Source organism: Leptosomus discolor, chromosome 2 (assembly GCF_034619465.1).
Source record: "Leptosomus discolor isolate bLepDis1 chromosome 2, bLepDis1.hap2, whole genome shotgun sequence".
Classification (NCBI taxonomy): domain Eukaryota; kingdom Metazoa; phylum Chordata; class Aves; order Leptosomiformes; family Leptosomidae; genus Leptosomus; species Leptosomus discolor.
Window position 1 is genome coordinate 88628774 of NC_141392.1, and position 55460 is coordinate 88684233.

General features: G+C 40.8%; 2 protein-coding genes across 3 annotated transcripts; both read right to left on the reverse strand.

The window, feature by feature from the left end:
- Positions 1-13359: 13359 nt before the first annotated feature.
- On the reverse strand, positions 13360-50057 carry CYB5R4 (cytochrome b5 reductase 4). Of its 2 annotated transcripts, none has more exons than XM_086461402.1 (16): positions 49983-50057; positions 48558-48711; positions 45588-45688; positions 43384-43458; positions 38983-39022; positions 36768-36822; positions 35136-35193; positions 34941-35034; positions 34326-34358; positions 33521-33643; positions 22852-22992; positions 21514-21666; positions 20715-20865; positions 15890-15976; positions 14457-14621; positions 13360-13570 (listed from the first exon to the last, which is right to left on the reverse strand). In XM_086461402.1, exons 1-16 carry the CDS (start codon positions 50055-50057, stop codon positions 13516-13518), a joined length of 1560 nt encoding a protein of 519 aa, XP_086317528.1. In that variant the 3' UTR covers positions 13360-13515. The 2 variants fall into 2 exon arrangements, with proteins under 2 accessions (XP_086317528.1, XP_086317526.1); XM_086461400.1 differs by having other exon boundaries at positions 38983-39024; positions 43374-43458.
- A 1178-nt stretch (positions 50058-51235) lies between these two features.
- On the reverse strand, positions 51236-53620 carry RIPPLY2 (ripply transcriptional repressor 2). Its single transcript, XM_086460463.1, has 3 exons — positions 53384-53620; positions 53184-53248; positions 51236-51401 (listed from the first exon to the last, which is right to left on the reverse strand). Exons 1-3 carry the CDS (start codon positions 53618-53620, stop codon positions 51236-51238), a joined length of 468 nt encoding a protein of 155 aa, XP_086316589.1.
- Between the last annotated feature and the right edge of the window lie 1840 nt (positions 53621-55460).

Sequence of the window (55460 nt, forward strand, 5' to 3'; positions counted from 1 at the left end):
CAAACATTGGACCAGGCTGCCCAGGGAAGTGGTGGAGTCACCATCCCTGGAGGTGTTCAAAAAACATGTAGATGTGGCACTTCGGGACATGGTTTAGTGGGCATGGTGGTGTTGGGTTGACGGTTGGACTTGATGATCTTAGAAGTCTTTTCCAACCTTATGATTCTATGGTTCTATGATTCTTTGGTTCTATGATTCTTCAGTAGATGCAAGAGGAGGTGCAAGGTTTGCAAAAGCATTTTGGCAGGGTGCACCTTTACTGTATTAACAAAGTCCAAAATTAGTGGAGTACCAGTCCTATAGTACCAGTATCCCTCACATTAAGAGCCTCAGCAGAGGAAAAGCAGCCTCCACAGAGCCGTGTGGTTTCCAGGGTGCAAGCTTTGGAGGGCCAGTCAAGTCCCTGGCCGTTTCTCAAGAAAAGGACATAGCAGAAATTCAGCATGTAAACTCCGAAGCTTTGCTGGAAAGTTTTCTACGCATTGTGAAAAAACAACAGGGAAGATATTAAATTATTAAACTTGCCTCACTGGTTTCAAAATACGCAGAGGAATCTCTGCATATAAGTCCTACTGTGCAGGAAATCTATTATTTAAAATTTCAATATTCAGTATTCTTTACAGGAAAATAACTTCACAGGATTTTCTGCACTGAAAAAGAACATTGTTCATTTAGCAAGTGTACTGAAGTCCTGTAATAGATGTATTTTTCCTAGGAGGAATGGTGTAGAATCTTGAAGGGACCGTAGTAGATATGATTTGAGATGGTTATGTAAACACTTTTTTGGAGTTAAACATGCCACCATATAGAATCTACTCTGCTTTTATTTATTCATCTTGTTGAATGGCTAAGGGCAGAGGGTAGGTGAAGACCACCTTATTTGAAACTCACAGTGAGTGTGACATCTTGGAGCAAACCCCACTGCTCCAAACAGTCTGAGCTATCAGAGGCACTTTTGAACAGCGGTTCAGCCTGCTGCAGAGGTAGAAGATAGCTCTTCCTTTAGACACACGTGGCCATTGCTCAAGCTGGTGGGTACTGAGGCGCTCAGCTGCTCTTTGTGCCTCTTAGAGTTAGCTTTCCTGCCCCTGCACTTAGGTACCTACTTTCAGGTTCCTAATTTTTAGAAGTCTTGCCCCCAGATTAACACAGTTACATTTTATGTACCCTCCTTTGTCTCTTCTCCCAGTGAGAGCATTAACAACTCTATGGAACATCCAACAGAGTGAAGGGGTTTTTTCATGTTATAGTGCACAGAAGCCCGTAGACTATAACCTTCCTGGCCATAATTTCTTTCCTTCCATCTCCCAAACAGCTGATATTTAGCTCTGTCACTTCTCTCTCCCTTATTGCCATCTTGGAGCGTGCATTGGAGCAGCACCACCCTGGCTTCTCCTGCGCTTTTCCTTGCCATGATCACCATTCGGGGTGTATTTTTCACAACTTTAACTGAAGCAGATGACTCCTTTCTACAATGGTTTGTCTCCCCTTCACCTTTTTTGGAGCTGATGCTCCAAATTTTGATTGGTGTTCTGCACCGACCTATGTTTGATCAAGAGGGGCACAGTCCAAAGCAGAGATCAACAAGGCCAGAAGGGGAAGCAAGATGACCCCCTTCTCCCCATCCTGAGCTGGTCAATTCGTTTAGCAATTTTTTTGCATCTTTATTGGGAATGAGCCAGGCATTTCTTCTGACCTAGTGAGAAGAAAGTTCGTATCATACTGTGGTTTAACTAACACATCTCGCTTTAAATATACATCGGAAAAGGCTTTTCTTGCATGACTAACAGTCTAGTCAATGTGAGCACCATGAAGTCATTCCTCTGCCACATAATCTCGAGTCTCTTCCCCACCCCCCACCCTCACTTTCTGCCAAGTGAATATATACATATCTGTGTATCCTCCGCAAATGAGTCAAACTTCTTGTTTTACTTGCTTTTAAATTCACAGTGACTAGACCTTCCTCGCCTCATCTCAGTGCATTTTAAAGGGGTTCTTTATTCAAATAGGAGAAAGTATTTCCAACAGGACCTTGTTTTCTACCTGGAGATACAAATACGGACAGGATTGCTGGAACATACATTTCAATTAGAAACATTTGCAAGTTGATAACAAAAGCCCAGCATTCCTCTGACTTCTACAGGCCCAATCATCAATAACAGAATAAATAAATCCCTTGAGAAGCTACAAAACACACCAGGTGAGCGCACTCCTCATGGTTAAATGCAGAAGGATATGCAAGCTGGGAGGAACATTCTGCCAGTTTAAGGTTTAATACCACCATCTGCATCCTAGGGAACTCATCGCTCCCCTCTGCGGCACCCAGTGCGGGCTCCTGGCAGATGCCAGATGCTCGGACTTACCAGCCAGCACAGGCTTGACACTTTTCTGCACCTACTAGAATTTCTTACCTGTGTTGCCACAGCAACTCAGCATGACCAGTTTGTGTGAAGACAGTCACCCGTTTCCATAGGAACAAAGCATCCAGGCCTGTGCTGAAACTTCAGCTTGGAGAAACGTGAAGTTTAGCCAATAAATGGAAAATCAAAGAATAAAAGGTGGGTAGTTAACGAAGAGGAGAATCTGTATTGAGTATACCTAGGACTGCCCAGAGAGACAGCCAGGGAATGTTTACTCTGGCCCAGGACTAGGTAAATTTGGACTCTGACTAGAATGTACAGTCACCCATCACACTAAGACAGCTCTACAAAAACATGAATTGAGGGGGTTTTCCCCCCAGTGACTGACAACTTTAGTATTTACAATATCTGCTCAAGAAGTTGAAATATGGGACTGGGCTATGGAGAGTTTGGGGTTTTTTCAGGCCACATTTCTCCACATTTACGCTGCTAACCTAGGAAAATCGCACAGCCCCTGCTCTGAGTAGATTTCTATATCTGTAGAAAGGAATAAAATGAAGCAAGATTATTCTTGCTAATGACTGTGTGAAAACAGGTATGTTAATAATACCAGTTAATGTAAGTCCATGAAAATCAGAAAATTGTTAATCTTTTAGTAGTATATAGTTAAAAAAAAATAAAATGTACAGGAAAAACCTGCATTGAAGACAGTTACAAAAAAAAAAACCAAACCAACCTGATTTCACAGTACTTTGTAAGCATTGTCACAGAAAGACTCCAAAGGATACATCCAGACTACAGCTACACTTGGAAAAATCACTGCTTCAGATCTAATCAGGTATTACTTTCTATCACTAGTCAAAGACCTAAATAACGACACAGGAGATTTAGGCAGTCAACTGGGCTTCAGACATGTAGAAAACATTGTCTGACAGGCATGAACTCAAGGGTGGGGGCAGGGGGCGGAAGAAACCCTGTATATAGGTCTGGCTCACCCCTGAACATCTCAAATGGCACTGGGCACCCTGAATCCCACACCCAGCTCAGCTGAACCAACTCTCAGACCCGCACAGGCTGTGCTGATTTGAGCTGTAGTGATTACAAAGGGAGCTCAGAAACTCAGCTCAGCTGCAGACACCTCATTTTAGGCATCTTGGTTTCAAGCTAAATCCTGCTCTGGGGAGATTCTTAAAATAGACAGCCAAAACTCTGAACTGTAAGTGGGTTAATTTTTTTTTATGATTTTTTCCTGTCATTCCCCACCCCACCCCCCGAACTTTTAAACATGTAATAATGTGTGTGGATGAAAGAATGGGAAAATATCTCAACTTGACTAAAACAGTCATGGTACTTTCAACATCATCCTACAAAGAAAAAAAATAATTTCTACAAGTTAGTGCTTATATGAGCAGAGATGATGGTTTTGTGTGTAAAACACATGCTGATATTCATCGAACGGCAGAACACATCTCACACACACACAAAAGTGCCATAGATTAGAGCACAACTAAAAAGCAGAACATACATTGTGTTTGCCTGCCTGCTGCTACTTTTCCTGCTTTTAACTCTTTGGAATTAAATTTCTTCCTGGGCTTGTGATTAACCGATCAGACGTTGACCATGGACCCTAGAGCTGGGAAAGCCTCAGGTGAGCTTGGTGATGGGACCCTCTTGCCTAAAAGTCGGCTGCTGCCAAAAGGCCCCTGACCAGGGGGTGGCAAGAGCTACAGCACATCAGTTCGGAGTTATAAGCATGAAAATTAAATTAACTTTTTAAATCACAGTTGTGGTGTAGCAGGGTATCAGTATCTGTGTGTACACAGTGCAGTTGAACCTCTGTAACTGAACCATCACAATTAACTGACTCGTCGTTACAGGAGCTCAGTTGATGGGAATTTGAGACAGTTCCTGAAATTCCTCCAGGCACCTCCAGCTGTATCTCATCCAGTTTGTGTGCTTAAATGTGCCAGTTAACATCAGGGGTGGTCCCTGCTACAGAACTGATCAACTTGTACATAGATAAGATGCTTGTAAATAGTTAATAGAAGTTATTCCTACAGAAACAGTAATGTAAGACCAAGGAGACTCTTTTCTGCATAGTTCAGACATTTAAGAGATGCTTTGTCTGTACTGAAGACAATCAATAGCAATGCATCGTGCACATTCTGGAGAGTTCATGCAGGACTGTGGGTTACAAGAATTGAGCCGAACTGGTTTCAAGAGTCTCACCTGGTCCAGCTGATAACGCTGCTGCAAAGCCCACTGCAACAGAGAGTGTTGTCACCATCCAGTCAGCAACTGTCTGTGCTGGCTGGGAGATCCAACTCCCCACCGTGAGCTGTGTTCCCACTAAATTACATTTTCTTTTTTAAGAAACACTGTCTATGAGTATCTGAGCAACCCCAGCAACGTACTTCGCCCTTCCCCTTGTGTCAGCCTTGATATTTGTCTCACTCCTCCTGATGAGCTGAATCAACTCAAGGTGCTAAAGAACTTACCCAGAAGAAGGAACTAGTGCTTTTTCATCTGTTTAAGGAGCTAAATGACTTCCTCAAGGTGCTTCACTGAGCAGAGTTGTCCACAGCTTGCAGGAGGGGCCATGGGGGACAGCAGCACCCCTTTCCCCAGCACCCAACTATGGGCTGCTGCAGCTAATTGCCATGGGTTCCCACTAATGGTCGTCTTTGCTTTCATCTACTCACTAAAGGTGCACACGATTGATTTATCCTTCAGTGTTTTATCAAAGGAAAGCTGTTTGGCTGAGTCCAGTGACTTCACTGGTAAGACTTGTCCCCCCTTATATGTAACAGAGGAGTGTAGTTTCCTATGAACTAACACATTGCTTTCCAGCTGTATTATTTGATTATTACTGTCTCTGCAAGCTTTCACCTGTAATCTCTAATCAGTTCTGGTCTATTAGGATTTCCTTTTGTAAGAACCAGACATCAGTATACATAAACAGTACCTATGTTCTAGTACTTTCAGCAAAGAGAAAATTACTTGAATTGTGAATGATTTTTTTTTTAATTTCCCTAAAGAGTACTTCTCTACCTTGTATTAACTATTTCTGCCTATAAAGCCATTAAATATGACACATAGTCTTAATCTGATTTGCAGACATTAAAAAAGAGTAAACAAGCTAGACACAGCCACCGAATATCCCTACAACTCTAAATCATAAGAATTCCTCCTTTTTAATGAATAGAATTTTTGCTAAGTATACTAGCTACCATACCGTAAGTAAAGGGATGGTATGGAAAAAACTGTTGGATATTCAAGTATACAAATTTACAGATTTTGCCAGTAATCTAATACTGTAGGCAAAGCTGATTGTTATTTATTTACATATTTACATTATTTACATACACACATATGGCCACGACACTCTAACAGCTGTATGCTTCAAGGAAAAAATCAGCTACTGCTGCTGTCATCCTTACTGCAAAACAACAGGTTCAGTGAATCCACACGTGAAAATTATGACAAACAGAAGAGGTGTGTGGGATTCAGAATGTGATGGGTGGGTTATGCTCTTCAACAACAGAATCTGCATGCAACTGAACTATGGATTAACAGGAATTGTTACCATGAAAGAGTAAGTTTGTGCACCCGTTCACAGAATCAAAGGATAACTTGGGTGTGAGGCAACCTCAGGAAGTCTCTAGTCCAGACCAGGCTGCTCGGGGCTGTACCCAGTCGCGTCTGGAAATGCCCCAAGGGCAGAGACCGCACCACCTCTCCAGCAGGCCCTTCCAGAATCCTACTCAAGAACTGCGCTGGAAGCATTTGTCTGAAGACCTAAAGTATTTTATTTCTCTGGCATGTTTTATGAGTCACAGAAGCTGCTTTGCAACATACCTTCTAAACACCAGCTCACACAGGAATGCAGAACAGTTGCAGGAATGTGCCTGTTTTATCACATCACCAGCAATAATCGTTAATTACAAGAGAAAAGAGACTGTCAGCAGATCCATTTTAACAGCCACATAAGGCTGCGATGCTACCCAATGCACACAGGCAGACCATCAGCATCACTGCCTTCAAAAAAACATTTTCACTTATTAACATAAACTAACCTTGATTTTAGATGTTCAGTCTGATGTCTATCACTTCAGGAACTTACTGTAAAATTTATAACCTGCAACAAGTCTTTCAAGTATTTGAACAATATAAGTAAAATTTAGAAGTTCCACTTCTTCAGCCACTTTTAACAAATAGTATCATATCTAGATTAGAAAGTTGAAATAATGTCAAATGGCCATTTGTTGCTAAGCTACTCGTGCAAAGCAAGTTATGAGTAATAGCAGATCTATTCAAAACTTCCAAGGAAATCAGAGGCTTTTAGAATATGACAATTCATCCTAAATTGTATCTTTAAAATCCTCAAAGTACCTGAAGTTTTGAGAGCCTGTCTTGGGGGAAACAAGGAACTCTGCTCATCTCACCAGAAAGTCCACTTCAGAACTTGGAAACGAGTGTCCCTCCACTTAATGCCACTACAGATGTCAAATTACGGCTGCTCTCAACTGCACACTTGGATGTGAGGTGGATTTCAATTGCTGCAAAAAGATGCTTAAATAGGTATTTTCCCAATTGGAAATGCAGGACGCCATGCTTACAGAGGTCCTCTGAAGTGGTCTAGAAGGAATCACCATAGGGATACCATCATTCACAAGGTCAAAGCAATGAAGACTGTAGGTGGAACTGAAACGTTTGGGGACTAAGCTCCTTTTTCCAAACCATACAGCTCAGAGAGCCACATTACAGACCTATCTAAGGGAAGAATGAGAGGGGAAATGCATCAGTCTTCTACAACAGCATATTATGAGATGAGTTCATTAAAAAATCATTTGTTTCTGAAAATTCCCCTTCAAATTGCAATTTAGTGTGCAGATTTTGTGGGTGTAACTTCCACAAATCTGTGCAGTCAGTTTATGTTTTATTTTGGTTTTGGTTGATTGGTTTTTAAAACTGCAAAATCCAGATGCAGCAGTCTGATGTAAAAGGCAGAAGATGTATTTCCAAGATAATAATAATATACCTTCCCGTGAGAGAAGAAACTGTTTTATTTCAACTGTATGTAACATGGGCCACTGATGTTAAGAGGCCACTGATGCATGAAGTTTTTTCTTTAAAGATCTTTTAAAATAAGGTGGGTGTTGCACAGTTTTGCAATGCAGGATTTTTCCTAGAAAAGCAGGTAAGTGTCAGTATGATAAAAGATACACTTACATGGAGGTTTCTGTGGCTCTTGCCAAACATCAACTTCACTTAGAAAAAAATGCAGTTAGAAAAAAAAAAAAAGGAGGAGACAATAGACCAAATTTTTCCTATGTCTTCTTCCAGAAGAGTCAGAACAAATGACGCAGTGAATTAATAGACTCTGTGTAAACAGCACATTAGAATGTGGTTTTTAGTTAATGAAGACGTTCTGAGTGATTGCATTCTTTAAATTCCTTATATTTACTGGCTGGTTTTACTAAGGATGCTTTTCTATAAACAATTCTTTCTAAAGGAACATACAAACATCCCCTTGAGCAGCAGCAGAGAAATGATCAACTATGCCACTTACATTGGCTCCTATGACCTTGATTTAATCAGTCTTTGAATATGGAAGAATTCTAGAACTAGAACTGATACATTTGCAAACTGGATTTCCCTATAAGCTATTCTTGATGAGGCCAATTGTATGAGGTTTAACCAGGCCGAGTGCCGGATCCTGCACTTGGGTCACAACAACCCCATGCAGCGCTACAGGCTTGGGGAGGAGTGGCTGGAAAGGACCTGGGGGTGCTGGTCGACAGCCGGCTGAAGATGAGCTGGCAGTGTGCCCAGGTGGCCAAGAAGGCCACCAGCGTCCTGGCCTGTATCAGAGATAGTGTGGCCAGCAGGAGCAGGGAGGGGATCGTGCCCCTGTACTCGGCACTGGTGAGGCCGCACCTCAAATGCTGTGTGCAGTTTTGGGCCCCTCACTGCAAGAAGGACATTGAGCTGCTAGAGCGTGTCCAGAGAAGGGCAAGGAAGCTGGTGAAGGGCCTGGAGAACAGGTCTGGTGAGGAGCGGCTGAGGGAGCTGGGGTTGTTTAGTCAGGAGAAGAGGAGGCTGAGGGGAGACCTTATCGCTCTCTACAACTACCTGGAGGATGTAATGAGGCCGGTGTTGGTCTCTTCTCCCAAGTAACTAATGACAGGACAAGAGGAAATGGCCTCAAGCAGCTATCTATAAAGCAGTCTTACTAATGGACTACAATGTGTAATTGGGATTTCAGTCTGCGTGTCTCCCAACAACAAAATACAATTTAAACACCTTATTATCAACTGTATTTTTCATTTTTCTCACATGTGAACAAACGTAAATATTTTATGAATAGTCTCTTGGCAGACATTATTAATATACTGTACTCAAGTGTTTACTTCTTCAAGCTACTGTTTTAACTACACAAAGTACACATCTACAGCTGTAAATGTAATAAATTACGTAAAGAGTTTATCCAAGAATATGTTCCAAACAAAAAGCTGAGACTGCAACTGTGCCTTTTTCCCCACAAATTATTTTCCATACAAATTCATTGTTTGACCCTGACACTACAGTAATTAAGTCAGTGACTTTTGATAAACATTTCAAAATTCCTTTCAGAAACCTAAAAAGAGTTTGTTTCTTCTTAACCACCATCCAGAGATGGCACAGAGCGTCAATTCGAGTGTTTATCTGACATTAACCAGGTAATAGGACAATATTCTTCTGATGTCATCTTCTACTTTTAGTCTTTTTTCCTAGGAAAACAGCTCTTTTCTGGTCAATCTCTGCACAATACATGAGAGCCTATTCCTTCTGTCCTCTTCCCATCCAACAACTCCAAGTCTGCAGGCCAGCTTCAACAGAAGCTGGGTAGTGGATCATTTTGCTGAGCACAAACTTACTGTAAAGTAATTTTAACCAACTGAAAGCTTATGGGAAGATCCACTCAGTTCCAGCAAGGCAAGTCACTGAACCAATACTAAAGAACTGAAAGTTGTATCAGTACAGGACAAATCACACCCTCAATTTTTTGGAAACATCTTGCATCCCCAGAGATGTGCAAATTCTTAAAAACTTACATCATAGGCTGATACCCTAGCTAGGGAAATACTAGTTACAAGTATTGGTTCTAAGTACGTATCTTTTTTTATCTTTCAGAAAGTATTCACCTCTTCCTCTGTAACAAAAAACCACAGAATATAACCACCAGAAGTTGCAAGACTTTGGGTACTTGTTGAGAACTAGATGCCACCACAACAAAATTGTAGTGCTGATACATTAAAAGAAACCCCTTCAACAAAAAAAAAGAATAAATTGTTACCCACACTAATTGATAATAATCTGTGACAGTTAAAATACCGTAAGCATGAAGCTTTGCATTAGAATACTGGTTCTGTATTACTTAAAACAGACAATTTGACAATTCTATCTGACCTCAAATTCGACAAGGCCAAGTGCAAGGTCCTGCACCTGGGTCGGGGCAATCCCAAACACAGATAAAGGCTGAGGGATGAAGGGATTGAGAACAGACCTGCTGAGAAGGACTTGGGAGTGCTGGGGGATAAAAAGCTGGACATGAGTGATCAATGTGCGCTCACAGCCCAGAAAGCCGATCGCATCCTGGGCTGCACCAAAAGCAGCGTGGCCAGCAGGCGGAGGGGGGTGATTCTCCCCCTCTGCTCTGCTCTGGTGAGAACCCACCCGCAGTGCTGTGTACAGCTCTGGAATCCTCAGAACAAGACAGACATGGACCTGTTGGAGCAGGTCCAGAGGAGGCCATGAAGATGATCAAGGGGCTGGAGCACCTCCCCTGTGAGGACAGGCTGAGAGAGTTGAGTTTGTTCAGCCTGGAGAACAGAAGGCTCTGGGGAGACCTTACAGCGGCCTTCCGGTACCTAAAGAGGGCCTACAGGAAAGGTGGGGAGGGGCTCTTGATCAGGGAGTGTAGTGATAAGACAAGGGGTAACGGTTTCAAACTGAAAGGGGGTAGATTTAGATTAGATATAAGGAAGAAATTCTTTCCTGTGAGGGTGGTGAGGCACTGGCACAGGTTGCCCAGAGAAGCTGTGGCTGCCCCCTCCCTGGCAGTGTTCAAGGCCAGGTTGGATGGGGCTTTGAGCAACCTGGTCTGGTGGAAGGTGTCCCTGCCCATGGGACACTAACCCTAAAGCATAACCCCTATACTTGTGGGCCATACATGACAATATTGTTAACATTCAGCTGTCTTGAAGATAGCTTTGAGAATAATTTATGACATCAGGAAAAGTTAATAAGTGCTCAAGATATACTACCAAACTATTTATTGAAGTAATACAAATGGGAGTTTAATTTAAAATATTTCATAGAATCATTCAGGTTGGAATAGGGGGCTTTAAGCAACCTGTCTAGGGGAAGGTGTCCCTCCCTATGGCAGGGAGGTTGGAACTACATGATCTTTAAGGTCCTTTCCAACACAAACCATTTTGCGATTCTATGATCATCCCAAGAGAAAGCAGAAACACTTGCTTGCTATTTAATGCTCAACATGTCTCACCTCAGGATCATCAGCCTTCTTCTCTCCCCCAGTGCAATGGGATCCCCACAGTGTACTGGTCCAAATGATAACTTCACGTTGATTCATGGACGATCTTGTGCAGGAATCTCCAGCCTCTCCCCTTTACCAGGCCAGATTTAGATATTCCATTTTTATTATCAACAGAAACACTTCTGAATTCAGTGCCTGATAGCAACTGATGATGAATGAATCGGAATCTACCTACCAACAGCAACCATTCAACAGTTTTCAAAGGTAAAACGTTTGCATATTGAGACCTCCAGGAATGTCTCTCTTGCATATCACAGTCTTTTGCTCCTCATCAGTAACATCAGCATCTCAGTATTACTGTTTTTGATTGAGTAATAACATTTCCAGGAAAAACACAGTTTCAATAAGCCCTGGAAATAGACTCTTCTCTTCCCCATGGACAGATGCAGCCCAAGATCTAGGAAGTTTACTACAACCCCATGAAGATCTGACCTGGAAGAACCATCACAGCAGAACTCAATCTGCAGAGGACTTGCAAGGGCAGCTACCAATGTGGTTGCTTTCCTTGCTTCATATTTGAGGTATTTAAGATCCACACGCCCTACGACACTGAACATAATCGATTGCATCAGGTCGTCCTTGCTTCAGGATGTCAGTCCTAAAGTCTCCAAGAGCACGACTTCCTTCCAGCTGCAACTGTAAACAGCAGTTACCAATAGTACACCAGATTGGAAACATACTTTCAGAAACCAAAGGGGATGCACACTAATCGCAAACTTCACAAGCTTGTAGACCTACTCTGAAGTAGTTCCACCTCCATGATCACCACCTGGACTGCACAAAGCCTTTCAGAAGTCATCATCTATTGACAAATATGGTCTACGTCTTACGGCAAAGGATAAAGTCACTGACGTACTGCGTCACAACAGCTACTTATCCAACACACTTTCTTTTGTCCTTCTGGATAAAGGCAGACAAGGATAATCAAAGCACAAAGGGCAGGGTATTGGCAAAGTAACCTATTAAACCCAGAAAGCCTGTGAGGGAGGCAATTAATGAAATTATTTTACCAGAAGACCATCCCATCAGATCTTGAGTGACAAGAACATGAGAAGTTCCTCAGTATCCTATGGAAGATGTAAGATTTAGTCATTAACACCAAAACATAATCTTGCATTTGTGACAGAAAAAAACAAAATTCAGTGAGTGTTGTTTTTCCAGCATAGCACTGACGTTTCTGCTCAGCAGAAGAGAAACCTGTTCCAAGCTCTGTAGTACAAATCTCCACAAATAATGTATTGCAAAATTATAACTGAAAACATTTAGATCCTTCTAGATGGCAAAATGATGTCACTACCACTGTATTCTGAAATAACTCGTGACCTACAGGCAATGACTGACAACCAGATCCTTTTCTAACTTCAAGTCCAATAAACAAGACTGAAGAGACGACACCTCTGTTTAGCACAGCCAGTCACTGTCAGACAGCAATTTAACCTTTTTAAAGGCTATTATTAAAACATTTTTCATGAATGCTGAAGCATTAATGCCACAACCACAAGTCTGGCTTCTTAGGAGGAAGAAATACCCATTCAACACAACATAAGGATGTAAACAGCACTGGATGTCATACGAAACAACGCCTACAGGTATTCCTGACAACTGCTAGAAGGGGGGGTGCTGCTTTGCTGCTTTTTTCTCCAAACTATTAGACAGCACAATACTGCCTCATGATAACATACTTTTAATAATGGAGTAAAAAAACCCCCACTGATTCAAATAACCTCATTTAATACTACTGCAACCTGTCAAATATTTTTAGCTACTTTATGGTCCTTACCCTGGTATCTGCAGCCATAAGCTGTCATGTTTTTACCCTCAGAATGTCTCATGACGAGGGATGCCTCATATCAGTGAGGTCACACAGAAAAGTTTTTTGGAAGACCAAGACTCTGCCCCTACTCCAAGTTATCAGCTGGTGTCCTAAGCTTGTGCAAACCCTTCTGTAAGCCATTAGAAACCAAAAAGTCAAAAAAATTACAAAAATACAGAAAGTAATGTAAAATTACTATTTTTTATTATTATTTGATGTAAATTTTATATTTTACCAAAGGTATTCTTTGTTTACAAAGCCAAAAACGTATCTGGATCACTTGCAAGTCAAATAGAGATATCAGATGAAAAAGAACGTTTTCAATGACCAGTTACCTGAGTTACAGTGCAATATTTAATTTCAGACAGTATTGCTCTTAAGACTTTTTACAGTAAGAAATAATAAACTTATTCAAGTCAAAACCTAAATCAGTGCTTGTCATAAATTTAAGAATTCTCATGAACCAATAACATGAAATATCTTACATAATATATACTACACATTTTTGCTTGTCTCTACAATAAATTAATACCCTAGATGACTTAAGTATTAGCAAAAATATTTACAAAACCAAGATAAAACACCGTATAAAATTTTTTTCAAAGATAATTTCTTCAGAGAAACAGTTTGGTACCAAGAGTGAAATTTCAAGTCTTACAAAATTGCTTCTCACTTACTTAAATTCACAAAGGTAAGTAAGATTGAATTATACAAACAAACAATGATATCCTCATAGGGGTTTATGCAGTAAAAGCATGTATCTCTTCTTGGGAGTATCCAAGATCCTTCAGGTATCTGAAAGTCAGAAATCAAGTTGGTAACATCAGTATTTGGATCCCAAAACCTACCACAGACACAGCTGAAGCATAACTTCAGCACCACTACCTTGTTCTTATTCAGACATGCATAATGAAGTTTACCTTTACAAATACACTCAGAAAACAATTTATGCCCAGGAGCTCATGCGTACTACATGATCTTTTAGGATACTGAAAAAACTTCTAAAAATAAATACAAATATCACTGGAATTATCTCAGATTTCTCAAGAGATAGCATAGTTATTGGCCAATTCGACCCTCCATGCACCCGACTTCAGTAGAGCTGCAGAAGTGTAAGTGATGTCCATATTTGTTCAACATTTTGAAGCTGGGCCAAAGAAAGCTAGAGGGCCTTTTATCTTTAAATATATGGCATATAAAATAAGGGGAGTACTAGGTACAGACATAAATAAATGCATTAATTAAAAAAAAATAATCGAGAGAAGTGCTTGTGGTAGAAAAACTGCTTTGAATTTTACTTTTTATAACAGTGTCAAGCCAACACCAACACAGAAAGCTTATTTCCTATTACAGCAACTTTTCTATGAACATCACATTAAAATCAGCATTTAAAACCTTGAGGTAAAAAGGTCACTGTTAAAAGAGATGCTCTTAGAAAGTTTTGGACAACTTACTAGAGCTTGTGAAATTTACATATTGCTGATATTCAGCTACACTAAACATACTCCTCAAGTATAATGCCAGGGGGTGGTTGGTTTGTTTTAAATTCCAAATTTTCCTGCAAAGCAGAAAATGTAAGGCCATTTTTGAAAGACAACCAAGTCAGAAACACTATAGCTGGTTAGATGATCAAATTTTTAAACAATTCCTCATCCTCTAGCTCATCATTTAAAATACTCACTGTACTCCTTGTTCTGTAAAAGGTGTGGGACCACAGATGCAGATAAGCACTTTGGAGTCTTTTCTGCTTCTTTTCACAAACTCTGAGAGAAGAGATGAAGAAATCTTCCCCTGTTTACCCATCCAGTCTTTTGTTGGTTGTGAAAGAACGAATTGAACCTCAAACCTGGTAAGCAGAATAACGTTTCATAAATATTGCCTCTGATTAGATATCTGCTACACAAAATGCTATCGACCGAGACACGTGTTTCCTGTGATTACTGTCCTGTTCTGCTCAGTTCCCACCGTGCAATATCAGATCTCACAGACATTTAGTTGTTTCTACCAAATCACTCAAATCACCTCCAGTATTGTGTATTTAATTGTTCAACCCAATCTTTCAATCCTAAAAATTTTAGCTGTATATTTCACCTTACAAAGAAAAACAGCTGCTACCAATCAAGACACTACAGCACGCATTTTGCCGTTCCGTTATTCATTTACACAAATGTTGGCATAGCTCAACACACAAGTAGTGAAATAAGAATGCTTAACCAAACTTGTGAAACCGTCAGTGTATTTCATTAATGAGAAAATACTGTAGTTACTTTCAAAAACTCACTAACAGTAGTTATTGAGTAAAAAACAAGCACTCATAAATGAGGCTCCTATTGAATAGGAGAAAGGGTTTTTATTGTACATTCACACAGCATCTAGACTACGAAGCTCTGAATGTGCCGGATATCACCAGGTTATGAAATAGTATTGATTTTTTACTTCAGTCTTGTGAAGGAACAAGTGAAACTAATTTGTCCATACAATTCCAACCAAGAATTAAGTAAGCATAAACAAAACATACTTCTGTCATGTAAAATCCAGGCAGTGACAAATTTTATCTAGTGATAAAAGCAAGTGTAGTGAAATTAAAAGGCAACCAGATAGTCCTACACCTCCTGACAGAACTACAGCCTGCTCAACTAAGTTGACATCACATGTGCACTAGTGCATTTTAATCTGCAATTGAGGAAAAAAAAAAGTAACAATTGGACAGTAAATAAAAATAAAAGTAGCGAGCCTAATTTAAACGTTCAATTTCTAGATAAACATTTTCTGAACTAAGTGACACCCGAAGAGTCTTTTCAGGACTTCTCTGAATTCAGAATGTTGTTCCCAGGGTACACTATCCCTCTCCGCCACTTCTGCGCTTCTCTTTGCATATCTGTATTTTCTATTGCTAATGCTCATTTTCTTCACCTTTGAAAAGCTTCTCAGACAGTCTTAACAATCATCTCCTCTAACATGCCATCTCCAATGAACATCTATTGAACACTGTCAAATCCAGCCCCTGGCTTCCCATGGGACCTACAGAACATAAGCTAGTTAGCCGAAGCCCCAGGGCTCGTTCTCCGGCACACTGGGACGGTACACATTGTTCTCCACGAGACTTTTAAATACCTTTCATCTTTAAGAGCTAATTGCTCTAGCTGGTTTCTCCAAAGTATGTCATCTTCTGTTTTGTTGAAGAAGATCAGTTTCACTGCCCTTAAAAAAAAAAAAAAAATTAAAAAAATTAACTCCAGATGGTTTCCATATTGGAAACACATTTTAAAGAATCAGAACTTACTGCATTACACAGAAACCTTTTAGTTACATTTTTTGTTAGGTGGGTTTTTCTTGGGGTTTTTTGTTTTGTCTGATTTTTTTGGTGGGGTTTTTTTGTGTTTTTTTTTTGTTTTTTGTTTTTTTTTTTTCAACTCTGAACCCCTTAAATCTTTTTGCCTCCAACCCAGTACAGTGTCTTTCTTGCTGTACCTGAAAGTCTGTTGGACTTGTGACCTCTCTTCTAAATGTCATAACCCTTGCTGCAGTTGCACCCTCTAGTTCAGGAACTTCTGTCCTAAGAAAAATATTAACTTCAAGAGACTTTAAGACCTGACTGAAATTATAATACAGCTTGTTAAGTTTTATCTAGTGGTTTCTCAATATTGTTTGAGCACTACTACTTCAATTAATAGCTGGTATATGAACTCTGTACACTTAATATCATATGCACCAGCTTGTACAGGTGAAACTGCAATTTCAAGACCTTCATGTCTATTAATTTCACAGAGATGGAATCTAAACACATAGGAACAGAAGAAAATTAATTCATAACTTGAAGAACAAACTACAGCTCTGTACCAGATTATCTTATTCCCACTTCCTTCGTTGATTTATAAAATCTATTTACCTGGAAAGCTACTTGCAAGCATTATATTTGCCAGATAATCCAAATTAAAAAAAAAAAAGAATGCTCTGTCATTAAGGTCAGTGCTGTTAACTCTTCATATTTTTATGCTACAGTGGAGGTAAAACACAAAAAGAGTTACTCTACAAAACAGAATTTACTGTTTGATGAAGCCACATAAACCTAACTTCTCCTTTATTGCTCATGACAGACTAATACCCCAGGGACAACTGATGTCAGACAGATGATGTGCTGTTAAATGCAAGCAGATCCTGAACTGCACCCCACAGGGCTTTAAATGACTGTTGGTTTTTCTACTCAGGCACAGCTCTGAGCTGAGAGCGCACGCTGCTGTGTGCCAGAAGCAGAAAGTTCAGTGCCCTACTTGCTGGGAGCTGGAGCACTGGCACAGAAGCATGCAGAACCCTCACGGGTACCTGTCAGCTAAGTCTGCTGGTCCTGCACTCCACAGCCCTGCAATTCCAGTTCCGTAACATGGGACTCCACTACCCAGTGCCCCTTTTACATGTGGCTGACCTTGCTCCTAAGAGACCGATGTAGACACAGTATGTTTATACCATGCTGCGCTGAAACTATTAATTCCCACCACCACCTCCACTGTACCTTGCAGAGAGCCATCTTTCATGCATGCACATCACACACATTAGGGCTTCTGCGGAGAGTTCACGATCTCCAGATGTTCTTCAACTTCAGTTTAAAAGCCTGTATTCTCCCAGTCTGAAGACACCACAATTTCCTGACTTCTAACCTTTTCCCTTTTTGCTGTTTGGTAGCACTTCAAGATACCAGGAAATCTCTTACAAGCTACATTAGATGCCAAAGATAATAGATCACCTTCTACTTAGGAGAAGCAGGTTCATTTTCTGCTGCTAAAATAAACTGAGGTATGACCATTGTATATAATACACACCATCAGTAGTATTACTGAGAGAAAGAATTCCAGATGCATTACAACTCAAAATAAGTTACACTGTACAAGCTTTGGAAAACTTGCCTGGTATAGAACAAACCAGCTCCAAATCAGCTATGCTGCATCTTTAAATACTAAAATAATCTTATTCAGAAGCTAGCATGTGCCAAAAATCTAGGTTCCTTACATGCTTCCCAGGGCCCACACTTCCTTGAAAACATGGAAAATAAAGCTCGCTTCAAGAATCTAGTGCTGTCAAAGCTGGCATGGTGCACCACAGCATTGAGTGTTACTCAGGTGGGGAAAAAAGTCAATAAAAAGTGCATAGGAAAGCCATGCATTTTGTTCATTGGGCACAAAGGTAGAAACTGGTTATGTGGAGAATAATGCTTTGAGACACCCTTACTCATACTCCTCCGTGTAGATAAATAAATCTGCTCAGTACTGCTCCGTACTCAGCACTATAAAGAGAACAGAAAACCCCAAAACTTGGAATGAACTGGTAACAGTTTTGCTAGAAATGAGAGAGAAAACAGCTAAAAGGAAGACATGGAAATTTAGATACGATCCCCACCAGTACAGAAGAGCTGGTTGAGAGAATGATGATGGAAGTTTAGATAACAAATGAGAAACTCCATCAGCCTTTTGGAAGAAAATAGTTAGACTCTAACACACTAGAAACTACTTCAAGGGATGTAGGTTTTGATAAACTCAAAAAACTGGTATGCAAGGTCTTAAGGAAAGCTGTACATAGAGAGGAATCAGTGACCCTTAGAGGATTTCAACAGAGGAAGAAGAGGAGGTAGAAAAAGTTACAAAATCACCTTCAAAACAAGAATGATGATGAAACTGGAACACCACATTAAAACTGAATATGAGAACAGAGTGGTAATTTAAGAATGAAAAGCTGGATACAACTATCAAGGAAAATCAAGAGTAGTCTACAAGCATCCTATATTTACTTGAGAAAAGCGTTAGCCCTCTACCTAGTGTTTAGCGCCTTTGTGCCTCAGTCTTTAAGAAATGTATCCACCTGATTGCAGTTATACACCACCAGTAAAAAGGAGCAAAAATCTCATCTTAAAAAGGAAATAACAGCATAGAGGACAGATACTTTTTTTAAAATTAATACTTTGGCCAAATACAATTGGCCTGTAAGAGAACAAACAAGGCCGAAGTGTAACCTGAAGGATCAGGCTGTAGCAAAGGCCTAATTGATAGTAATCCTTATCTATTTAACCTGGCACCAAATAAAGCAGTATCTCTCTAAACTGTGATAGTTTTGAGAGTCTTTATTTCAGGTAATAGAAGGAAGAGCATTATGACTTCATGCACAAAAGGATACTGCAGTCGGGAAGAGAACAAATTGCTTTTCACACTTACTGTAGCCAAGAAATAACAGACTTAAAAGATAATACGGAGCCTTTGCCTAGACAGTAAGAATGGAAATCGCATGATCCAAGCCAGAAACATCACAACAAATGCTGCCTAGGAAAGCTGTGGGGTTCTCCAGCATTCACAGTGCAGCCCCTGAGGTTCAACAGCACTCACCCAGCCCTACAGACAGAGGCTGTTAAAGAGCACACATACAGCCAACACACCAAGCTGCCTGGAGCAGAAGCTTTAAGTGTCCTCATATAAACAGAACCTGTACCAGATCAAGTCATTCCAGCTCCTAACAAACCTTCACAGCGAGAAGGAAAAATTCATTTGCTTCAACTAGTAAGAAAACAGACATTGCTGCATCCTAAACTAACCATAAGCATTGAGTTTGCCTAAGAAATTGTGATGAAGAGAATTAAAATAATCCCCTCTGGTCATCTTTCAAGGACAGAATAGATACAAACACGATCTGTGCAGCAGTAGTCTTTCACACGTGTCATTTACTCTGTTTATTCTGGTTATGGACAAAATGTCAAGATTCACATATTTCGCTATGCTCTCCTTAGTTTTGCTTTCATATTATCACAACTACCTTTACCTGACATACTAGTTTTCCCCTCGAGACAACAAAAAATTAAATTATTCCAAATTCACTTCATAATACTTCCCAAGCATTTTGCCAGATGATAGACTTATCTTTTGGGTTCACAAAGCCAGCCAGCCACTTGTTATTTGCTACTGACAACACAGGACACTTCAGAAAAGCCCAACAGTACATAGTCTCTCTACTCACAGAATAGGACTATATGTAATTGCTGAACAATAAACAATACAAGAAAAGATTTAGATTTTTTTTCCTAGAAACAGATTTCTGCAGTACGTCATCCTTTTTCGCTTTACTATGAAGACTAGTGTCCAATTAATCTCCCCGTGCTGTTTCAAAATGTGCTTCATAAAGACATAATGAACCAAAACATCTTGTGCTTATATCAAATAAAACTCAGTATTAGAACTTAATCTCCATTACAAGCGTCCCAATTCAAAGGCACAGTAAAACAGTAGCAAGTCTGTTGAACTGTCCTCTGCAACACCTTTAAAGAAAACACAGTTCAAGTGTACCTTTTGGTTTTGTACTCTCCCAAATTACAATAGATCACATTGACAAAAATGTTATCTGCTACGAGATTCTGCAAGATCAGATTCTAGAGGAAGATTTTTGCTAAAAACAATGCAAGTGCACCTCACCTCTATCAAAGTATGCCCCTACAGTAACTCTTTGCACTTTTACATTTGAGCTAATAACATCAAGCAGAACTACTCAGCCCAAAAATCAGTATCTACATTGAAATATTTCAATACCTAAAAAAAAAAAAAATGCATTCAAATGCAAAGCTAGTTTAAAAAAAACACAAACAAAACAACAAAAAACCAACCCCAAAACCAAACTCCTCCCCCTCAGATTTCCTGCTTGGTGAGCTCATCTGTATCAGAACTACAATCCAAAATGCAAATCAGTCCATTTTGTTGACAGTAGCCAATAACCAAATACGTGTAAGTTCCCCAGGACTCTGACAGACTCTTCCCTAAAGCATGCCAGCTTTTGGCATAAGTTGAAGAAAAATGCTTTCATACCATTTTATTTTGTTAATTGCTTCATTAACATAGAGGCTTGCCCATTAAGTTTCAGCCTTTCTATGGATTACCCTAGCTTGGGGTTAAATCATAAGCAGCATACATACCGGAGGCATCTAACTTCAGTCAGAGCAAAATTCAGCAGTTTAACCATTGGTGTGAAGCCTGTGCCTGCTGCCAATAAAAAGAGATCTTCCGAAGTTTGAACCTGTGACTTCTTGAATTTACCTTCAGGATTGCTGACAGAAATATAGTCTCCTTTAAAAAAAATAAAATAGAATGGTAAACACTAATGAGATTAAAGCAAGCTAATTATTATTCTGATTTTTAAGAGTTTCTTTCATATTGCCTTCATCTTTCTAGTATTAGGATTCCTTTCAGAAAGGCACTATACATTTCACACAAGGATCATTCCTGTTAAAAGAACAGATGTTCAACTAAATTGTCTTCTATTGATGGATTTTACACTGCATGAGTACACAAACATTTGCAAAGTCAGTGTTAAAAATCTACCTCCGTATCTGAAATGGAAATGCTTCTTAAGTCTAATAAAACAGACCTGTCTTGCTTTATTCGAAAGTACAAAAAGTTGTTCTAAGAGTATATACAATCAACGTGATCAACTCTCAACGTGTGAAACAGTTGGCATATCTGAACAGTTACACATGAACACATTTGGAAGATCAGTCAGGAGAGCTTTATGTAATGGACAGCTCGTAGTTACAGCGAGAATAAGCCCGTACATTTAGGGTGTGGAGAATAAGGTGAAAAAAAAAAAAGTTGTAAGTACGTCCCGATGTATAAGTAGGTAAAGAGTAAGAACATCACAATACTCAGACAGTGAATCCGAAAAGATAAAGCAATTGCTGCAAAACCAAACCCAAACCAACCCCAACATACACTTACCAATTTGTAGGTGGTCAAGTGCCTGTGTGAAAAGTCCACAGGAATAAATTTTAATCATTAAATATATATGTGCACCGTCATGGTGAGATGGTTGTTTGAAATCCAGTAGCAAAAAAGGCAATACAGGTGTGTATGGTTTTACTACCTCCGTCCCTAGATAGAAGACAAAAAGATAGCTGAAATAGTATAAGTACCCTACATCTAGCAAATTTACTGCAAACAAACACCAAAATAAACAAACAGTGAACAAATAATCTGTATATCCCATGAAAACACCACCATCGCATGCTTTTACGTAAGTATGTTACTTTCCACTGCACCAGTTCTTATTACAGTAGCCTTCCACTTCCAATTAAAATCTTCAGGCTGCTGTACAGGATGTTATTTCTAAACTATTTAGCAATTCAAAACACTGGAAGAAAAGATCTAGAGTAATCCCCAAAGAACATGAAAATCTAAACATTTGCACTTAATTTCAAGTATCACAGCTTGATTTTTTTCTAAATTGAAACAGCAGATTTTTAGCACCGCATGATTGTATTTTCTTCCAATATAATTTCAAAAAGCTATTGTATAATGATAGAAAGATTGCAAGAGTGTAACACCAGCAAAGAATTAGGTAGAGAGAAGAACAAAACAGTTCGCAATTAAAGGACATTTAAAAATTCTTCTGAGAAATCTACCATGCATCGTGCAATGCAAGTACAGTGACCAGCATAACTATTAATATGCAAATTTTAAGAAGTACCCTTAAAAAAACCAAAACAGATATTTCTTTGACCTTCTATTTTATTTTTTAAGTTCCCCTTTTACAAATTTTTTAAGAACAGCACTTAAACAATGCTTTTCAACTCCTCTCACAACCTTACGTTATCACTAATGTAGTGCAACTGGAACTTAAAGTAGTGTTACCACGACTGCTACAAATCCCTCAGAAGAAGAAATAAAAAAAAAAAAACAAAAACAAAATTGCAACATTACCCTCCACATGCCAAAAAAGTTGCAAACTAAAAGGAACTGACTAATCATACGTAACATATATACAGTGAGCTTCCCCCGCTTCAAAGGTGAACAGCACTGCTTCAGCAGAGAATGTTTTAAAGGAAGAGTTGAAAGAAGAGCCAAGGTGGTCAACATTAAATGCCAGCCACCTCTATATTTAGCTTTCCAGCAATAGTAATCCAGTCAGTTTGCTATTAAGCACCGATTGTGACCCTGGAAGCAGAGGCTTTCTAATTGCAACGAGGGAATTATTGGCCATGGACATGGCATTCTCCCAAGACTATGAAAAGGGATTTATGTTAATATATCCACAGCGACATTCTCCATTTTTCTTACCTGCAATGATTTGTTTGAGGTAAACATGTTGTCCAGTGGGAACACGGAGATGTGTGCTCTTAGGCAACATTAAGCACAAGAGCTTGGTGTCATGGGTAACTTCCATCTTAGAAACCAACTTGCATTTTCTGTAGAAGAGTCCTAAAAACATGGTTTTACTTAAGTCTCAATCTTGTCTTTCTATTCTTATACATCTTTTCATACGAGAGAGAGAGAAAGGTACGTATCTCACTATACATAATATAAACAGATGCTTCTTGTATCATTACTTATAATTACTTTTCTAATTTTAGACTAAGGACTCATTTATAGCTTTACGTTAGGCTCGTAACAGACTGAATCCGTGAGTTACCAGCATTGACCAGGAAGAAGTAGAAAAACACCAAACACTGGCAGAAAACAAAAGCCCTTGTGCTACGTTGCATCTGCACTAAATTCACCGTACAACTACAGCATGAATACACATAAGCAGACTAAAAAAACAGCTTGGGTAATGCAAACGAAACATAAACTAGGCAGAGCATCACAGTCCTCAGTAACAAACTACCTAAACACACCCAGCATCCCAGATATTTAGTGGCCTGACCACCCCGCACTGTCACACTTTCACAGCTATTAGCCCAATGAGAATTTAGGATACAGTTTTGCACACTTTTTCAGACTCACAATACCAATACTTAAATGCTCACATACGGCATAAAATAAAACTAACATCTGTGCCTACACAGGCAACACACACTCCAGCATTATCAATAAATATTTTAGATGTGAATTGTTGCCTTTTGGATAACTAGAAATTATGAACTCCAGTTATATGTTCACATGCATACTTAAATCAACTACAAAGTCTTATGTACAGCACAATTTTTTGTTGATACAGCTGTTTTGGAGGTGAGGACACAGGTTTCAAATACAGTGCTTTTCAACCTGTGCATCAACTAAATGCCAGGCAAAAGGTAACTGAAAAAAAGAAAGCATTAAAATAAATAAATAAATAATCACTATGCAAGGTCTGCATTTCCACTGAAATTTTTCAAGAAACTGAGAAAGAAACCAGGGAAAGAACACTGCTAATCAGAATAAGTATTAAAAACCCCAGCCTTTTACATCCCTATTAGCAATAGTGATTAAAAAAAAAAATAAAAAGACAATGTGAAAAAGGGAAGGAACACTCTGGAATATTTAGCTTTGTTCAGGGACAAAGGGGAAAAACTATCAGCTTCACCAATACCTTACGGAACTTAAAGCAATGTGTTTTCCCTACACTCGCAGTAGGCTTAGAGCAAGATAAGCCATTTACTCTGCCTCTGCTACAACAGGGGCAATAACCCACCACTTATATTGGAAATTATCTCTGTGGCAAAACACTCAGCATAAGGCTGGCCAGACCTGCACCCATTTTAACTAAGCAGCCATCCTGATCTATGTAATCTGCACCATTACATCACTTCACAGTCTAAGAGAGGATTTGAAAACACAACAAAATAGAGGGCTATGCCCTGCTGATTACAGCCAGAGACTGCAGAACATAAGGAGGTGTAAAGCAGCAAGGAAGAGGTACTTCAAAGAACAAAGGGCACGGATGCAAAAACAACCACGTAGTAGCTTTCATTCTGGAAAGAAACATGCTTACAAAGGTTCACTTGACAACAAATGCCAAATATAGGAAGGTATTCCTCAACTCTCAACTATAATATTCTATTAACTGACATAGACCTGTTGCCATTGCCACAATAGTTTGGTATTTGACTACATGGGAACGAGTGTCACAGCTTTCCTAAAATACTGACGGGAATACAATTGCTGCATAAGGCAAGTGACAGCATATTGTAGAAATCCAGATTGAAAACTGGAGGTGTGAATTGAAGATGACCAGAAGTAATTTTTCCTCTTCTACCTTTAGAAGAGCATTTGTTTCAGCACCGCAGTATTTTAGCTCTAACCTAAAATATCAGCATGATGATAGTACCACACTGCCTGAACAGGTCTGTAGCTCAAGGGAAGTTTCATGGGCTGTAAGATACTGGAAGATTAGCCCAACAAACAAACAAACAAAACCCCCCAAAAAACAAAACAAAACAAAAAAAAAAAAAAAAAAAAAAAAGAGAAAGAAAACAACAAACTCCCACAAGCAGCACTACCTAAATTTCATACTTCCAAAAGAAACTAAAAAAAAAAAAAAGGCAGAGAAGCCTCTTCCCTACAACAATCCCACCCTGTCATTCACCATTTTCAATGTAGAATTTTTAATCAGTCCCAGTGATAATTTTTTTCACATAAAGCCTCTCAAAATTTAACAGGTTAATATATGAGAATACTTGAGCGTGACACCCTTCTAACAATGCTTTCTAAACTGAAGCAATTTCAGTGCAGCAACATTTCTTCTTCCTTCTTTTTCGCATGTTACTGAGAAATACTCAAGTCACTAGCAAAAACAGCTGAGCTACTGGTGAAACAGGATGAGATGCAAAGGGCACAAGCTGCAACTCACTAAATTCCAAACAGGCATCACCATGAAGATGGTCTGGTCAAACACTGGGGCAGGCTGCCCAGAGAGTCTCTGTCCTTGGAGATACTCAAACCTTGACTGGACAGCTTCGGCAGGAGGTTAGACCAGATGACTCCAGAGGTCCCTTTTAACTAAGTCTATGATTCTAATATTTCTTTAGGTCTTAATAGTTAGAAGCAGAAGGACCTTGATCTTTTGTATTTTGCCGCTGCACACGCAGATGCTTCTTTACTTCCTGATTTTAATCACATGCTGATTCTCCTTTGGACAGGACTGACTACCAAAAAATCTGTAGTAAGTGCACATCACTTGTACACGGCCTAAATCCTGAAGTCAGCCAAAATCCTCTCTCGAGTCCACACAACTCTTCTTAAGTGGGTCTTGCCTGACAGAGGGCTTATACAAGTTTCCAGTGAAGTCTCCATTAAATGCAAGACAAAATGTAAAGGAAATTACAGGCATTGCTGCAACTCAAGTGACCACTGCCATTGCTTCCTTGCTTTTATCTCCAACAGCACCACTAAAGGGAAGCCCAAGTCAGTACGGCTGGCTGAACTTTATTCTCAACTGAGGCTACAGTTCAAGAGCAGACACCAATTGCTGGACTTAAAGAAACAATCCCCTGAAAATCCCTTGAGTGGGTCTCAGTAAACTACCCTGTCCAACCCCCTTCACCAGTGTTCTGTAAGAGTCATTTAAGGACTGCTTTGAGTATTTCAGTAGTTTCATTTAAGGAATTACCATTTTCCAAGTAAGTTATCTGTGCTGCAGTTTCCCTATTGCAGCATTCTTACCCCAAACATCCCGCTATTCCCAGATATTCTGCATTAAAAACCCAGCCAACGAGTTCAAGACAGCTGGAGACTTGTTACAGAGTGCTCTGTGGCAGTGTAGTCAATTGCTGCCTGAAGGAACAGCCATCACGATTAACATTCCCTTCTTCAGTAAGCACAGGATCACAGCCCATCAATTCCACCACAACAGAAACCAAAGAATTTTAAACAGAGAAAAGATTTCAAACAAACAATATTTATCCACAAAATGCTTAGAAGTTAAGGGTTTAAACAAGATGTTCCAGCTCAGCCATGCTTCCTTCTAATTGGCTTTATTTCCAATAGAGGGTATAAATAAACTCTGCTAGAAGGGTTAAGTATTTAAATACATGTAGATACGCCTGGAAATATACACTCAGGTTAATCTCAGGTGCACATGCAATTTGTGCATGGACTAAATTAGCATCAAATTCATTATATACCACTATTGCCACAGTAGGTGACCATGGCATTTTTCTGCATACACTTGTTTTCTTAAATTATTCAAATAACTATTAGTGAGTTACCCACTATAAATGCCTGCAGAGACATGATATAAAGCCTCTGACATGGAATAAATCTTTATTAATATTTTCTCATGTCTTTCACGTAACATCCTACAAAATACTTATTTTGAATGAGCAAACGTTTCAGATCTACCAAAAGAATGCCTACAGCCATTTAAAAATAAAAGGTAATAATTCCATTTCACACCAATCTTGAAGTGAAGCAAAACATTAGCAGACCTCCAGCTATACAAAAGAAATTTTATAAAAAGTTTGTTGTAATTTGTGTTTCTATCATTCTTTTCAAAAATGATGCATATTAAGATTGCAAAGTACAGTATACAAACAAATATGCTAAGATTCTGCAGACTTAAGAATTACTTGAAAGGATATGGGAGGTTGGTAATGCAGCCCATAATACTGATCAGCTAATACTCTTCCAGATATTTGGGACTAGAGAGAGAAGTTAAAAAAAATGATTCATCAACCGATTCACTGTTTCCTGATAATTTTCTCACCTTTCCAACCTGACAAATTCCAACCTTTTCCACATGTAATGAACTAACCTTTACCGCCCCCTTTTTCTTTTTAATTTGCCATACAGAACTTTTGTCCCAATTCACTGAATCAGATTTTTTGAAAAAAGACCTTTCTAGGTCTAAGCAAACTCCTAGTTTAGGTTATCCTCTCTGCTATATAAAATAAAATCAGTTCATTATCAGTGGTCTCAAAATCTGGAGGCACAAGCAAAAGCCACTGGCAATGCAGAAAAGCCTTTCGACAAGAGAACACCAGCCTCTAGCAGCAAGCTGAAAGAGAACACTTGCTTTCAGCAGCCCATGAAGCCAAGTTAACTGTCAGATGCCAAAAACACATGATTTGCTACTATACATAAGCAAAAGGCACTGCTCTCTCAATTTTGGAGCATGATGCAAGTGCCCAGCAGCAAATCCTAACTTTCAAGCTAGAGAAAACTATTAGCAAGGTTAGGCGAAATCAAACTTTCTGCAGACATCAAGTGTCAGCGCCACAGCTCCTGATCTCTTCTCAGAGAAGCCAGCCCTGCAGCCCTGCTGCTACCAAACTTTGCCACATAAACCAATACAACCACAGGCCAGCCACTCTCTACACTGAACCTCCTCCCCTGCTGGAATCATGAACTACAGCACCTTGATTCATATGCATACAAAGTGAGTTTTACTAAGAAAACTGCTGCACAGATAATGATACCTTCTGGAGCCTACTGTGCTCTTCCTCTTTATGAAAGAGATTTTAATTTAAGAATTTTTCCTTGAACGATGTTTCTTGCTTCAATATGACCTCAGCAACAATTCTTATTTCTTCTTGTTAGCCACAATCCCAGTAACGCTATGGCAGCAACATTAGCCTGTTTGCTCGGAGCATAGCATTTCAAAGTATAAAGCAGCATCCCTCTACGTCTCCCAGAGGAGTTTCACCACCTCCCCTTTGACCCAGCAAGCACATACCACCCAACGGTGTCTGTCAAGCCAGCTGAAAGTTAATCCTTACTTTGCTCAGGCTACTTGATTATGGAGCCTCAAATGCTGTTAGTGACAACATAATGGAGATCGGCCCACAGCTGAACGAAGGTGGCTGCCTATCACTCCTGGCAGCAGCCCAGTCTTGGAGTCAAGACAATCACAAACCCTTAATGCTGACCATCAATTTATCAGTACTCTCAAATGCTTCTGTTAATTACCAGATTTCACAAGCTGGCTCCTATTATCTAAAGAGGTCAGCCATGCTCTTCCCAGAGGGTCTCCCTCCCTTCCCAAAATAAAGTTTCCAATGAATCAATGCCTTCTGAACTTTCCCTGGTTGCACAGCAAATAGCACACTGTCACAGAGTAAGTCTGGCTTATACATCTGAAGTGCTGCATCAGCATTTTGCTCTTTTATTACTTCCAGTAAAAAAGTCTATGATCTTCCACTTAACGTGGACTAAAACCACTGCACAGAACTACGAAATTACATCCCATTTCAGTCCTCAGAGGCAACATCACCTTGATTCTTTACTGAACCCTCTAAGCATCTGCCAATAGTTAGTTGTATACTCTTTAGGAGAGCAGAAGTTGGTAATTAGGTTATTTTCCAATACAGGGGTCTGAGTAGAAGTTCAGAATCACTTTGAGAAGGAAGTAGAGTGTATTCTCCATGGGGAAAAAATACACCCCCCCCCTCACACACACACACAAGTCATCCCTACTAATATGTAATTTTTTACTTGCATATGTCTATTGCTTTTATATACACGGTGATTCAAAAACATTTTCTGAACTGGCATGCTAAGTACTTAGTTTTTCCCTAAAATATAATTTTTACTGTAGAAACAAATTTCAGGACAAAGATACTTGGTATTATCACACATGACCCCAACATTAGTTACTTTTTCTATTGGCTAAAGCTGCTAAGAAACCAGAAAATATGTAAAAAATTGTGATTCAAATAATTGTTTCACTTTCTGTTGACCCAACTACAGTTGTACAGCTATCCAAAAGTCAAAAATGAAAGCCTTATATACACAGAAATATTTCTTCATGTACATGCAATGTTTCCTCATCTCATTCAGAGCAAGAAGTCTTTTGAAAGGACATTATGAGCAGATCTGTACTCAATAATGAAGTTTTATTTAAGTGGTCAGTGGTAAAGGTCTTGATTCTTTTTAATTTGGCAGAATTCAGTTTTTCACAAGAACAACTAGCACACTAATACAGAAAAATCAAAATCAAAATATCTGTTTCTACCAACCAGATGAACAAAGCTGAAATTCAAGGTTGGGGTTTTGTGTTTTGGTTTTTTTTTGTTGTTTTGTTTAGTTTTTTTTCTTTCTTTTTTTTCCCCCAAAAAAATTCCACAGCAAAAACTAATTTTTAAACATTTTTCCAGTTGGTGTCTTTTCAAAACAAACTTTGGTAAGGTCTATGTAACAGTATTACAGTGCTTGCCTGTCACCTCCAAGACTTGGATGCAATTCCACACCTTGATATTGAAGCATGATATGCAGTGGCAATCACAACCTATCCCCTCACGAGTGGGCTTCCATTTCTTATTCCCCAGAAAAGGCACCTACAAGAAAATCATGTCCCAATACCTACGAGAAAAAGAGCACTCTATCACTGCACTGTGTGGGGTTTTTCTTTTAGGACAAGAAAGTTCTACCTTACTTTTTTTTAATACTGCATTTCAACTTCACAGGATGCTGGCACTACGACCATTAGCTTTTATTTATGCTTCCTAATGACCAGTTTCATAATAGCTAGCTAAGAGTAATGTCACCAACTTCCCTACACTGACAATCTAATTATATTGAATTGTGCTTTCTATACAACACTGTTGGGTATAAGTAATTATTCCTCCAGAAAACTAAGCACTTAATCCTTCTTAAGGAGCAGAAGCAGTATTGAATATTCTTCTGAATCTAACATCCTAAGATACAGTGTAGTTCCCTGAAATTACATTAAATTTTTTATGAAAGTCCCCCTCCACTTTGAAGAAATTCCATAACGTTGTTCTTTCCTTCCAATTAACTAACAGATACAAAATATAGCCAAAATATCAGTCTAAACTGAGGAGGAATTGGAGAGTCCACAGGCATTTATCTGGGAGTATGACTTTCCCAGCTTAAGGGGAAAAAAGTAGTGGCTTATGCTAATTCTTTCTTCATAGCATAAAGTTATCATAGGATTCCAGTATCATCTCTGCATTATGTCATTGTCTCTGAAGAAAAGCTTCATCGCTTTTTTGTAGAATTTAGAATTGGCTGTTATAAAGATAAAGATTAAATAACTTAAAAGTCTAGGGGCTTGGGAGGGCATGGTAGTCACCTTTCCCCCTTTACAAACTCATTCATGAATGCTGTCATATGAACAAGTAATAACAACATAAAATCAAGTAAAGTTTTCAAGTGTCAATCATACCTGTTTTTCAGCCCTTCTTCCTGTGCTTTGAATACAATGAAATGTTTGAAGTGACCAATACACAAGGAAATACTATGGAAAGACTCAAAGACAAGAAACACCCGAGGAATTAACATCCGTGCTCCTATAAGCACTTACTAGTCACAGCCTCAGAACAACCTTGCCACCGAACTGGAAGTGGGGAAACATTCCGAGTAAATGATTACTTTTATTAGAAAAGTGCCGGTAACCCACCATGAATACACAAAACCTGAACGAAATAAATAAAATCCAGGTATAACAAGATAACATAACTACTTTCCAATCTGTTCCCAGATTTTCAGGTACTTTCAAGAAGTAGAAGTTATCAGTCACACTGTCTTCAAACAAGACTCGTATTCATTTGAAATAAAAGGTAATGCTGAGAGAAAGCAGTGGAAGATAAATAATTCCAAGTGAAAAAAAAAATCAGAATATTTAAGGCAATGCATCTGTGTTACTCTCTATATAGTGTCGCATAGAAATACCAGACGTAAAGCTGTAAAATAGCTTTAACTAGCCAGTTCAGGTCTTGGAAGCAAAGCAGCTCTTACAGGTGAATCAGACTCTGGTCAGCAGCAGACATTTATGCTACCTTACTGCAGGATTTACCTGTACTTTACTAGTACGTGACATTAGGTCTTGCCTGTGTTAAAAGTGCTCCTAGTGTGGGCACAGGCAAACCACACTCATACAACCTTGACAGCACTATTATCCCAGCATGCAAAATAAACTAGAGTGTAAGTAGTGTTAAGAGTACCCCTGTATCTGCAACGCACTTCATACTAAGCGTTTCTGCAGTTTAATCAAAGAACAATCTAATCGCCTCTTCAAAGATTTATTTAACTTCACACATAAAACACATCAATTCATTCATGAGGTCAGAATTACTCATCAGACTGGAAGTCTTGATTATTTTACTTCCAGAATAAAGTTATTTTGCTTCAGAAAAAGTAGTTTTGCATACAAAACAACTGCACACCCAATAAAGACAAGGAAATTATCTTGATGAGTTCTTCATCACTATTTCTATGTTCACACTGCATGAGGTATGTCTTTCTCCACACAAAACATTATTTCGCTCCCACAGAATTGGAAGCAAAATTGAAACCTCTGCAATTTAGAGTAAGGGGGCACAACTAAGCACAAACTGAGAGTGGCTTCACAATCCAAGATTAAACTGATCAAACAGAAGCCTCCACCACATAGATTTTATGGCCGAGCTGAAAGCACAGGGTTGGAATAAAGGAAAGATATTCAGGTCTGACATTTATCCTCTATAAACCTTCTGTCATGCTTGATTTTAAATTTGGGGGGTTTAAAATTAAAAAAAATGCAGAACAAAGTTTTCTGGAGTAGGGATCAAAAAGCCATAGGCATCATTATATTTGCTGGATTCCTCACCTTTGTAATCAGGTATCTGAAGAAACCTAGGCTGAGCAAGCCCTTTAACTCAAGTTTTCTGGAGGTTCAATTTAAACTGATCTGAACTCAGTCAGTGATACACACTAAAGTTATCCAATACCTACAACGCTTCTCTGCATAACAGGACAAATGCTATGTTGGAGATTGACTTTTTCGAAAAAAATGCACAATAGTCACCTAGGAAGCATTACTAATACTCAATCTGGATTTTTGCCAATTGCCTCCAATTATCCTCATCTTCCTCATTTGTAAAGGATCTATAAAGCCATGGTGTTCTACACCTCTTGACCTTTCAGGTTATTTTCTCATTTTGTTTTCCATAATCGTGAAAAGTGAAAGAGAGGGAGAAAGTGAGCAATGGACAGTGGACAACATATTAGTCCAGGCTGTATCCCCTTAAATATAGGGGACTGTATTGAAAAATCTAATATTAAAGTGGATGACTCAACAGTTTCTGAAACTCTCATAAGGAAAATTACATTTTATATGAGCTAAAAGTAGCTAAAGAGACTTTTACACAGTCCATCTTCATTTTTGTATTACAGTAATCTCTCAACTTTAAAGGCCTAAGCAGTATTGAGAGCCAGTAAGAGGTGCCCAACACAATGAACAACATCTAATTAGCTCTTAAAAGTGTACAGCTTTGCTTTCACACATAATAAAGCAGACTAATGGCAAACAGTCAACTTTTGAACACCATTAGATAAAGGGCCAAGAGGACTTTTGAGAAACAGGAGAGTTAAAATAACAGAGGAGCATGCTTATCTTATATAATGTAATTGTGCAGAAATTTTTAATTTAGCTGGAAGAAACAGAAGCAGCACAACAATCAGAGTAATGCACTTCGGTGCTGCATCAAGTTCCTACCATTCTGTTACCACAAAATGAACTCATACATAACATCTACTGCTTCTTGCGGACACATCAGCTTATTTAGAGCTGGCTTTGGTACCTACAAACGGCTTGAAGTCCCTTATGGAATCATAGGTCAAGTTACAAAGATGCAGGGTGCTGGAACAACATTACAGCATCGAAGGATGTTGCTATATCTGTGAGGTTTTTGCTCCTTCACTACAGCTACTCCTACAATGATCGACACAAGGCCCTGCCCTATCTCCTCAGGGTCTACCGAGGTTATCATATGGGCAGAAAGGATATTAAGCACACAGGTAGCCATGAGATGGAACAACGCACAAGCAGTCTTCACTTTCCTCTACTTCCCACAAACCTGGAAGACCTCCAATTCCACTGCGGGACAAACCAAACCAAACCAAAACACCACCTCTAATCTGAACCCTTTCAAGGAGAATTCCTGAGCAGCTTTCAACAAGACCAGACAACATTCCTGACAGAAATGAAGGTATGACTACAGTAAAAGAAAATCCTAGGAGAAACCAAATATGACTAACAAGCATCAAAAAGTCTTAGAACAGCTGGTAACGTGGCCATGAAACTGCTCACCTCTGTCCGTGCGTTTGATAAATGTATTATGACTCTCCAAGGGCTGTCCCAGCATTTTCCAATGAATGTTATCCTTTTTCTTTAAGGTAATATCTACTTTCCCAACTTTTTCAGCAATATTTACTAAAAGAGAACAGGTTTCACACTGTTACTTTTAGTAATGTTTCGAACAAAAAAAAAAATTTTACTCCTCCATTACAATAACATTTTAGAAGAATTAGTCATTTCTCAAGACAGAATTAATCTGTTAACATACCAAATTACATGTACTTCCAGCTATCTCTTTATAAAGTTTTACAGTGCATTTAAAACAACAAGCACTAACTTAATATGCATAATGTATCTTATTTACTAAATACATTGTGAAAAGCTTTACAGCCCATCTAGCAAAAAAAAAAAAATTGCTCATGAATTCAGAGTCCTCATTTACCGGAAGTTGGTAAGTACCACTATTTACTACTTCCTTTCAAGGCCATTTGAAGGAATAATTAAATCCAAGAAAATCCCAGTCTAAGCAACGAACAGTTTACAAATACACAACAGAACTAACTTCTAATTATTTTAACATTTGGTCATACACAGAGAGATCAAAGCACCATCAACTTACTACTTTCACAGGCCCAAATGCCACAATTAAAAAAAAAAAATTCATTCAATGTTACGGTTTGATTTAATTTGATTAATTGTGATAGAACTTGGTGGTAAGCAGAGTTGCAGAGTAACTGACGAGTCAGAAAAACAATTTGAAGTTCCACATTTCTAATATTAGAAAAGATACAGAAGTGCTGCAACAGACAGAACTTACCAGACACGTCTTCTTGAACTGCATGATCCAAGTCTGAAATAAAGAGAAGCAAACTCTGTTTTAAGCAAAACCAAAATTACATTCTCACTGTCATATATACATGCAGCTTAAGGCTAGTAATACTGAGTGAACTAGTGAGCCTATAACCCTAGGCATCGTTATCTGGCCCTGAAATTTCACTTGTGCATCCTATCAGTCCTAGTGACTTCTGCAGGCCGAATACATAACATTAAGAAAGGCATCATTTTTCCCATTACTTTTAACAATGACTCATGCAAAGCTACCAAGCTGCATTTACCTAAATCACTCCACTTGCCCTTTATGAATTTTAGTAACCATTGAAAGCACACTTGAAGAAAAATTTCACACAACTTTTACTTTGATTTCTTACTACACTCTATTCCACATGTAAAAAAATGTACATACTAAACAAATGAAAATGCGAGTTGATAAACAATGTCATTTCCTTAAATCAAGGTAGTTTAAAGTAATCACCTTTAATTAAAGAGGATAAAACATTAATTGGTATATGTAAAATACATATGGTCTGACAAGAGGGCTTTAATAAAGTCGAATGAAATTCAGTATTTTCAACTGCAAAACTACAGCACCTACCAACTTCCACAAGATATGAGTGGTCATCCACGATGATCTCTCCCCTTAACTGTTTGTCTTGACAGTCAACTATCACCAACTCTGCATTCATATCCTTTCAGAGGCAAGTAAATAAAAATTTAATAAAGTTCTCCCAGAATTCAAGCTGGATCACAACTGGATCCTGTAATTCTCCCTTTCATAAAATACACTTACCTTCTGCTTAGTATATATGACAACAGTGATCAAACTATCTGTTTGGAACCAGTCATAACTGTAAAACAAAACATACAAAAAAAGTAATGAAAAAATACATACTTTATTTGAGCATACCAAAATATATTTAACTAGCAGTTTTCAAGTAGATCTTCTTTAATGAATTTACAAGCCAAATATCTTTTCAAAAAATAGTAAATAATCTAAGTCCAGAGCCAATAATTTTGCAAAGACTATTAAAAGAAGAACAGTCTAATTACACATCCTGATAGTCAGCAGACTATGGCTAAAATTACACGGTGTTGGTTTTACTTAAAAAGCACATGCATTTTCTTTGCAGTGTAAGAACCTTCCTAACAAGACGATTAAAACCCTTGACCCCAGAACAAAAGCATTGAACAGCCAGGGGGGCTTCCAAGAGTGACAGACACCACACACACACACACCACAAAACCAGAGTTCCCTTCATCTCCCCAAATCAAGATTTTACATTCCCATGTTCCCAAGCTGCCCAAACCTTGTAACAAATCCAGGGTACGGTAAGAAACAGCAAGTCTTCAAATGCTAATTGTATGTCCTTACACTTGCTGAGAAGTAATTTGCCCACCCAGCCCCAGAAAAGCTATTCCGTTCTCTAGCCCTCTTCATAGCGACGATACACCTGACAATCTCATGTCTGGCTCCCCGCCATACGACATCTCTAATTCTCACCTGACTCCAGCATCTTGAAGGTTGCAATCCCAGCAAGCGAAAGCCAACTCTGTCCCAACGAGGTTAACCCCTCGCACCTTACCACTTCTGTCTACTGTTTGGACTCTTGGACCAGAAAAGAAGTCAGAGAGGGAAGACACCCCCTCCAGCAGGCACTGCTGACAGCCAGCATGCTCTAGGCTGCACACCTTCCAGTCACACATCAGAACACACCAGACACACACGGGATGAAAGGCAGCAAGGTTCGTGGAGCACTCGAGAAGATAAGTCATGTTCCTGTTATTCACAAGCCACAACGTTTTATATGACTGCAAATAACTAACCCAGAGATTACACATTCCCAGCAGATTTTGATGCAAAGTGAGAAACTGGCGACTCCAGACATCACGGAGTAAAACGATACCTCAGTGACAACAGCAGGCATATCACAGTGGAGTTTTAGGGCCTGCTTTGCATACTGTAGAAATTTGAATACAGCTATCACATCTTAATGTATTCCAGCTTGAAATGAAGTACTTTCCCAAGGCACGCCAACTCATATGTTTATGGACAAATTACCTAAAGTCAAAAAAGTAATCAGCCCAGCTGGAATCACTTTCCAGGACTTTTCTCAAAAAGCAAGGCTGAGGAGCCTGCAAATATAAGCCATACATTTGTATCCGACGCAAGGCAGTGCAAGTGTCGGAAACCAACAGAGCAAGCCAAGATCCCTGCATCCTCATCCGTCTGTATGGCCAAGGCGACCTTTCGCAAGTTGTTTAAAGCTGAACCTCAACTTTCCTACTTATGGTAATGATACACACTCATTTACCTGAAACATCAAGAACAATGGAAACATGGAAAAAGTTGCCTGCATTTAGTAAGAACTGCACAGAATTATTAAACAGATTGTTCAACAGACAATGGAAGACAAAGGTTTACCTTGGAGTTAAATCTTTAGCAGATGCACCCAGTATTTTCTTCTCAGGAAGCATACCTACAAAGGGTAGAGTCATTAAAATATCTGCTGTGATGCTCGCTTAGTAGAAATCAGAGGCGGTTTGGTGTTGGGGTTTTTTTTGGTTGGTTGGTTGGTTTTTGGGAGGTTTTTTTGTTTTGTTTTTAAATTGAATGTTCTAAATACCCCTCCACAACATTATTTATTTCCACAGGCAGCCAGAAATATCCACAGGCTTTTTTAATTTTGTTTTTATTCAGCACTTTCTCTTGGAGAGCAGGCTCCTAGAACACCAAGATCTACTTCAGAAATTAAGCTTCATACACCACAGAACCTGTGCGTGCAGCCATTCTGGTACATGTAGCTTGGTCCCAAGTTTCAACTGTTATTAGCTTGTGCTTTCATACTTTGTAATAGTGAAGCACAGAAAAAGGTTATCTGAGTAAATTACCTTTAACAGAACTATTTTTTTTATACAATTCAGAACAAATTCAATTTAGGATGTGTAGTCTAACCTAATTCACAAGTAAAATTTCACATCAGAGTTAAGCAAAGATACCAGCCTTAATCTCTCCACTTTGCTAGGAATTTTCACAGAATTCAGCTACTCACTTTAATTATTAAACAACATGAAACAGTCTGAAAAAGCCTTTGCTGGGAGGCAACACTTGGTCAGTCTTTGAAAATGTCAACTGTACTAATCTTCGGCATAATAGAAACTGAATCTACTTGGCAAAAATCTGAACAGAGATGACAGATAAAAGTAACTGCAATCTTTCATCAATTTTAATACAAGGAAGTTATATAGAATCATGACGGAGGAAGCTGTACAGGCTGAAATACAGAACGATTTGTAACACCACATGAAGAGCAGTTTTCCTGGACAATGGTTAGGCAGAGGTCTAAGATAACAGCTGGTAAGTGCTGTTCAAGCCCATTCAAAGGAAAAACTTGCAAATCTGAAATGGCTATGCATGAAATAATTAACGTATGAATCCTCAGTTACCTAGGTCATTATCCTCTAAACGCCAGCAAGTTTTGCAGTTTGACTACAAGTTTAAACACAGTAATTGCATGGCTCTACCGTGTGGGAAGTAGGTAAAAACAGACACACACTCTGATCTAATCCAATCCATCAAAACTATTTGATCATCCAGATGGGGGAATTAACCTAAAGCAATCAAAACTCACTGGAATTACTTGTTCTTTGATCCTTAATTACCCCTAAGTAAACACCATCTGCAGCTGCCAAGGAAACTAAATGGCAGAGCAGTCAGATCACTGCCAAAAAAAAAGCAAACAACAAACCAACAACCAACCACCTAATGGTAAAGGCCTTCTCAAAGGCTAAGACTTTCTTGAGGACATATACGTTTAGGTTGGTCTCAACGGATAAGAATTTATGGTCATACACACTCCTATTTGCTTTTGCAAGTCGACTTCATAAGCCATATTCTTTCAGGAAGCCTCTTATACTAATATGACCAACCAGTCTGTAACATTTCCCTAAAAGCATCAAAATCAAATGCACAGCTCTTGATCACTAGCAAGTGAAGCTACCTCCAGTACTCCAAGGAAGGGCTCGGTGAAGGCTTGAATGCTTCCCCATCTCTACAAGGGCTAGTGTCAACCTCCTGATCCGTTCACAGGACTACGCTTGCTTCTCTTAGAAGCTACTCCAGTTGTCAGCCCAGTCGTTCCCACAGTTGTATCTCAAGTAGTTCAGCCATGCTGTGATCAGCCAATTCACCTCCATCTCAACTCGCTTCCAGCTTTTAGTAGAGACTTATTAACTTTGAGTGTTCCCCAAGATATTGTCTTGTCTCTGCTACTCCAGCCCCACGGCCACCCAGCTCTTCTGATACAGAGGAGGATCAAAAAGCCTGGCAATTTTGCAGTGGCAGATTTCATAGCACACAGTAATTTGTGCCCTATCTTGTCCAACTCTAGCAGAAAGCCTGTCCACCTCGTACCTCCCTCATTGATACTGCTCTACTGCAATCTTACAATATTTTTAAATACTGAATTCACAATACCTGATTAGGATTTTGCCTTCTGAAACTTCCACAGATCACTAAAGCCTCAATATCAGATTCCAATATAAATCAAATATCAGAAGTCTGGATAAACACTGCTCGTTTGATAATATTAAAATAAGTTTAAGATTCACTCCCCACCTTGCTCCAGGTGAACACTTACCATTAAGCTGTTTCTTCTCTTCAGACAGAGTAGAAGAAACCTCTACAAGCATTAAGAAAAAATGAGCACAACAGTAACAAATTACAGCCTAGTACTTGTACACATCATGTTAAAGAAATAAGCCAGAAAAGAAATAAGTAAGGATCTCCAAATAAACCTTCCAAAACATTAACAAGATTGACCAGGATGCTTCAGATATCAAGAAGTCACAAATAAATGCAGCACTGATTACTGTTCCAAAAGATAACGTAAAATTAAAAAAAAACTACGTTAAAAATGCCAAAAGTTGCATGGCACTAAAGGGCAGGAAGCTCAAGAACTCTGGCACTTCAAAACAAACATCACAGATTCATCTTGTGCAACTATAACTTCATAGCTAAGAAGCTTGCTAAATGTGTCAGACTTTCAGTGACACTTGCCTCACAACAACATACAGTATACACCGAATCTGACCAATCCAGTCCTTGGAAATTTAAACCCAGTCCTTGGCAGAAACCCAAGAAAAAGAAAAAGTGTCAAATTATTTTATTTGACAAGTTATTTTCTGAGTTTTTCATTAAATCTACAGCATGCTGCAACTATTTCAAACAAATACTAGCAGAAAAAAAGAAGATAAAGACCAGGCAGATGAATTACATAGTGTCAATTCATATACGAAGTGATCAACTTGAGGGGAAAGGCACTGCACCTCTCAGCCACATATCCTTCTGCTCATTAGCAAATCTGCAGGAAAACTAGTCCTCTCGATGTACCCAGGGCCCTTTCTGCCTTCTCTACATTGCACACCTCTGAATGTCCCAATATGAAGGCCCATTTTATATACTCTTTTATGGGAGCCAGGTTTGGGGAAATGGAAGAAACCAATGTGTTCTCCCTGCTCCCTTTTACGGAAAACAAAATACCAATGTTTCTCCCCTGTTCTTCTGAATCCCTTCCAGTGCTCCACATCACAGCAGCCAGTGTTAGAGGAAAAAAACCATTGTAAGAGAAGTCAAGGAAAGGCTCCTGGAACAAAGCACCAAGCATACAGTATTGCAAAATTACTTCAGAGCTGACCAAGAATTGTCTTCATCAGAGGCTTTCATGTTGTGCCACTATAAGGCAAAACCAAAACACCCCACAAATCGAATAGGACAGTTCACCCAAAATTTTTGGTGGAGGCTGTATTTGTCTGTGTATTCTGCTATACGCTACTTCAAGCTTTCTGCCAGCATAGGCAAATCATTTACAAAAAAATTGTTTCTGATTAAAAGGTAATTTTGTGTGTTCAAAAGTCTACTCATTTCACGACATTTTAACACACCGCACCGAGATTGGCATTGCAATCTTAAGGACAGCTTGAGGCACTCCAAGACACAGCCCTACCTCTCTTCCTTGGACGACACCATAGCTCTCGTGTCTAATCTCACTGAATTAACAATACAACACACATTCTGACTCCTGTGTTACCACTGAAGTAACATAAGGACATATCTTAATATGTGTCTTTGAGAAACATTAGCAGTATTAAAAGATACCATATAACAAACTAATGTCCATGCTAATGGTTACAGCTGAGTATCCTGAAGGGAAGGCAAGCAGTTTAATCCTGTACAGGTTTGCTGAGGGAGATGCTGAAACCATCTCTTGCATGCCTGGGTGCTGCTGTAGTAACTGCACGGGCCTTCTCAGCAAGTACAAACACCACACGTTTCAGTGCACAGCTCCACTATAACACCACAGAAGGGACACTTCAGAATTTCCTATTAGTCAGTGCCATCAAGCAGCATTCCCGAAAGATAAATTGGCAAAACATTAACCATCACCTGAATCTTCAAAAGATTCTTCTTTCTTAAAAAAACCCTAGAGTAAGCAAGGACAAGCTTCAGGTTCCTTAAACAGTTCAGCGAGCAAACAATTGTACTATCTTCCAAAAAAACCACCAGAACACAGGAAACAAGAACTAAGATAAACAACCACAAACCTTCCAGCAATGCCCCAACAAATCTACATCTGCCTTACTTGCACTGTATTAAGACTGTACCAAACAGCAAGTACCAATGCTTGCCCTACTGCCAAACACTCACCCTCTGCCAAAAAAGAAAGCAATCTATTCCATAATTTGAAGTCCTGTCTTTCCTCTATTCTTATGGGCCCATTTAATCCTATATTGAAAAACTTAGTATTTTATTCTTCTGTTTCCAAGTGCAAACTTTGCTGAATACGGTCTTCTGGAAGGATGCAAGACTAGAATTATTGCTGCTCAATACTGAAATTAGTCAATCAAATTTTTGATAATTCAGGAGAGGAGGATAGATAACCTACCAGGAATCAAAGTAAACTTTGAGAATTTTATAGAGATGAATTTCAGCAAATCCAGTCTAATCAGTTTGATACTTCATTAATGAAACTACATTTTCTCAAGTCTGAAAAGGCTAAAAGACAAAGGCAACAGAACTGATTTTATACAGCTGGCAATCTTTACCCTGCAAATTTCATGACAGCAAAATGGATAGAACAGTCCTATTATGGAGGAAAGCAGAAAATGGACTGTCATAGCTGGCAGGGGCAAAGACATGTTTATTTTTTACTGACTGGCTCTCACAAGAATTCTTCCAGTTGCAGGAAAGTTAGATTAATGAAATCAGCAAAAGTCAGGTTTACTTTTAAATTTCTAACTCAGCCAACAAAGTAGCAGTAACTTATCTATAACACCTCAACTCCATGAAGCAGCTATGCTGTCAAGGTTTCTTCGTACTTTGCAGCATTTACCTTAAAAGCTCTACTCCAGAATTAGCTACCTAGCAACATGGAGATGTAAAATACTAATCCCCTTCATGTACAGAGCAAACTCAGCCAAACTGTTTGGCAACAGGATCTAAGCACTAAGCAAGTACGCGGCACACCTTGTCAAAAAGTTGAAAGGCTGCAAGAGATGGCCCAATTTGTAAACTAAAGAACACCACAGAATTTAAGAAAAACAGTTTCAACCATTCATTCTTTCATGCCTTCACCGCAATTTTGCTAAGGGTCAATATCCAGTAACAGTGTCTGCTTCCTAGGTACAGGAAATTTTTGCTGTGGCCTACAAACCAAAACAAATACTGAAGATTAAAGTCTCTGGAAACCATCACCAGCATTTTGAGACAATATACTACAACTCTTGCTGTCCTGGCTTAGAGGAGTTTGTTGTATCAGCAAAATATTCTCCAAGTAAATTGAAACTAAAGGACCCAACAATGTGTTCTGGAAACACTGAGCTGTTACAGAATAGCACAGGAGAAAGGGACCTGGAGGTCCTGGTGGACAGCAGGATGGCCATGAGCCAGCAAGGTGCCCTCGTGGCCAAGAAGGCCAATGGCACCCTGGGGTGTAGTAGAAGGGCTGTGGTCAGTAGGTCAGGAGAGGTTCTCCTCCCCCTCTACTCTGCCCTGGTGAGACCCCATCTGGAATAGTGTGTCCAGTTCTGGGCCCCTCAGTTCAGGAAGGACAGGGAACTGCTTGAAAGAGTCCAGCGCAGACCCACAAAGGTGATTAAGGGGATGGGACATCTCCCTTATGATGAAAGGCTGAGGGAGCTGGGTCTCTAACTTGGAGAAGAGGAAACTGAGGGGTGACCTCATCCATGTTTATAAATACATAAAGGGCAAGTGTCAGGAGGATGGAGCCGGGCTCTTCTCTGTGATGGCCAATGACAGGACAAGGGGCAATGGGTGCAAGCTGGAGCACAGGAGGTTCCACGTTAACATAAGGAAAAACTGTTTCACTGTGAGGGTGACAGAGCACTGGAAGAGGCTGCCCAGAGAGGTTGTGGAGTCTCCTTCTCTGGAGACATTCAAAACCTGTCAGAACGAGTTCCCGCTTGACCTAGGTGGTCCTGCTCTGGCAGGGAGGTTGGACTAGATGATCTTTCGAGGTCCCTTCCAACCCCTAACATTCTGTGATTCTGTGAAAACATAACTGCCCATAAAATCTACTCAGATATCTCAATATATATGCAACTTGCCAGACCTATATCCAGTGCTGAAATCAACAGACGGAAAATACTGACTTCTACTTCAAGATGAGAGCTGCCTATGACAGTTTGTTCCCTGGGATCAGAAGAACGAGGGATGTTGGGAAAAAAAAAAAAAAAATCTATATACATACACACATAACACACACATTTGTGTTCTGATGACTGAAAACGAAAGAAGAAATGTAGCAGTACATTACTTATAAAAGTCTTCATGTATAAAATAGTTTCACCTCCAGGTATCTGCTACAAAAAGACTGAATACATGCAACAGCCTTCATCCCTATGCAAGAATGGAGACTGTCCTTGTAAACAAGATAATTTAGGATTTCTCATAATTTCCAGACAACTTTGGAATAAAGCATAATAGAAATTATTTCAGTCGCAAAACCCTCACCTTTTGGAGCAGCAATAGGCTTGACAGCCATTCTCCCAACAAGACATTCCTTCAGCATCGATTCATAATTGACCCAACGATGAACCTATATTAACAAAATTGGTTTTCACAAAATTTGTAATTCTTACTATGTTGTTCTATGCACCAAAATAGAAAAGTTCCTTTTTGCACAGTGGTTAATGTAATTCATTTAGCAGATTTTTTTTTAAAAAAACAGACACTCATCGTGCATCATTCAGTACTTATTTTTACTTCTATTACAGATAGCATGTAAATAAATAACAGGACCATGAAACAGTTACAGTAGTTTAATTTATTTGTTTTATGTTTTGCAGTATCTGAACCTAATCTTGAGCTACAGAAAATACTTCAGAGGAGCATTTTTATGATGTATGCTACGTAATTAACAGAATAAAGACCTTGTCTTTACCAGAAGGGTGATTAGCTCTGTTTAGCTAGAAGTGAAGGGAGAAGGGATGAAAGAAGCAAAGATATAGAGGAGCAGTTTAGACACACAAACACCTGCTACCAAGTTGGTGTCCTGTTTGTTTTTGTCTTACTATCACTGAATTATTTGGAAATCACCTATTTTAAAAAGTCAAATAAAGGGAATAAAAAGCAGTAGCTTTACAGACCAGTACTGGAGAACTTGCAGAGGAAATGGATGGCAGAAAAGCCAATTCTGATAGGGCATCCAGGATAACATCACAAGAAGAGAAAAGGAAACAAAGTGCTGCATGACAAATTTGAATGGCATCTTAGAGATTTAAAAATAAAAACTTTAAACTGGACAAGCTAAGAAGACAAGATAAAGAATCCCATCCACAAGTTGTAGATTCCTCATAAACAGACAATGGAAAGAAATGAAGGATTTTCATTTAAATGAAGTTAACTTAATTAAGTTATTTTTTTCCAGAAATTTGAGAAACACCAGCAATCTACCAAACTCTTAGAGATCCGTATCTGTCAGCAAATGCTAAAGCAGAGTGAATAACAGAAATGCCTCCAGAAGAGGAAAGATATTAGCCAGAAACAAAAAACATTAACAGCGTATCTTGAAAGATCTGAAACTGCCTTCTACTCCCATGATGAAACAAAAAACCAACCAAACAAAAAAATAATACAACGTAGCACGTATGTATCTGAACTTAGCAACAACTTGAGGGGCTTCCCCAAATGTTCCTGATGTCAAGACTTCCGTTTCCAAGCACATCACACAATACTTGACAGTGACCCAGATACAAAATTCCAGGCCACAACTTGGTACTGAACGAACTTTTAGAAGAGAAACTCCAAATTTCTTGAAATCAGAGAATTATGCCCGAATCCAACACTTCATTTGTCAAAGGATTAACCAAAGATAAACTTAAAGCTAAAACATCATCACTTCTTTATTTACATTCATTGTTAAAAACTTTTTGCAAATAAAGGCATAACATACTGTGATGCACGAACTGTAAAGAGGTAACAGATGTCCTTTCAGAAACAGAGGTTTCCTTTCTGCTCCTTCCCAGTTTCTCAGACAAACCTTGTGAGCCAAGGAGACTGAATGCATGTGTTTCTAGAAAACACCAACCCAGTGCATCACCTTTTACAGCACCAGGTTTGCAAGCGATTCCTTACAGAAAAGTACACCCATTCTGCAGACCCTTTATTTTCTGAGTCTTTTCAAAATATTTAAAGTAGTAGTAAACAAAAAAGAAACCAACTGTTATCTTGTGATTTGTTCACAACCAGTTAATAGCAGCCCCAGCACTTTTTCTCAGTACTTTGTTCGCTGACAGTGCGGCAGTCAAGTTAGACAAAAGAATACTATAAGCATTTTCCAAAAAGTGAAAGCTCCGAGAAGAAAATGCCTCTCAAACTACAGCAATTAGTCTTTGTAGTAAATTATTAAGAAAGAGGTATCTCAAGCTGTTGTTAGCTTTACTGCTATTTTTGCTAAAAAAATAATTTAATAAAATGGTCAAATTAAAGCATCATTTCAACAACATAAAGTCACATTTTCATTATTGTCTTTTGGTACAAAGTTTAAACTATGTGCAATTTCCAGCACACCTAAGCACCATTCAGAACAGGAACCCACTGCCTTTCCTTAGGCTTGAGAAAGTTCAAATCACTATTTCTGCTGGAACGCCTAAAAATAATCAGAAAACATACATTTTCAAAATACCTTTGGGTAAGCAAGTGTCATTCGCTGCTGGCTGTGCTCACCTGATCAAAGAGATCTGTACCATCAGTTCCTGCTGCTTTCATCAGTTCATCCTCACCACCAGGATGATATTCCATGTATGGTGTGACATTATATACAAATCCTGCAGAAAATGGAATATAAAAATGTGAGCAGCATTTCTACAACTGCAACCACTCCTATCTCCAAAACCAGCCAAAAGGTTAGTGCACATTAAACACTGTTATGGGAAACAGTAGACGTGATCGGAACAAACAGTATGACTTTCCAAAACCAGAAAAGTAAGTTACACAACTGTATAGAGCACAAGACATATATTATTACATAGAGAGGCCAATCCTACAATGCCATAGCACTTGTTCCAGTGAAGGCCTGGAGAAATCTGCAGGGTTAAGACTTTAACAAAATAAACCCTTGCAGTTGAAGACGACGCATTCTAGCTAAGGGGTAAAAAAAACAGAGGCTGGTTTAAACGGAGACATAACATTGCGCCAGTTAGTGCACAGAATTGTTTTCACTCTCCTTCCAGTTAAGTTACCCCTGAAGTACTGTCATTGTTGTTCCCCTACTACCCACCACCTACAGAATAAAATGTAGGGAATGAACTGTCTCCCGTAAGGAAAAACTGCTACCATCAGCAACAAAACTTTTTCAGATTCAGCAATACAGCCTATGGTCATTAAAGGCTCACAACTCTGGTACCAAATTTGCCCCAGTAAAAGGGCTCAGCATCCTTTCTACACAAGTACCATTCCTCGTATTTCCAGGGAGATAAAACAATGCTTCTTCACAGGTCTGAAATGATGAAGTCTAATTAATGTCGCCAAGCAACCAGAGTAATTACAAGCTGGAGAATGTAGCTATACTTAGATTTAACTACAGACACCTTGCTGTTACCAGGACTATTACAGCCTACCTAGCAGAATATTTAAAGATACGTAACAGTATCAAAACAGGAAGCTAGTGGAAGCAGAACTGTGCCAGTGCTTTCATTAGAAGCTTTTAACACGCTGAGCAGTGTACATTAATTACTTCAGAAGGAGAGGCAGGCATTCAGCACTGGGCCTGGGGGGGGAGACACACTTGGGACAATCCTATCTAGTAAGCACAACCATCCCAGACAACAAAGGAAGGATCTTTGCATATTTTGACCCGATGAATGTATTCACTGTGCCATCTTGCGTGCAGCACTGATTACTGCATGCAATACAATCTAAGTATATAGTTAGGACCTCCTGAATATTAGTCAAATGTTTAATTTACCATTCAACTCGCAGCAGCAAAAGAAATCTCATTTATAAACCCTTTACGCCTTTTTTTTTTTTAACTCCTCTGACATCCCACTTCTATATATAATTTGTGGCCTATATGACAGCTTGCTTTGATGTTCATCACACTGGGTTTTTGAACAAAGTTAGCTCTTGTTCTTTTACTTCACATTCCTCTCATCAATTTCTGCTCGTTATTATAGAGACAGTCTAACTACCAAAGCAGAGGTCTCATTTAGCTTTTCCACAATGGTGTTGTTTTACTACCTGTCCACATATCAGGTCTACAGATAATCTACCAGGATTCTCAGTTATGCTGGTTTTTTTCATTAGTAGTCCAAGAACAAAGAAAAAGCAGAGATGGAAAAATTTAAAGACAGATACAGAAGCAGCATGATGCAGTTCTTGTAAAAAACGACCTCAGAGTTGCAGTCAAGGGGGAACAAAAGATTAAAAACAAAACAGCAGCATTTTTAAGCAGTAATTCTGTCTGCAGGACTAGATGTTCCTTTTTGAGAGAGAAAAAAGAGCAGACCTCCACAGTAAATAAGCTTTCTTTAGCTCTCCTCCCTCTACAGTTTTGCTAGCACGTGCAAGAGCAGCACACAGAGCATTAACAACTCTATTATTCTGTTCAAAAGCCAGTACTGAATGACATTTCACCCTTACTTTCATTCTCAGCCCCTTTAACACCCCACAAAACCAGTCACCCTCACAGAGAAATTCTTAACTTTCTTTTGCTCAGAGTTCAGAGATGACATTACATCAAATAGCAATACTGTTCCTTTCCACACCAAAGTTACCACTAAATGAACCACTCTTCGCAGAGAAATGTCATATTAGCTACTCTGATCTTCTTAATCTATCTTCATAGACATGGTGTTACCTCATAACAACTTTAAGGTGATATTAATGTATTTTAGCTTCTAAATGATTAAACTGGAGAGCAAACATTTTACTCCTTTCTGTAGAACAGCTAGGAACTTCATTTTCCACACTGAAAATACTTTTCTAGCAATGGCTAGTGCTCCAAACCACCTTGCACTTACTATTAACTTACAAAATACGACAGATTCAACTTTTGAGCTAAAATTTCACAAAAATAATAACATAAAGAGAATGGCTTAGTCACCACAGATATTTGTTAAGCTAGATAGATACTATAATTGCTCTGTGTGGCCACTGTCATTTGCCTTAATAAGTTTTATGAAGTAATACATGGGCTTGCACACTTATTTCCCAAAGACCATTCTACAGGTTTAAGTAATAATTTTAATATTTAAATGTCTCTGGGTGCTTTACAGCAATCACTAAAAGTAGTCAACTGCTAAGGATAATAAACCCTCCAAGGCTGAGGAGTATAAATACATGTCAACAGTTTCAATGCCTTATTCTTGCTAAGCCCCTTTTATTTGAGGCATCACCAACAACCTTGCACTTTATTATTTTCACATGCAGACATAAAACAGGTGTAAGATATCCCCACTTGGAAGACTTCTTAAGAAAGGCTTGAAAGAAAAGAAAATCTTTGAGACACAAAATCTCCAACTTGAACAAAGTTGTGTCCAATTATGTGAAGACTACACCTGGCCTAAATATAGCAGGCACATAGTTTGTTTTGGGGTGTGGCTTTTGTTGGTGTTGCTTGGTTTTTGTTGCTTCTTCTTTAAGTACAGAAGGGAGAAGCTAGGCAAAAAATATAGAAGCAACATCACAGCAACCAACCTCTTATACATATCCAGCAGTCCTCCTTTTTGTTGTGTTTAGCAAGCTCATCTTCAGTGACTTCAACTAGCCTCCCTTTTAAGCCAGTCAAGTCCTTCCCACTTTTAGTTAGTCGGATCCAATCCATAAGACTCCTTCCTGGCTTTAAAGGTACCTGAAATATAATAAATGTACAAAAATGATTAAACTCCAAAGGAAGAAAGAGCCACTCAATACACTTGTCTAAACTCCCTAGGAGGACTCAGACAAAACAAGAAATAACAGCCCGTATTCTCCACTGATATCTGGGAGCCCTACTCAGCAGTAAGGATGCTTAAGGAAGCACCCTATCCAGCAACCCAGCCAAGGGAATTCTTGAACATCAACAAATGTTTAGACAACTCCTCCCAAAGCAAACTGCAGACACCCAGTCCTCCTGTGGTGGTAAAATGTTTTTATCAGCATCATTTAAGATATGACCTGGAAGCCTGTAAGCAATGAAGAAGAGAGATTTGAAAGTCATGGCCAGGTAGGACAAGGTAGGAAAGTTCACCTTCACAACATTCATAAAGATTTTCCGCAATCCCTACAGCAACTGGAAATCTCTGAGAAAACCCAGAGGAAGCTGGGACTAAAGTTTTCTGGCTTATCAAGGAGGTATTAGCCATGGCCTGCGCTGAAAGGCAAAGCAAGACCTTCAGGGTGTCTAACACCTTCCTTTTCCAACAGCATCACAGACTGGGAACCCCTTTGATCCAAACTCTAACAGCAGGGAACAGGGTTAGAGAATCGTGGTCTTACAAAAGCACAGCAAAGCCAGAAGCAAGGAGACTAAAGAGCACATAGGCTCACGTCACTTGATGCTACTTTAGTCGAAGTTTGCTTTCCAAGTGAGGTCTGCAGACACCAAGTGCCCCCAAAACCTCCCCAAAACCACTCCAAAGATGAAGACACAACTCGTAAAGTGTTATTTCAAGCTGGAAGTCTCTGCCCTCTGCACAGGAGGAACCCCGAGACAGCCCGGGAGAGCACAGCTGGAAGCGTTATCGACACCGCCTTCTAAAACGAGAAGTACGAAGTCTTTCTCAGCGACGCAGCTGAGCCAGCCCCTCGCCCGGCGGCCCTGCCACAGCCGCCGCGTCCCCTCGGCGGCTGCTGAAGTACGAGACCTCTCGAGGGAAGCGGCCAGCGGCAACCCTGCCCCAGCCGCAACCGGGGGCCGACCCACAGCGCCGCCGAGAGTGGCCAGGCCACGCAGCCGGCCGAAAGGAAGCGAGGAAAACGCCGACCGCACCGGGCCGAGGCCGTCCACCGGCCCGGAGCGTCGTCACCGGCAGCCCCGCGGCCAGAGCATAAGCAGTCCCGCAGGGCCGCGGTGCCGGGGAAGGCCCCAGCGCCGGCTGCGGCCGACCCCCGGCCCCGCGGCGGCGGCCCAGGTGTCCTTACCTTGGCGCGGCCGCCCGCAGCCACTCGCTGCTGGGAGCTAGGCGCGGGGAAGGCCGGCGGCGGCACATTCAGCATCCTGCCGGCCCGGGCCGCGGCCTGCGCCCCGGCGGGCGGGCGGAGCGCTCCGGCACAGGGCGCAGGCGCGGCGGCGGCGGGCGGGGCCCGCGCCCGGGCGGGGTCCAGGCGCGCCGGCGGCCTACCGGTACTGGCCGGGCCGCGGAGGGAGGGGGGGCGGGGAGGGAGCTCGGCGGAAACCGCCCGGGGCCTGTTGGGTCCCAGCGCCGGGTGCGGCGCTGGAGGGTTGTGACGGAGGGCGCTGCTGCTGCCCGCGCTCTGAAGGGGAAACGGGGAGGACGGCGGTGCGTGAGGGCCCGCTCCCGCCCGCCGCGCTCCGCCGGGGCCCTGGGAGCGGAGGCGGCGGGCCAGCGCTCCCGGGAGGCCGCTGACGGGCGGAGCCAGCCCAGCCTGCGGCGACACCCGCGAGCGCTCGGGCGAGGGCAGCCTCGGGTACGCGCACGAGCTGTACCTGACAGAGGCAGCGGCGCTTGAATTAAAGTTTTAGATGTTTTGTTTGTTTCGTTAGGGGCTTTGGCCTGCGTGGTGATCGGTACCAAACTTCGGTTATTAAAAACAAAATCGCACTCAAAACAACTCACAGTGGACCTTTTTCCTCTTTCCTTGATGTCCCCTTCCAAAGCAAAACTGACAGTTTCATGGTGTATTTATGTATGACAGTATGGCTCGTGTACATGAGAGGGCATGAGTGACTCAAGGCAAAATCCCTTCTATAAAGCAGAAGCTGGAGTAGAAGGCAGCTATACTCCTTTTCCACATCTGAAACTCCGTTGTAACAGCAGGCATAACATTAGAAGACTTAATCCAGTGATTCCTTGATGTGCTTCCACATGGAACCTACCAAGTCCCAGTGAAAGAGCTTTCCTTGTGTCCTCAAATTTTGAAGAAGTCACATAACCATACAGCACTTTTCAGCAAGGCATCCATCCTCTGCTCCTAAAACTGATGTCCAAGTTACAGTTTACAAAATATAGGACCTCAGATAAAAATACTAATCAATACCTTCCCTGCCTAGAACAGGACAGGCACAGAACAAAGGAAAAAGGCTCAGATAAAATTACATTCCAGTTTTATTAAGAATAACTTACATACAAATAAATTATCTTTAAAAATACTATAATACATTTTTATATTAAGTTTAAATTAAGTCTTAGAAGTTGCATTGGCCTTCCCTGCAATCAGCAGTCTGATTCTGCTCTTGAGTCTTGTTCCAGTTCATCTTCATCATCTTCACTATCTGAGTCTTCATAAAAGGAGATTGTAGCTTGAACTGGAAAGTTTTTCAGAAGTGCTTCAGCTTCCTGATATAAGTAATCATAGCACCTTGATTTGGGCCAAAACAGTCTGAAACAAGCATACAATAGGTTTGCTTATTGTTATTACATATTCTACTTGGAGGCTGACAGACAAGAGACAGCAGTGAAATTCTGTTAAGACAAGCATCCTACAGAGTTTCTCCTCACATGCTCAACTGCTTATTAGAAAAAATACTCCCTGGATTCTGTATTTTCATCTGCAGAGGTAAAAATGCACTTGAAGTGCTAGTTTTGCAGCAAAACTACTAAAGCCTAAGATCCACTGCAACTGAAACCCACCACTCCAACACCTCATTAACAGTGTTACCTGGGGTCCTGCTCCAAATAATATTGCCCCCACTGGAACTATTCCTACGTAACATAATGGCTGTCAAACGGGATCCCAAATATATTTGGACTAAATCAGTAGCTTTGTTACCGAAAGTCCCCAACCTAAGTCATTGTTTACAATGGCCTGAGACAAATCTCAAAGTGAAAGGAATGTTAAAGGCCTAAGGGGATATATTTCACCCCAAACTCCTGCCTTTTCAAGAAGAATCAACCAACAGACTCCTTACAGAAGCTGCCCCAGGGGTCTAGATTTTAAAGTAGACTGTGTTGTAACCAGAAATTAACATAAAAATTGCTGATAATATCATGGTGTAGCAAGGGCTACCAGCTAGTGAGGCAATATGTTGCAATTAATACACTCCACAGTTCCATTCCTTTTCAACTAGCATCCTCTTTTGCTTACAGTTTGGAAGTAGCTGGAAGAAGCAGACAATAGAACCCCAAGAGTTACGAGACTAGCACATTGCCACACAAGTAAATGCTGACTGCAGATTCTTTATAACAGAAATACATTCAGAAACAGAACTAGGGTGTTTTCTAGCAATTACAAAAGTGCTTTGTAGGCTACTGTTTAACAGAACACTGCTTCCTTTGCAGCACAAAGTAACCGACACTTGCTTTATAACGTCCCTCCATTCCCAGTGCTCCCTGCAGCATTCACTCGTACCTAAGCACTGGAGCAGTCACGGTGAAGTCAGGGTCTGTGCGATATCTTAGATAGTCTGCGCATCAGTATTTGAAGGATCAGAGCCTAGATTTGGGAGAAAGCTGCACCCTGCCTGGAAGAACTGCCTGTACAATGACTTTAAGCACCTTACAACACCTACTACTGAATACAGACTCTCCTGCAGATTCAGCTGTAGTTATTTTCTTTATTTCCTTCTCAGAACTGAAAGGGCAGATACTACCTTTACCTTCCTCATTAAAGCAGTAGTTACACAAGTATTTTTCTTGGCTGGCTTAATCAGTCCATACCCTCTCCTCCTGCCACTCTTTCCCATGCCTGCACCTGCTTCCTTGCCCCGGGAGGACACTGGAGGTTTGCACAGCGAGACAGCCTAGGAACTGTCCCCCCTCCCTTTTTTAATCCTGGGCAGGGGAATGGGTAGTAAGGTGCTTCAGCCAACTCTGCCTCCACAAAAAACACCACAACGTACTGTGTGACACGTCTTAAGTCCCACACTACAGAAGCACGGCAACATCTCACCTCAAAGGTCTGGTAAACGCCCAAGTGCTGGCAATCGCTTGCCCAAGGACCCGCCAGTTCAAAAGCACTTCGATGGCTAAATCGCTCCGAAGGCGCCTTAATAGCCACATAAATACATGGGTGGGATCAAACGGGGCGGAGGAGCCAGCGTTTGGCCAGCCCGGCACGACACTGCCGAGCAAGGGGCTCTTCCCTCCCTTCCCCGCAGCGAGCGGGGCGGGTGCCCGCAGCTCCCCCCGCGGGAACCGGCGGCGGCCCGGGGCAGCCACTTACCTGACGGGGTGCGTGTACTGCTCCAGCTTTCGGGAGGCTTCCGCCAGCCCGCGGGGGTCGTGAGGCTGGGGAGGAGAGAGCAGAGGTCAGCCCCCCGCCACGGCCCCCCAGCCCTCGGGAGTCCCCACCCCGAGCAGCCCCCGCCCCGCCGGGACTCCCCAGGCGTTACAGCGGCGGTACCGGCGCTCCGCCCCACTCACCGCGGCGGGGCCGGGGCCGCGGCCGCTCCGCCGGCCCGCGTCGGCCGGCGCGGGCACCCAGGGCCTCCAGAAGGGCGCGGACCGGCGGGGCAAGGGCAGGGCCGTTAGGGCAGGGCCCGGCCGCGCCCCGCACCGAGAGCTGGGGGGGAAGGAGGAGGAGGAGAGGGGCGAGTACCCCCGCGGCGACAGCGCCGCCGAGGGCAGGCGGGGGCCGCACCCCATGCCGCCGCCGTCCATCCTGCCTCCGCGGCCGCTCGCCTGGCCCTGCCCGCCCGGGGCCCGGAGGCTTTATAGCCGGCGGCGGCCGCTGCGCGCCGCGGAGCCCACCTCCCCCGGCTCATTTGCCAGCGCCATCAACAAAAAGGCTCCGCGCGAAGGCGCCGCTGTGTAAACACGGGGCGCGGACGCGTGCATGGCCCAAATGGCTGGGGGCTGGGGGCGGGGGGGGGGGGGATTGGCAAGTCGGTGTTAATCGCACTTGAGCAGACACATGGCTGCTGCCGGGGCGGCGGGGGGGGGGGGGGGCAGCCCCGGTGGGAACGGAGCGGGGGGCGGCGGGCGCGGGGCGAGGCGGCAGCGGGGAGGTGCCCGGGGCGCCCTGCCGGTCCGGCGGCGGGGGTCGAGCCGCGGCGATGGCGGCCTTTTGTTACCGAAAACGTGTTTGTTTACCCCGTCAAGGGGCGAGGCGAGGGCGTGCGGCAAGGGAGGGCACCGCGGCAGCGGGGCTGCGCGGAGCGGGGAGCGCTCCCCGCGGCGGCCCCGGCATTTCACCCGCCGTGGGAGAGTGCGCTCCTTTGGGGGGGGGGGGGGGGGCTTATTTCACAGCGCGTCACCCCCCCGACGTTGGCGTATTCCCCCCAAGATAACATTGCGCTCTTCGGTAGTAGAGGAGCTTTTTTTTTTTGTAGGGTATTTTTACCGAGGAAACGCGCTTTCTTTTATTCTTTTTCACGTGGTCCCGATGCTTCATTCCGCTGCCAGCATCAGATGCTGTTGCTACATGTGCAAGGTTTTATGCCAAACTCACACCATTCCCATGTTCCCCGGTAACAAGGGAGCTTATTTTTATTTTTATTTTGGTGACGTGTCCGTGTCCCGTCGTCCCCCGCCCCCCTTTTTCTTTCTAAAGTTGCAATGTGAGAGGGATGCATGTGATGGGGGATGCATGTGAGGGGGACAGAAACAGCTGAGTGATCGTGTATAGGAGCTAGTAAACAGTAATAATACCAGCCCTGGGGAAGCTAGGAGGGTTGGTGGGATGAAGCTGGCCGAGATGCTGAAGGAGGGCTTCAAACCCAGGTAATTTATTGGCTCATTAAAGGCTCGTGTTACTGAGGCACCACAAAGACCGAGGCACTGTACTCTTTGGAATAATATTTCGCGTTTTTCAGCATAGCCATGAGGAGTGTGACTACCTTAGCACTGCCCAAGAATAGCTGTGGGTGGAAGTAACCAGTTGTGCCTTCTCTGCAATATCTTCAGTGCAATCTGTTTCACTGAATAGTATCAGCAGTACTAGTGGTAAAAAACGTTACATATGAGAAGCTGTGTGGGAAACGTAATCAGATTAACAGCATTTTTTTGGGGTCTTTAAGTCAAAACCAGATGTAGACTGAATTGCCTTTCTGAAGAAAAGCAACCTTTGAAGCAGAAATAAATGGAAGAGTGCACACATTTAAGCTTGCACATGATGCGATACATTCCAACTTCATCAGTGGATTTATTCTGTCATTTTGGAGGTTTCTGCCATTTGACCACTTGAAAAAATTCAATTCATGATTATTATGACTTTAGGAATTATTAAAGGAAAATGTATTTCACAGTGAAAAGTCGAACTTAGTAGGACATTAGGGTTAGAGTTAAGCCAAATGTTTAAAAGAGTAAGATTTCCAGAGTAATTTTCCTGCACTGTGATGTTTGTAGCAGTTTGTGTTTTCTCTTGCCTCATTTTCACTGTGGCCTAGAGTCAGATTTATTAAAATCAGAGTGAACAAAAGGCCCAGACTAGCAGTAAATACTCATCTTACAGTTAGGAAATGGAGAACAGGGAAAGTAGCTTGTGCAATACGTTGAGTTT

Excerpts from the sequence above, each read along its gene's own strand:
- CYB5R4 (XM_086461400.1), bottom strand. The coding sequence starts at position 50,057 with ATGCTGAATGTGCCGCCGCCGGCCTTCCCCGCGCCTAGCTCCCAGCAG. Across the intron at positions 43,459-45,587 it reads GTACAGATCTCTTTGATCAG|GTTCATCGTTGGGTCAATTA; the intron begins GTGAGCACAGCC and ends TTGTTAATATAG. Across the intron at positions 35,035-35,135 it reads TCATATATACTAAGCAGAAG|GATATGAATGCAGAGTTGGT; the intron begins GTAAGTGTATTT and ends TGCCTCTGAAAG.
- RIPPLY2 (XM_086460463.1), bottom strand. The coding sequence starts at position 53,620 with ATGGACGGCGGCGGCATGGGGTGCGGCCCCCGCCTGCCCTCGGCGGCG. Across the intron at positions 53,249-53,383 it reads GCGGCCCCGGCCCCGCCGCG|CCTCACGACCCCCGCGGGCT; the intron begins GTGAGTGGGGCG and ends TCTCCTCCCCAG. Across the intron at positions 51,402-53,183 it reads CAGTACACGCACCCCGTCAG|ACTGTTTTGGCCCAAATCAA; the intron begins GTAAGTGGCTGC and ends TGCTTGTTTCAG.